The sequence below is a fragment of the Oryctolagus cuniculus genome, chromosome 2 (assembly GCF_051225735.1).
Source record: "Oryctolagus cuniculus isolate XC-2025 breed Fujian yellow rabbit chromosome 2, ASM5122573v1, whole genome shotgun sequence".
NCBI lineage: Eukaryota > Metazoa > Chordata > Mammalia > Lagomorpha > Leporidae > Oryctolagus > Oryctolagus cuniculus.
Genome location: NC_142868.1, coordinates 100,248,870 through 100,320,958, shown reverse-complemented (window position 1 = coordinate 100,320,958; position 72,089 = coordinate 100,248,870). Strand labels below are relative to the sequence as shown.

Here is a 72,089-nt window from a genome sequence, read left to right as displayed (position 1 = left end):
GTCAGCGCTGGACTGCGGGCCCGTCCGCTGCTGGGTCTATTCCAGAGGGAGATCTTTAAGCACAATTCCAGGCTTTTCTCTACTAGTTGGTCTACTTAACTGCCTTATTTCAATATTAGAAATCAGTTAATACTTAAGCAGATGTTTAGAAAACTCTGTTTTATAATAAAGTGTCAATTTTCGGTTTGTTTTTGTTTGCTACAGAAATAATGCAGAGAATGTATTGATATCCCATGTAGCCCCAACATAGTTTCCTGTTACTAACTGTATCATTTGTATCAAGTGACTTAACATCTTACATCATTTATCAACAAAGATCAAATGTTGCTCTGCTATTAAACAGAGCCCACAACTTGTTTTCATTCTATTCTTTCTAACTTTCCTGACTCAGGATCCCACACATTTAGTCCTCAGGTCTCCTAGGCTCTTTCTGGCTGTCCAGACTTCGCTTGTTCTGATGACACTGACAGTGTTGTGGAATCTGATCAGGCATTTTCTGGAATGTCCCCTATTGGGATTTATTTGTTGTTTTTCCTAATGATACTGTGGTTGCAATTTTGGTGAAGCATGTCAGAGGTGAAGTGTTCTCACTTTATGCTCTCAAGGTGAATGATCAGGTTAATGCTAACTAGGATCACCTGGCCAAGGGAGGGTTTTCAGTTTCTTAACAGGATGTACCTTTTCCTCATGTCCATATTGTGTCCTTTTGAATGAAGTCACTTGGCAATGCCCACACGTAAGGAGTGGGGAGTTAATTCTATCTCCTAGATGGCTGAGTGTCTATATCAAGTATTTGGAATTCTCCACAAGATATTTCTATTCAATCCCATTATAAAAATCTATTTGATTATATGTAACAGTATGGATGCCAGGATCATTACTTTGTGTTATTATATACTTCTACAGGATGTTCTTTGTACATTCTTACCTTTGCCATTGAGAGATCTGACATTTGTTCCTGCTTTCCTTGCAAATTCTTTCATTCCCATCCCCACTCCCACCAATTCCTTACTATTTAATTCTTCAGGATTATCCTACCTAACATATTTACTTCCACACATAGTATCAGCCATTTCTTCATGGAGCACTGGCTCCTTTTATTAGAGAATGGTATAAAAACTTATATCTGGAAACCTAATGTATTCATTGTATCTTGACCCTCACAACTGAAAGAGCAAAAACGTATGTGTATTCCAACTTACCAAAACATAACTAGTTTTAAAGATGTCTATGTGTAACTGTCTGTATATGACCTAAACATGAGTCTATCATGCTGTTTCCAATCAGTGGACTCTTGCTCATCATAATAGGTATCATCCAAACCTTCCCCACTTACTTACAAAATTGCTCATGCCAGCATTGAGAAAACTAGCTGCGTTTTCAGCTATTTATTTATTACACTGTTCCATTTTCATCAACAAGTTAAATGATGTTGTTCTAAATCACAGGTTTGACATACTAACATATTTTTTTTCTACAAAAAATTTAGAGAAAATATGTTTTACTTCCATTGTCCCACAAACTTTTGAAGATCCCATCATATTTGGTATCTGTCACCAGTTCTTGATACAGAATTACAAAATATCTTCTATGTTCTTAGAGAGAAAATTGCTAGAAACATCTTACATTCTGGTGTTGGGCTGTTGACCTAAATTCATTACACAGAGTTCTTAAAACTAATGATCTCCAATGATACAGGAAGACTATGTTCTTAGCAACATTGGCAAGCTCTTGGAAAATCTCTGAATAGGGTGAATACATGGAAACACAATGTGATTAAAATTTGGATCATTCATATGCCAGACACATCAAAATGTGGATGACACTATTAAGGTGATGATTTATGATAAAGATTTAGCAAAATGGTTTAGAATTAATGGTGAGGACAGAAAAAGCTATAGGAGTTAGAATATAGGGATAGCAGTAAGAGAGGCTATATATACAGGGTTTAGGGTCAGGGTTAGGGTTAGGGTCAAGGTTAGGGTCAGGCTCAGGGCTAAGATTTAGGATCAAGGTTAGGGTCAGGGTCAGGGTTAGGGCTGTTAGGGTTAGGGTCAAGGTTAGGGTCAGGCTCTCTCTTGAAAAGCAGTTAAGCAGAAAAACTCAAAATCAAATTAAAAAACAAATTCAAATATCTGTACATACATATAAAATATAGAGCATTTGAACAATTCAATAACATTCTCATTCTGCTCCAGCACTCCTCAAATCTTTGCAAAATTCTACATGCTACACCATAAAGTAGGCTTTCACAATATCAAGATACCCTGATATCAAGATACACTCTGGCCTAAATGAAATGTCTCTGTGAATGAGATCCCAGTGGAATGAATGGGCCATCAAAAAAAGTTGTACTTTTGAAATTTATATGTATTAAATAAAATTTTTCTAAAATATATGCCTTAGAATTGATTAACATCACCTAAATACATAATTAATAACCTAGATTTTTACAATCATAACACAGAAAAATGATGGGTACCATAGTTTGCCTAATCATTGTGTGGTCATCAACCTGCTCTAAATGGTAGAAGTTGTCCTAATGCTGTCAGGTTTAGTGGATTTGAGCACAATTTAGGGACAGTACCTTCGTTCTCATCAGCAGTGGATATATGGCTAATTTTTCTGGATGTTCCTGGAACTGTTAATTAACTTCTGATCTTGGAAATTTTCCAAAGCACGTTTCTCTGTCATGGTATAATTTTTCAAGTTAATTATGGACTATTTTCCACCAAATAACAATCCGTATATTTGGCTTTTACTTATGGCTCACAATAAAATACTCATTCTTTCACAGTTTCTGAGTATAATCTTGGGTCCGGTCCATCAATCTCATTAGCAGAGATTTTTTTTTTTTAGATTTTAAAGACTTTTATGGAACTTGATTTGTTTCATTTTGGAAATTTAATTTTCTGTTTCATCTTTGAATTAATGGAGCTCACTTTTTTCACTAATCATCTATTCTAGACCATTCCCAGCTCTTGAACTGGTGGCCACGATGATTTAAATTTTCTTTTTCTTTTTCTTTTTTTTTTAACTTTTATTTAATGAATATAAGTTTCCAAAGTACGACTTATGGATTACAATGGCTTCCCCCCATAACGTCCCTCCCACCCGCAACCCTCCCCTTTCCCACTCCCTCTCCCCTTCCATTCACATCAAGATTCATTTTCGATTCTCTTTATATACAGAAGATCAGCTTAGTATATATTAAGTAAGGATTTCAACAGTTTGCTCCCACACTGAAACATAAAGTGAAAAATAATAGATGATTTTTAAATGATGATGAAATCAGATCAGACCTATTGTCATGTTTAATCCCAGTGAGAGTCAAGTTGGGAATTGATAATTTCTTTTTTTTTTTTTTTACAGAAGATCAGTTTAGTATGCATTAAGTAAAGATTTCAACAGTTTGCACCCCCATAGAAACACAAAGTGAAATATACTGTTTGAGTACTCGTTATAGCATTAAATCTCAATGCACAGCACATTAAGGACAGAGATCTTGCATGAGGAGTAAGTGCACAGTGACTCCTGTTGTTGACTTTACCAATTGACACTCCTGTCTATGGCATCAGTAATCTCCCTATGCTCCAGTCATGAGTTTCCAAGGCTATGGAAGCCTTCTGAGTTCTCCGATTCTTATCTTGTTTAGACAAGGTCATAGTCAAAGTGGAGGTTCTCTCCTCCCTTCAGAGAAAGGTACCTCAAAAAAAAAAAAAAAAGAAAAGAAACGAAACTATCAACTCCCAACTTGACTCTCACTGGGATTAAACATGACAATAGGTCTGATCTGATTTCATCATCATTTAAAAAAAATCATCTATTATTTTTCACTTTATGTTTCTGTGTGGGAGCAAACTGTTGAAATCCTTACTTAATGTATACTAAGCTGATCTTCTGTATATTAAGATAATCGAAAATGAATCTTGATGTGAATGGAAGGGGAGAGGGAGTGGGAAAGGGGAGGGATGTGGGTGGGACGGTATGGGGGGGAAGCCATAGTAATCCATTATTCGTACTTTGGAAACGTATATTCATTAAATAAAAGTTAAAAAAAAAAAAAAGAAAGGTACCTCCTTCTTTGAAGACCTGTTCTTTCCACTGGGATCTCACTCACAGAGATCTTTTTGCCAGAGTGTCTTGGCTTTCCATGCCTGAAATACTCTCATGGGCTTTTCACTCCCAACATTCTATAGGTGTCCTGGAAACCTATGTACATAGTGTGTTAGCGCTATCCTAGTCAAGGTTAATCATTTTCTCACCTCAAGGTAATATATGCATACATATATAAATGTATGTAAAGTTATATATAAATATATAAATGCATTTCTGGTTTTTTATAGAACTCTGAGACAAGGTTTCTTAGATTTTGTTATTTTAGTTTTCCTCTGGGGGTCTAGATACTGTACATGTCCTGGCAATTATGTGAGTAAGTGGGAGGATCTTGAAATGATATTTATCCTAAAATTATATTTATTTTTAATTTAATTTTAAAAACTGGTAGAGAGACACAAATGGCAGACAGTGTGAGTTACAATCTAGTGCTTCACTCCACAATCTCATAGTAATCAGAAACTGGAAACTCCAAACTATATTTTCCTGATGCTAAATAATATATAAATATATAGATAATATATATTAGTATTTGTTTATGTATGTGTAAAATTTAAAAATATAACTCTAGATACAAACATCTGCTTTAAAGTTCTAGTTATTTGAATGATCTTTGTTCTATTTCTATTCTTTAATTTTGCTCTTTTCTTTCTTTTTTTAGAAAACTTTGCTATTTTGTTCTTTTTAATGTAGAAGTAATGAACTTTTTTCACAAAAATCTCTTAGATGTGCTTGTTACATTATTATTGTAATTATCAAGTAACCGAATTGTATTCACAGTAATGAAAGTATAGTTTTTACTGTAACTAATACACCTCTCTTGAAAATTTTGTCTTTCTGTTTATTCTTTTTTCTTTTTTCTATTTTTTATTTGAAAGTGTTACACAGAGAGAGGGACAAAGATAAAAGATTTTTTGGGGGCTGGCGCTGTGGCAAAGGGGGTAAAGCCGCCACTTGCAGTGCCAGAATTCCATATGGGTGCTGGTTCGAGTCCTGGCTGCTCCACTTCTGATCCATCTCACTGCTATGGCCTGAGAAAGCAGTGGAAGATGGCCCAAGTCCTTGGGCCCCTGCACCCATGTGGGAGACCTGGAGGAAGCTCCTGGCTCCTGGCTTCAGACCAGCATAGCTCTGGCTATTATGGCCAATTGGGGAGTGAACAAGCGCTAGGAGGATCTCTCTCTCTCTCTCTCTCTCTCTGCCTCTCCTTCTCTCTGTGTATGACTCTGACTTTCAAAATAAATAAATAAATCTCAAAAATATTTTCTAACTGTTGGTTCACTTTCCAATGGCCACAATAGTTGGAGCTAGGGCCAAAGGCAGGAGCCAGGTGCTTTTTTAGGGTCTTGCACATGGGTGGCACAAGTGCTTGTGACATATTTCAACTGCTTTCCCAAGCTATTAATAGAGAGCTGTATTGGAACTGGCACAGCTGGGTCATGAACCAGCACCATATGAGATGCTGGTATAATAGGAGGCGGTATAACCCACTATGACAAAATACCATCCCTTCTTTGAATTTATTATCACCTGTGTATATTATCGTAACCTAATGGAAGGCCATTCTATGACTAAACCTATCAGTTTGTTGCTTGACTTTTATATTGGAAGGTCTTCAACATACTCAAAATTGTGATAAATTTCTTGGCCACTTTTATGTTTACAGTTTATCAAAACCATTTTTGGCCCATAATATCTTTCTCTTTTTCCAGGTGATATAGCTTAACTTTTCTGGTGGTTTATGCATATAAACAAACTTTTGATAATTTGTATTTTTAAGTGTAGCTATAGATGTGAGTAGATTTCATTAAGGTTTTTCTGGTAAAGGGCTTGATATTTTCTTTACTTACCATTGTTGATCTTTCCTTTCACTTATCAAGTTTAGTGCATATTTAAGACACAATGGTTCACACAGTTTTTTGTATATATGTGTCATGCTATTGTTGTCCCTACACTATTACTTACTGCTACTTACAGTAATCAGAATATAGGTTAAATAACAACATGTATTTTTTTTAATTCTGTGTATACTATAGAATATATGTATATATGTATACATAATAATGTAGTGTAAGCCAATCCTTGTACAGAGAACCATAGCCTATCATGGTTAACCTTTTCATTGTGGCTTCATCAATTTATTTAAATTAAGTTTTCTTTTCACTTTCCTTGACTTACCTTCTTGATTTAAACATTTTTCTGATAGTAAATAATGTACTGGACTATTGTTCACCAAATACCTTTATGTCTGTTAATCACTCTAATGCTTATCCTATATTAGCACAGCCTTCTAATAACAATTATTTAAATAAAATTTATGTTATAAAATATGCATTGTTTTGGTTGATGATGCATTGAATTCAATTGTGTGACCTGTTAATGTCATCAATATCCTATTATAAGCCAACCCTTCTATTATTAAATTTAGGCCTTCTTGGGTGGCATTTTTTTTGTAATATCAACTTGATGGAAATCATCTAAATTCTCTTTGCAAATATTTTATGTCCCCAAATTCTCAGAGCTATCTTAACCCATTCAGTCATTCTCAATTCTCAGTTGTTATGCAATTGAGCTTTTCTGGAATTCTAGAGGACTATAAATTTAACTTTAATTTTTTAGTTCCAGATTGTAGCTGTAGATGTAAGTGTCTTTTCCTCAAGGCTTTCTTGGTAATTACCAAGATGCTTGCTTCATTTCCATCATTTTCCTTTATTTTACATTTTAAATGCAAGTTAATGTACTATTTTTCAAAAACTACCTTTGTATATGCTTACCACTTTATATATTTTTATCTTTTTAAAAAAGGATCTTCTTGTTTATTTTAAAGGCAGAGCTAGAGAGAGTGAGAGAGAGAGAGAGAAAGAAAACTTCCTCAGCTGGTTCACTTCTCAAATGTCTGCAATGCCTGGGGCTGGGCAATGCTGAATCCAGGAACCAGGAGCTTCCAGTTCATTGTGGCTTTTATTTGCATGTTTCTGCCATTGATCCTGAGCAACTTTTCATGCAGCTGTTGGCCATTTGTATTTTATTCTTTGAAAAATCCCTGTTCATATTCTTAGCCCATTTCTTAACTGGATTTTCTTTTTGTTGAGCTTCTTGAGTGCCTTACATATCCTGGATATTAATCCCTTTTAAGATGAATAGTTTATAAATATATTCTCCCATTTTGTTGGTTCCCTCCTCACTTTGTTGAGTGTTTGATATGCAGATGCTTCTTAGCTTGATACAATTCATTGCCTGTTCTTGCCTGTATTACCTGTGCTTCAATGACTTTCAATGTTTCTCCATGTTTTCCTCTAGTAATTTGATAATTTCAGGCCTTAGGTTTATATCAGACCTTTAGGTTTAGAGTTAATAAGTAGGGATATTGTTTTGTACTTTTTCATTTAGAGATTCAATTTTCCCAACACCATTTGTTGAAGAGACGGTCCTTTCTCCAGGGAGCAATTTTAGCTCATTTGTCAAAAATTAGTTGGTTGTAGATGTTTGGATTATTTTGTAGGGTTTCTGATGCACTGGCCCACATGTCTATTTCTGTGCCAATACCAATCTGTTTTTATTATAACTGTTCTGTACTATGTCTTGAAACCTGATATTGTCATGACTCCAGCTTTATTTTTATTTTTTATGATTGCTTTAGTCATTCAAGGTCTCTTGTGATTTTATATGAATTTTACAGTCTTTTCTTTCCAGATATGAGATAATGTATTTGATATTTTGATTGGGATCACACTGATCTATGTATTGCTTTTGGCATTCAGTACACCCCTTTTGAGTAGCAGCTGTTGGCTGCATATTGGGCTTTAGTTGAAACCAAACAATTAACAATTGCACATGAAGTTCTCCTATGCTTGAATACCTGTAATGGCAGTGATATGAGTATTACTGCTTAACATAAAATAGGGCATGCATAGTAATGTAGTATAATTAAATGTAAATGATATATAAAAAGAGCTAAACTAGATAAAGTTGGAATTACATCATTACATGAAAGAATAGCTAATGAAGGATCCTCTCCAACATGTAAATCAACTTTCACCTTGCAAAAAAAAATCCCTCCTGTCTGTTGAAATGCAAGATACAATAAGTTAACCGAGGAGCAGAAACATGTTTGGATCACTGATGGAACAGCACAGCACATAAGACAAGTATATCGCTGGAAGGCAATTGTTATATAATCTTTGCACAAAAGTGATTTTTGGAAATCAATGGGGCACCATGCTGTGGGTGGCACAGTGCTTATGAAACTGAACACAACCAAAGTATGGATATGGGAAACCAACACCCTTCTATTAATAGGCTCCAGCAAATGCAGAAGGAAGTGAGGAACATAGAACAGCAAGTCATTGGCTTCAGTGGCCTGTCAATGACAAGAATTACAAGAAACTGGAGAGGATTCTGATGACACAGCTTTTTGAAATAGACTCTGGATAAGGAGGGAAAAGGAGACATCCAGGCAAGCAGGAAGCAGATGGCACAGGAGATGGAGTGCCTCCTCAAGGAACTGGGGCAGAATGTCAGCCTCCCACTCCCCACTGAGACCCAGAACATCTTCAAGGAGGCCCAGTCTCTGGTGCAGGGGATAGTGTCTTTATATAGCTAGGGGCAGCTGCGCCACCAACAACTTTGGAGAGAGCATCCAGGACGTCATCTTGAGGCTGATCCACATGATGAAAACCAGTGGGAAGATCTCACTGCAGGAAGCAAGGTATCTAGCCTTAACCAAAATCTGTGCCATGCAAAAAGTTATCGAAGACTGCATCAGAAAGCAGCCCTAACTGCCACTCTCTGAGGATGCACACCCATCCATTGCCTAGATAAGTTCTGTGATGTGCACAGCAAATAGGCCCATGGCATGGTGATCACGCTTCTGATGGGTGTGTGCTCACTGCAACTCTCAGAGGATGCACACCCACTGAATGGTCTTTTAAAGGAAAATTGAGATAATTCTTGTACAAATTAGAAAGGCAGTTTATTCTTAGGATTACAACCAATAAAATAGATAGCAAGGAAACTACTCCTACAACCTTAATGATGGTTTCAAATTTACAAATTCAAAATCTGGTCAAAGCCAAAGTCATTAAATGGTGAATTCTGGGTTCTTGAGCTCAAGCTTCATATTAGGGGACTCTGGTCAGTGAGTAGTGATTTAGTGCTAATTGGAAGATTGAGTAGATATAGAATTAATTAAAGGAATATCAACTAGATTAGGTATACAGATCCTTACAGGGTATTTTGGACATTTACTAACTCAATGTACATTTGCAAAACAAAAAATACAAATTTCAGAGGGCATAATAAACTATATAGGAAAAGTTCAAGTTTGATTCACAACATTGGGAATGAGCCTTGTCATGTCCTTCGCAAGGATTGTATTGTCCAGTTAAAAAGGGGACCTTAGATGATTGTCACAGGCCCCAAATGTCACCACCCATCTGCGAGGATTTGGCTCTACAAATATTAAAATTGGAGCTAAAGTTTGGGTAAAGAGACATGGTAAAGATAAACCTAAGGCTCCAGAAATCCTGATGAGCAGCTGTCATTGCAGCAGTGCTAATATTTTCTTGAAAATTTTTGCATTTGTGTTCTACAGAAATATTGGTCTATAGTTTTCTTTTTTGTTATACCTTCACCTGGTTTTGGAATTAAGTCAATTTTAGCATCATAAAGTGATTTTGGAATGTTTTCCTTGCTTTCAATTGTTTTTGGAAAATTTAAGAATGGCTATTGTTCCTTAAACATTTGGTATAGTTAAGTAGTAGAATTAAATATCCAATCCAGGGCTTTCCTTTGTTGAGATCTTTAACCCTGCTTCTATGTCAGCCTTGGTTATTGATCTATTCATGTTTTCTATGTCTTTGTGCATCAGTTTTGGTAATTATATGTGTTCAGAATTATATCATTTTTTCTAGATTTTTCAATTTGTTGGAATTACTGTTTCAGTAATTCCTTTTTTTAATTTTATTTTATTTAATGCACATAAATTTCCAAAGTACAGCTTATGGATTAAAATAGCTTCCCCCCCATAACTTCCCTCCCACCCACAACACTCCCCTTTCCCACTCCCTCTCCCCTTCCATTCACATCAAGATTCATTTTCGATTATCTTTATATACAGAAGATCAATTTAGCATATATTAAATAAAGATTTCCACAGTTTACACCCACACAGAAACACAAAGTGTAAAATACAATATGAGTACTAATTATAGCATTAATTAAACACCTAAGAGTAATTGTGTATTAATTACAGAGTTCATCAGTAATTCCTAATATTTCTTTTATTTCTGTGGTATCAGTTATAACATATCCTTTTTCATTTTGTTTTAATAACTTGAGTCTTTTATTTTCTCTTTGTTAGTTTTGTCAATGATTTATCAATTTTACTACTTTTTTCATTTCACTGATCTTTTGTAAAATTTTTATTTTTTATTTCTTTTGTAATTTTTAATATTTCTTCCTAGTAATTTTGGGTTATGCTTTATTGTTATTTTTGTATGTCTTGAGATAAATTGTTAGGTCATTTATTTGATATCCTTTCCTTTTTTCTAGAGGTTTATTTATTTATTTGAAAGAGTTACACAGAGAGAGAAGGAGAGGCAAAGAGAGGCGAAGAGAGACAGACAGAGAGAGAGAGAGAGAGAGAGAGAGAGAGAGAAGCCTTCCATCTGATGGTTCACTTCCCAATTGGCCGCAATGGCCAGAGATGCACAGATCCAAAGCCAGGAGCCAGGGGCTTCTTCTGGGTTTTCCATGTGGGTGCAGGGGCCCAAGGACTTCGGCCATCTTCTATTGCTTTTCCAGGCCACAGAAGAGAGCTGAATCGGAAGAGGAGCAACCAGGTCTTGAACTGGCATCCATATGGAGTGTTGGCGCTTCTTGCTAGGGCATTAACCTGCTGTGCCACAGCCAGCCCTTGATAAACTTTCTTTTCTTTTTTTTTAGAAAATTTATTTATTTACTTTGAAAGGAGTTACACAGAGAAGGAGAGGCAGAGAGAGAGAGAGGCAGAGAGAGAGATTCTTCCATCTGCTGGTTCACTCCCTATATGGCTGCAATGGCTGGAGCTGTGCCAATCCAAAACCAGGAGCCTGGGGTTTCTTATGTGTCTCCCATGCAGGTGAAAGTGCCCAAGGACTTGGGCCATCTTCTACTGCTTTCCCAGGCCATAGCTGAGAGCTGGATTGGAAGTGGAGTAGCCAGGACTCAAACCGGTGCCCATATGGGATGCTGGCACTGCAGGCGGCAGCTTTAACCATTACACCATAGTGCCACCCTTGATATCCTTTCTATTTTTGTTAAATATACTTGTTGATATAAACTTTCCTCTTAACTCTGATTTTGCTATATACCATAAGTTTTGATATGCTGTGTTTTTGTTGTCATTTATTTCAAGCATTTTAAATTTTTCTTTCTATTTCTTCTATATCCATTCTTTATTCAGGAATATGTTGCTTTTGCTCCATGTGTTGTATATTTTCTAGAATGTCTTTGATTTTTATCTCCACCTGCATTCCACTGTGGTCAGAAAAGTTACATGATATAGTTCTACTTTTTATAATCTTATTAGAACTTGTTTTATGATCATGTTTTACAGTTCATTGCAGGGAATGCTCCACTCATTGCAGGAAAAGTGAAACTTTCTACCCTACCCTCCCTCCCACCTTTCTTTCTCCTCCCTCTCCTATCCCCATTCTTATTTTTATGAATATCTATTTCACTTAACTTTGTACTCATAAGATTAACCCTGGACTAAGTAAAGAATTCAATAAATACCGTGAAAAAACACTGTTCCTCAACAATAGAGACAAGGGCCATAAAAATCATCAAATCTCAAAATGTCAATTTCAATCCTATAGATTACCTTTTAGGTACTGTATTAGTTATCACAAATAAGCAAAAACATATGTATTTGTCTTTTTCAGACTGGCTTATTTCACTAAATATAAGCGTCCAGTTGCGACCATCCTGTTGCAAACAACAGGATTTCAATTTTTATGGTGTAGTAGTCCATAATGTGTATATATACACCACAATTTCTTTATCCAGTCTTCAGTTGATGGATATTTGGGTTGATTCCATATCTTAGCTATTGTGAATTGAGTTGCAATAAGCACAGGGGTACATATCACTCTTTCATATGCTGATTTCTTTTCATTTGGATAAATTCCCAGGAATGGGATTACTGGGCCATATGGTAGGTTTCTAATCAGATTTCTGAGTTATCTCCATGCTGTCTTCCACAGTGGCTGCGCAAATGTACATTCCCACCAACAGTGGATTGGGGTGGCTTTTCCCCCCTCATTCTTGCCAGCATGTTGTCTGCTGATTTCTTATAAGAACCATTCTAACAGTGGTGAGGTGAAACATCATTGTGGTTTTGATTTGAATTTCCCTGATGGCTAGTTATCCTGAGCGTTTTTTCATGTATCTGTTGGCAATTTGAATCTCCTTTCTTGAAAAACACCTTTTGAACTCCTCTGTCCATTTCTTAACTGGGTTGTTTGTTTTGTTGTTGAGTTTCTTGAGCTTTGTATAGACTCTGGATATTAATCGTTTATCAGTTTCATAGTTTGCAAATATTTTCTCCAATTCTGTTGGTTGCCTCTTCACTTTGCTGAATGTTTTTGGTAGTACAGTATCTTCTCAGCTTGATGTAATCCAATTGTCAATTTTGATTCCCTGTGCTTCTGGGGTCTTTTCCAAGAAGTCTTTGCCTATGCCAATGTCTTACAGGGTTTTCCAATTTTCTCTAGTAATGTGATGGTATCACTTTGTAGATTTATGTCTTTGTTCCATTTTGAGTGGATTTTTGTTTAAGGTGTAAGATAGGGGTCTTGTTTCATGCCTGCATGTGGAGACCCAGTCTCCCCAGCACCATTTGTTGAAGAGACCGTCCTTGCTTCAGGATTTGACTTTACCTCCTTTATCAAAGATAAGTTGATTGTAGATGCATGGATCGATTTCTGGAGTTTCTATTATGTTCCATTGATCTACACATCTAACCTTGGGTAGATCTTCATTTCACCTTTATTTATTTATGAGATTGTCCCTGGGTAAGTATTCTGGATTGGCTGATTTTTTTCTAGTAGAATTTGGACTGTATCTATTTGTTCTCTCCTGGACTGCAATGTTTCTGTTAAAAAACACATTAAGGTCCAGTGCTGTGGCCCAGTGGGTTAAAGCCCTGGCCTGAAGCTCTGGTATCCAATATGGGCACCAATTCTAGTCCCGGCCATTCCTCTTCCTATCCAGCTCTCTGCTGTGGCCTGGAAAGCAGTAGAGGATGGCCCAAGTCCTTGGGACCCTGCACCCTTGTGGGAGACCTGGAGGAAGCTTCTGGCTCCTAGCTTTGGATTGGCACAGCTCCAGCTGTTGCAGCCATCTGGGGAGTGAACCAGTGGATGGAAGACTTCTCTGTCTCTACCTCTTTCTGTAACTATGTCTTTCAAATAAATAAAATAAATCTTTAAAAAAAAACACACTAACCATATGGATATGTTTTACAAATGACCAGGCCATTTATCTTGAAAATTTTAGGATAAACTCTGTATGTTTTACTTTTGAAAGTTTGACTATAATGTGTTTTGGTGAGGATTTTTCTTATCATGCCTATTTGGGGTTGAAGGTGCCTCCTATATTTTTGTGTCCATTCTTTCTCCAAATTAGGGGCATTTTATGTTATTATTTTATCAAATAGGATTTAAAAATGCTCCAATTTTTCCATTTTTTTTCACAAATTTCTAAGCCTAATGTATTTCATCTTTTGATAATATCCTATAGATCATCAATACTTTTTCCATTTTCTCTGATCTTTACTAGCTTTACTTTTTAATCTAACTGAAATATTTCCAAAGACTTGTTTTGCAGACCAGTTACTCTTTCTTCTGGCTCATCCAGTTTGTTGTTAAGGCCTTCCATAGTGTTTTTTAAAATTTGGTTTATTGAATGCAGTTTTCTTTCTGAACCAGCAGAACCAGCTTTCTGGGGCCACACCCTGTGTGCTGCTTAGTGGTTTGGATTGGGTACAGCTACCTCAGGCCCAAGCATCCAGTGAGCAATAGTATCCAAACTCTGGCATGTTCTGTGGAAGGAGCTGGAGCCCAGAGCCTTGGATCACTATGACTGGGAGAAGAGTCCAGAGTGACATCTAAGTTGGATGTAGTGGACAGCCTCTCTGGCTAGTCAGTGGAGTGAGGGGATGTTGGCTCTCTCTGGTGTATTTGAAGTCCCACGTTTCCATGTGCCAAGGTGAACTAGTTGATTCACAGCTCAGAATGAGCTCCCAGTGCCATCATGCTTCATCAATCCCGATGTGTTCACATTCCACAGCACTGTCTCTCTCTGCAATGTGCCCTTCATCCCCACTGTGAGATTTGCTCCCAGTGTGCCCTCAGTCAGACTGGGCAAGTGCACAGGAGCCCAGATCAAACCTGTAATTTTCCAAGTGATGAGGGGAGATATCAGAGGGTATTTTCCAGCTGACCTGATCCTACTATTTGCTGCAGGAGAGTGCTAAATGGGCCTGGGATCCAGGACTGCAACTGCCCTGCTATGTCCAGCTGAACCACGTGTTTCCCATTAGAATATAGGACTGTCTTTGGGGGTCCTGGAAATAAGACAGAAGAAAAACTTGTGAATGGTTCTTCCTCTCAAGACAGCACATCCCCACCACAGTCCATGCACTGAGGAGTGGGAAGTGGGGAGGGAAAAATGTGGGTTCCCCCTCTGAAATCCAGGAGACCTGAAGTTTTCAGAGACTACTTTTCATTGAGCTGATGATCTGTGGCTGCTGGATACCTCTCCACATAGTATCACCTGGCAATAGGTCTGTGCAGATCCACACTAACAGTTTTGAACTTGTTCCTCCTTCTCCCCTCTCCAACAGGCTATGCCTGTTATTGAAATTCTGCTTGTGTCTCCTTGCTTTTGGTGCTCTTCTGGAAGCACTCATCTGTAGACATAGCTGCTGTGGAGTATCTCAGTAGAGGAGTGGGCAAACACTGTACTTCTCCATATGGCCAACTTAAATCTCCAACTTGATTTTTTAATTAGGTTTCCTCCCACCATCAAATCTGACATAGCAGAGAAAAAGACAGATGCTATAATCTGTGTTCAAAATTGCTTTAACAGAGCTTAGAATGAGTAAGTGTTGGAAATTAATTCTGGATCCATCTGTCACTCACTAAGCATCAGACAGCCTGGAGGAAACTTATTAAGAACTCAGATCCTTAACATCTCTTGCACGTATTAGAAGACCCAACTAGAGAAGCTTGTCTAATTCCTAGTGACAGAAATCTTTGTAGGAGAAAAAATGAGTTGCTAGCCTCTCAGCATTCACAGCCAAGAAGCCAGCTACCCCCTGTCTGCCTCTGTACTCTCACTCCAAGACTGCCTAAGTACTGAGCATGCAGACTGAGCAAGAAGTAAGAATTCCTGGAGTCCAATCTTATCTACAATTGCCAGGTGCATACAACATGATTCCCCAAATTTTAGCCTCAAAAGGACCCCAAGACCAACCCATATACACACGCAGAGTACTCTGATAATCTGGGGGAAGCATCTACTCTCCTCTCACCTGGTTAAAATTCTGAAACCTTTGGCAATTGCTATTCATAAAGAATGCATTCATATTCCCATCTTATATATGAGAAAATAAAACTATAAGTTATATGTTAATTATACTTAGTACTTATTCACTAACTTCTTTTAATCCCCAAATTTATGAAAATCTGACACATGTGAATCCAAATCCAATAAATTCCATTAATTTTTTTCAGATTTGTTCTTGAATTGATGTACTAACTTTGTTCCCTCATTCATCATAGAAGGCTCTAGCCTCAGATCCCCCCAACCTTAAGTGGCCTCATGACTCTCTGAGGAGAATGACATAAATCAGCTTGTGTTCTCCATGTTGGGAATTCACATAGTGTGTGCTATTTAATTCTGGCCACTACCTCTCCCTCAGTAATGTATTTGGAGTTCAGCACAGGAAACCCTGGCACAAATTTCATGATGAGGTTAAATATATTGGAAGATTCAGATTTCCATCAGAAAGGTCTCTAAATTATCTGGCGAACACTCTAATGCTAGTGTCTTATGACCTGTGCATAGCAGAAAAGATCACAAAATGCACAGTGAAGAAGTATGGGGGAAAGTTATTGGTTCCATATAGTACACTAGTGAAATAGTATCTGAAATACTGTCCTATATTAATAATCGCTGTGGGCAGCAGTATCCTGCAATGTTAATGTTTGTGTGGCATTTGTTAACTAAAGTTATGCCTAGTACACTTACTAATTAAATATGCTATATGGATAAGTGATACTTCTGTGAAATAATAAGGGCAAAATGAATTTTACCCTTTGATACTGAGATGCCTAATAGGAAAAGGTACACAAGAATCTCTACTAACTAAAAGTATGTTATAAAGTTTTGCATATTGAACCATTAAGAATCATGGAGAGTCATGAATGTTTGGTGCAGCAGTTAAGATGTCACCTCTTGGGATGCCTGCATCCCATATCAGAATATCTGGGTTCAAGTCTTGGCTCTGAATCAGATTCCAGCCCCTGCTAACATGTGCCCTGAAAGTCAGCAAGTATTGACTCCACTACTTTGATTCCTGCTTGCCATATGGGAGATCCAGGCAGAGCTCTAGGCTCCTAGCTTTAGCCTGGCCCAGCCTTTACTCTTATGGCCATTTGAGGAGTGAATCAGTGAATGGAAGACCTCTGTCTCTATCTCCACTTTCAAATACATTTTAGAAATATTGATTCTTTAAGAAATATTTTATTTATTTATTTGAGAGGTAGAGTTACACACAGATAGAAGTAGAGATCGAGAGAAAGGTCTTCCATCTGCTGGTTCATTCCACAAATGGCCATAATGGCCAGAGCTGGGGCAATCTGAAGCCAGGAGCCAGGAGCTTCTTCCGGGTCTCCCACACAGGTGCAGGAGTCTGAGCACTTGGGCCATCTTCCACTGCTTTTCCAGGCCATAGAATAAAGCTGGATTAGAAGAGGAGCAGACAGGACATGAACCAGTGCCCATATGGGATGCTGGAGCTGCAGGTGGAGGCTTAGCATACTACACCACAGCGCCAGCTTCTTAAATACATTTTTTTAAAATCAAGAATAAGACAAAATGGGGAGTTAAGAGTGATGACAAGCTGGCTAAAAAAGTCTTCAAAACATGAGGGAGTAGTAAGTGATTTAATTTGGTGGCATCAACCTCAAGAGTTTCAAATATCTTTATTATTCAATCAGTGAATTTTAATAGTATTCATCAATAAAAACAAAAAATTTTAAAAATTTATTTTGTGGAAAGGCAGAGTGACAGAGAGGAAAATACAGAGACATAAAGCAGTCTTCTAACCACTGGATCATTCCCCAAAGGGCTACAATGGTCAGGGCTGGGACAAGCCAAAGCCAGTAGCCTGGAACTCTTTCTGGGTTACCCACATAGGTAACAGGGGCCTAGGCACTTGGGCCACTCTCTGCTACTTTTCCAGGTGCATCATCAGGACCTGGATCAGAAACATGGCAGCTGGACATGACCCAGTACTCCCATATGGGATGCCAGCATTGTTGGTGGCGGCTTAACCTGCTGCTCCACAGCGCTAGGCCCTGGAAAGGAACTTTTTATTCTCACAGTTTTTGACTCAACAATTCTGACACTTAAGGAAGGAGCATCAATAATGGTAAAAACTGCATGGGGCCGGCGCCGTGGCTCACTAGGCTAATCCTCCGCCTTGTGGCGCCGGCACACCGGGTTCTAGTCCCGGCCGGGGCGCCGGTTCTGTCCCAGTGCCCCTCTTCCAGGCCAGCTCTCTGCTGTGGCCAGGGAGTGCAGTGGAGGATGGCCCAAGTGCTTGGGCCCTGCACCCCATGGGAGACCAGGAGAAGTACCTGGCTCCTGCCATTGGATCAGCGCGGTGTGCCGGCCGCAGCACGCTGGCCGCGGCGGCCACTGGAGGGTGAACCAATGGCAAAGGAAGACCTTTCTCTCTGTCTCTCTCTTTCACCGTCCACTCTGCCTGTCAAAAAAATAAAATTAAATTAAATTAAAAAAAAAGAAAAACTGCATGCATGGAAATTTGTGACAATACAACTCCAGGAGCTGTATCACAGTGCCTAGGATTATGTGCAGCATCTAGTAGAATCACACAGATAAAAAATGTTTGTGGAATGACTGTCTAATGACAAAAAAGTAAACACAACTGAAGAGGCTAATACATTTAATCTAAGTACATTTAAACTATTATATTGGGGCCGGCACTGTGGCATAGCAGGTAAAGCTGCCACCTGCAGTGCTGGCATCCCATATGGGCACCAGTTCAAGACCCAGCTGCTCCACTTCCAATCCAGCTCTCTGCTATGCTCTGAGATAGCAGTAGAAGATGGCTCAAGTCCTTGGGCCCCTGCTCCCACATGGGAAGACCCAGAGTAAGCTCCTTGCTGCTGGCTTTGGTACAGTGCAGCCAATTGGGGACTGAACCACTGGATGGAAGACCTCTCTCTCTCTCTCTCTCTCTGTCTCTGTCTCTGTCTCTCTCTCTCTCTCTCTCTACCTTTCCTCTCTTTGTGTAGCTCTGACTTTCAAATAAATAAATAAAGCTTTAAAAATGTAATGTTAAGTTTTTAAAAATTATAGTATATATTTTAATGGAACATCATATAGTCATCAAAACTAAGCTTTTGAAAACTATCAATATATGATATGAAATGATGTTCGGCCTAGCGGGTAAGATGCCTGTATCCCATATTATCCCATATCTGAGTGCTTGGGTTCAAACTCACCTCCAGCTTCCTGCTAAGGCAGACCTTGGGAAGCAACAAATAATGACTCAAATAACTGAATCCCTGCCATGCACATGAGACCTGAATTGAGTTTCTGGCTCCTGGATTTTGCTCAGCCTGGTTATTGCAGGCATCTGGGGAAGTGAACCAGTGAATGAAAGGGCTCTCTCAAATAGCTAAACTTTAAAAATAAGACTGGATAAAACATTGTAGGTACATATAAAGCTTAAAAAATTAAAGGAGTTACTCACCTGTTTGTCTTCAGAGCAGTAATAATTACATAAAATTAAAATCAGAAAACATGAATTATATGAAAGATACTTATCTGTTTATGCAATAAATATTTTGCTTCTTCAAGGGAAAATTTAGCTGCAGAGTTTGTAGTACATAGAACTGAAAAATTTAACTGTATATTATATTAATGACTTGATACCTGATAGGTGAAAAGAAGTGAAATGAAATTTTCAGAAGGAAGGAATCTTTAATACTTTTAAACAATTTTAACCATTTAAACATTGATATATAATGACATAGAAAGCACTTTGTTGTACTTTTTAATCATTATGACTTCTCCAAAACATTATGATGGTTTCAAAAACTACTTATACTTTCTTTCAGATTATCTTGTAATATAGAAAATTATAGTAACATAATGATCTATTATATAAATTGTTTGGGTTTACTTTTATTCCAGTGGTAAGAGTCAAATAAGTAAACATTATTTCCAATAAATAATTTATAAAAGTATTAAACACATGTCCAGATAAGTTAAACTTACTAATTAATATATTAAAAGGATATTAACCTTATAATTCTAGGGATCAGGAGGTCAGAGCTATGGCATAGCGGGTAAAGACCCTGCCTGTAGTTCCAGCAACCCATATGTGTGCCTGTTCAAGTCCCAGCTGTTCCACTTCTGGTCAAGCTCTCTGCTATTGCCTGAAGAAGCAGTGGAGGATGGCTCAAGTTCTTGGGCCCCTGAAACCCACATGGGAAGATGTGGAGGAGTCTCCTGGCTCCTGGCTTTGAATCAGATCAGCTCCAGCTGTTTTGGCCAACTGGGCAGTGAACCAGGAGACAGAAGACATCTATCTGCCTCTCCTTCTCCATGTAACTCTGACTTGCAAATAAATAAAAAGATATTTAAAAAATTCTAGGGATTAGAACACTCAATTATTCTACTTTCTACTTCTGGGTAAATATTTGGGATGTCATTTAATATATGATGAAGTTTTCTATTATGTATCAGTTTAATTTAGAGTTTCAAGATCTATTCTTAAATTTAAAATCAATGGAGTTAATCAATTAATAATCAATGGAGTTCATCAATGATTATTTTTTAAAAAGACTTATTTATTTATTTGAAAGTCAGAGTTACAGAGAGAGATGAGAGGCAGAGAGAGAGAGAGGCCTTCCATTCACTAGCTCACTCCCCAATTGACAGAACAGCTGGAGCTGCACTGATCCAAATCCAGGATCCAGGAGTTTCTTCCAGGTCTTCCACATGGGTGCAGGGGCCCAAGGACTTGGACCATCTTCCACTGATTTCCCAGGCCATAGCAGAGAGCTGAATCAGAAGTGGAGCAGCTGGGACTCAAACCGGTGCCCATGTGGGATGCCAAGACTGAAGGCAGCGGCTTTATCTGATATGCCACAGTGCCAGCATCAATGAGTAATTTTATTTTAACTTTTATTTAATTAATATAAATTTCCAAAGTACAGCTTATGGACTACAATGGCTTTTTCCCCCCAATAACTTCCCTCACACTTGCAACCCTCCCATCTCCTGCTTACTCTCCCATTCCATTCACATCAAGATTCATTTTCAATTATATTTATATACAGAAGCTCAATTTAGTATATACTAGGTAAATATGTCAATAGTTTGCATCCACACAGAAACACAAAGTATAAAGTACAGTTTGAGTACTAGTTATAGCATTAATTCACATAATACAACACATTAAGGACAGAGATCCTACATGGGGAGTAAGTGCACAGTGACTCTTGTTGTTGACTTAACAAATTGACACTCTTGTTTATGGTGTCAGAAATCTGCCTAGGCTCTTCTCATGAGTTCCCAAGGCTATGGAGGACATTTAAGCTCACCAACTCTGATCTTATTTAGACAGGGTCATAGTCAAAGTGGAAGTTCTCTCCTCCCTTCAGAGAAAGGTACCTCCTTCTTTGATGGCCTGTGTTTTCCACTGGGATCTCACTCGCAGAGATCTTTCATTTAGCTCTTTTTTTGCCAGTATGTTTTGGCTTTCCATGCCTAAAATACTCTCATGGGCTCTTCAGCCAGATCTGAGTGTTTCTATTCTATTCCATTGGTCTATCCATCTGTTTCTGTACCAGTACCATGCTGTTTTGATTACAATTGCCTTGTAGTATGTCCTGAAATCTGGTATTGTGATGCCTCCAGCTTTGTTTTTGTTGTACAAGATTGCTTTAGCTATTCGAGGTTTCCTGTGTCTCCATTTGAATTTTAGCATCATTTTTTTCTAGATCTGAGAAGAATGTCTTTGGTATTTTGATTGGTATGGCATTGAATCTATAAATTGCTTTTGGGAGAATGGACATTTTGATGATATTGATTCTTCCAATGCATGAGCATGGAAGATTACAAAAAATCAGCCAAACGAAGAGCTGGTTTTTTGAAAAAATAAATAAAATTGACACACCATTGGCCCAACTAACTAAAAAAAGAAACGACCCAAATCCATAAATCAGAGATGAAAAATGAAATGTAACAACAGACACCACAGAAATAAAAAGAATCATCAGAAATTACTACAAAGAGTTTTATGTCAGCAAACAGGGAAATTGAACAAAAATGGATAGATTCCTGGACACATGCAATCTACCTAAATTGAACCATGAAGACATAGAAAACCTAAATAGACCCATAACTGAGACAGAAATTGAAACAGTAGTGAAAGCCCTCCCAACAAAGAAAAGCCCAGGACCAGATGGATTCTCTGCTGAATTCTATCAGACATTTATAGAAGAACTAACTCCAATTCTTCTCAAATTATTCAGAACAATTGAAAACGAGGGAATCCTCCCAAATTCTTTCTACGAAACCAGTATCACCTTAATCCCTAAGCCTGTAAAAGATGCAGCATTGAAAGAAAATTATAGACCAATATCCCTGATGAACATAGATGCAAAAATCCTCAATAAAATTCTCACCAATAGAATGCAACAACACATCAGAAAGATCATCCACCCAGACCAAGTGGGATTTATCCCTGGTATGCAGGGATGGTTTAATGTGTGCAAAACAATCAATGTGATACACCACATTAACAGACTGCAGAAGAAAAACCATATGATTATCTCAATAGATGCGGAGAAAGCATTTGATAAAATACAACACCCTTTCATGATGAAAACTCTAAGCAAACTGGGTTTGGAAGGAACATTCCTCAATACAATCAAAGCAATCTATGAAAAACCCACAGCCAACATCCTATTGAATAGGGAAAAGCTGGAAGCATTTCCACTGAGACCTGGTACCAGATAGGGATGCCCACTCTCACCACTGCTATTCAATATAGTTCTGGAGGTTCTAGCCAGAGCTATTAGGCAAGAAAAAGAAATTAAAGGGATACAAATTGGGAAGGAAGAACTCAAACTATCCCTTTTTGCAGATGATATGATTCTTTGTTTAGGGGACCCAAAGAACTCTACTAAGAGACTATTGGAACTCATAAAAGAGTTTGGCAATGTGGCAGGATATAAAATCAATGCACAAACATCAACAGCCTTTGAATATACAGGCAATGCCACGGCTGAGAAATAACTTCTAAGATCAATCCCATTCACAATAGCCACAAAAACAATCAAATACCTTGGAATAAACTTAACCAAGAAAGTTAAAGATCTCTACGATGAAAATTACAAAATCTTAAAGAAATAGAAAAGTATACCAATGAGTAATTTTAATGCCTTTAGACTCCACCTCTCTCTTCCATTTGCTATGATTTCCTAAGAGATTGACAAGATAAATGTAATTTTTCTTGCAGAATTCTTCTATTACTGTTTTCACGTGTTTCTATATTTTCTGTGCAGATGGAGGTGCTGTACATATTCTTATATGTTCTCCTGATTTTGTGATCTCATAAAAGCTCAGTAGAGTGCTTTGTTCTTTGCAGTGTCCTCATGTTCTGGTATCAAGATGCCCTGCTGGTGTGTTCTGCAGAGCTGCTCAATCTTTCCCAGGTGCTGCCTCCATTTCTGGTCGCATGTTGATGATTATGTGGTTCTTGCTGTTTTCAAAGCTTCCACCAAAATCCAGCTTTGCAAAAACAATTATCTTTGAAAAGAACATGTAATATTGGTGATTTTAATTATACCTCAGTAAGTTTGACTTTGAAAAGGACTGACATTTACACATTTTTGCAGAATGAGAGTACCAGAAACTCATTCATTTTTGATGGCCACATAAATAAGATTAAAAACTTTGTAAAATCACTTGGCTGTGTCTACTAACAACCACAAATACAAATATTCTGTGATCCAGCAATGCCATGTTTAGCTATATGCCCTAGACCTGTGCTTTGCAACATGATAGATATACACCACATAGAGTTATTGGACAACTGAAATGTGATTTGTTTCACATGTTGTATAGATCATATTTTTCTTACATTTGGTTAAAAGATATTAAAATTATTTGCAGTATTTTTCATTTTACTTTTTAGAATGTATATACTATAGGGGCACACCTTGTGGTGTATTGAGTTAAGCCATTGCTTGAGACACTCAAACCTCATGCTGGAATGCCCAGAATCAAGTTTTGCTTCTTTTTCTAATACAACTTCCTGTTAATGCCCACCCAAGGAGACAGAAGATGGTGACTCAAGTGCTTGGTTACCTAGGACTAAAATGGGACAATTGGGTGGAGTTTCTGGCAACACTTCAGTCTGGCACAGCCCCTGCAGAAACATAGCAAGTACTCCAGGTTCTCCAGTAGATTCCATTACACTTTTACTTATTGCTGCCTCCTCCCTGAACTCTTTACCCTGCAAAGACAGCTACACTCTCCCTACTCTTTGCTGTGTTCCCTAAACCCATAAGAGGGATAGGCCAGCCATCACTAACCACTTGCATTTGTCTACAGATTTGATAGCTTAGCTTGTTGGATGCAGACCATGTTCGAGTTATAAACAGATCATGAGTCTGTTTGGATCTCATGGGTTCTGGAAGGATGTTTGATATTTACAAGAGAAATGACTGTTGCTTACTCTCCAGCAATTTTAACACCAAACAGATCACCTATGTTGTCTAAAGACCCAGGGATATCAAAAGGGGTCCAGACATAATTTGCATGCATGGTTGGCAATAGAGACAAGGAATCCAGAGCACTAGTCCAGCAGCATGAGCAGCTATACACATCAAAGAAAATAACAAATAAGTGAGTTCATATCCACAGTGCTCCCTGAACCAGCTGAGCTCCTTAAGCATCCAGGACTTCATCACAACACACACCAGACTCACAAAGTAGACAGGATTTGTGAGGCCAGACATACACCCAAATGCACAACCCAAGCACCCTGCACAGTATGTAATATCAACCACAGTCACTCCATGCATCCCCATCTTATTTCTTTTTTTTTTTTCACAAATAGGACATTTTATTTGTCACTATTAAAGTCTAATTTTTAAACAGATTCTTGGACGGGTGGTTCGTAGCCATCAGCTCGTTCGACTTTTGCACCCGTCTCATCCCCAGTGGCTTTTCCAGAACTGCTACCTTCTCCGTGAAGCTCCATGAGTTTTCCCAATTCAAACTTGGGCTTCTTCAGCATCTTCACTTTTCTAACGAAGACATCATGGAGAGGATAAATAGATTGGCAAGCCTTCTCTATGTCTTTCCCAATGCTGTCTGGGATCAATTTATTGACTACTTCTTTCAAGTCATTTGTTTGCACCTCCCGTGTCATGATTTCCATCATCTTCTTCCGGATCTGGCGGACCTGCTGGTGCTGAGCATAGGAAGTCTTCCGTATCTGATTGTTGCATTTTTTGGTAAAACCAACACAGAACAGATGAAGCAAATAGCCGTCGGTAGTCTTGACATCAACATGAGCTTCAATCATGGTCTGCCATTTTTTGACCATGGAGCACATTTTGTCCCGGGTAAGATCCATGCCGTGGAAGTTAGTCAGGCAGTTTTTGCCCTGAACATCCTCCGTAATCAGTTTGAATTTTCTAAATGCAACTTCATCGTTCTGCAGGTCAGCAAGACTCACTTCAAAAACACGCCCCTTGAGTCCATCAGACGCAATTTTGGTTCCTTGGGTCCTTGTGACCAGTGTTTTCCCAATATTTCGTATGTTGAACATAGCAGGTGCCTTCACATCATACCAGTCTTTCTTAGAAAATGGGTCCACCACTTTCTTCTTGGCTCCCTTTTTGCCGCCTTTCGTAAGGCGCTTGTTCTTGCCGACCGCCATGGTGGTGCTCAGAGAGCCAAAAGGGGCCCCATCTTATTTCTGAAGTTTTCAGCTCCAGGACTCCAGCTGAGTCCCAGAAAGCTATGCAGTGACCTCTATTTCCATGAACATGGCCATGGCTGTACCCAAAATGCACATGTCTCTCCCTCAAATAATGGTACCCTTTGGAACTTGGGACTGACTGCCTGAAAGACCCTGTGGACAGCAGAGGGGTTACCTCAGCCAGTAGAAGGCTCCTCTGCTGGAAACAAACTCCATGATGGGATCAGTAATATGACTTCAGACTGGATAAATAAGAGATGTTACTGAGTCTCTATGATTTGGCTGCTTCATTATATAGCTCAACTGTAGTTGTATATTTGGTGATGTCAAGTTGGGAGGCACAAAATCACTTATAATTCTTAAATCATCTTAATAGATGCAAGATTTTATCAATATTAAATTATTTTGTCTCTAAAAATGCTTTGACCTTGAAGTCAACACTTTTTATCTTTTTGGGGGTTACTTTTCAAGAAAGTAAATTTGTCCAAACAATTAAGTGTATAAATGAATAGCATCTTTTTTCCTTGTAATCTTATTCTTGCATTTCACATTTGCATCTCATGATTAACACTTGAAATGTGCCCAGGGCACATGCCCATGGCCAATAAATAGCAGTGGAGGTGGACAAAAGTAGTTTTACAACTGCCCTCAAATGTCCTAACAGCACTCTGGCCTCATAATCAGCCCTTAAGGCATGTGGATCCGGCTGAAATGCCCATGAGAGTATTTCAGGCATGGAAAGCCAAGACACTCTGGGGGAAAAAAAAAAAACCTAAATGAAAGATCTCCATGAGTGAGATCCCAGTGGAAAGAATGGGTCCTAAGTGTCATGGCATCTGGTATATTATGGTAAATGATGCTCGAGTGCCTAAGACAGAGTGAGTGTGCTAAGCCTGCAGCCATGTTGGATGCTTCTATTCAGCACAATCTTGGCAACTGCATATCAGGTGTGGGGTTTGGGGAGTGAGTGTCTTCAGCAAAGTTGATGATGGAATTCTCTGATCCAAGAGCTTGCTAGTTACCAGCCTACCTTTCCTCTACTCAGAGATTTTTGTACAATGTTTAAAAGAGTTCAAGAGAAGAAGGTCAAGCTGCTGTAACTTCATGCTATGGCAGGGTATTGTCACTGTCTAGACAGGGAATGAAAAACACTTACTAACTGACCCAGAGATTTCATTTGATGGGCTAGAGGCATTCTACACCTGACAGTGAGCAGAATTTCTGCCTGACCAACACTGTTTAACAAACTGTTGAATTCTCAAACAATTCAGAAGAGTACAACAGAAAAGACCAAGGGTAAGAACATTTTACTGCTTCACTGATGGTAGAAGATCATGGAACCACCTAGCTTGGTCAACACCTTGGGATAACTACCACTCACTTAAATACTTATAATCTAATGCTATAAGGTTATGTGATTATCAGAAGAGACATTTTTATTAAACATTTGTTTATTTGAAAGACCAAAAGACAGGAGAGCAGAAAGCAAATGATGTTCCATCTGCTGGTTCATTCCCCCAAGAATGAAGAGGGCCAGGCCATGCCAAAGCCATAAGCCTGGATCTCATTTTTAATGTTCTACAAGATTAACAGCAGCCCAAGTATTTGGGTCATAGTTTATGCTTTTCCAAGCATATTAGCAGAGAGCTGGATCAGAGGCAAAGCATCCAGGATATGAATTAGTGCTCTGATGTAAGATGCTGGCCCATCGGGCCCTAAGACCAGCCCCAGCTCAGGAGATTCCTAAGCAAAGTACTGAAATAATGGTTTTTTGCCTCTTGGATGCTTATAGGAAAATGCAAAATGAGCAATATAGTAAAGAAAGTATTGATAGGAAAACAGTATAACAACAGAAACGTTTGGGAAATTTTCAGCCTTTCTTTATTACAAACTAAGAGAATGCAAATTGGTAACAGAACATCAGTGGAGCTGGCACTGTGGCTTAGATGGTGAAACTGCCACCTGCAGTGCTGGCATCCCATATGGGCACTGGTTCGATTCCTGGCTGCTCCACTTCCAATCCAACTGTCTTCAATGGTTTGGGAAAGCACTGGTTATGGCCCAAGTCTTTGGGCCCATGCACTCATTGGGTGACCTGGAAGAAGCTCCCAGCTCCTGGTTTTAGATATGCTGAGCTCTGGCCATTGCAGCAATTTCAGGATGAAGTAGCAGATTAAAGGCCTCTCTCTCTCTCTCTCTCTCTCTCTCTCTCTCTCCCTGCTCTGTGATTCTGCCTTTGAAATAAATAAATAAATCTTAAAAACTGTGTTTATATATATATGTACATATTTGTGTGTGTGCCATATATAAAGTTCAGCAATCACTGATTTCTGTCTGGTAATCCATAAGACAATACACATTTATAACATAAATAGGTTTCTCTTTTCTTTTGAAAATTCCTAGAATATTTAGCTATGTCCAGGACATCATTCAGAACCACAAAGTGGTGAAGATAGTCCACTCCCCAGCAGCTGTTTGTCCTGGATTTTCTCAAAAATCTAATTTTTATTTTTGGAGCATAGAATGAGAGAGAGAAAAAGAGAGAGACAGAGAATCTATCCACTGGCTCACTCCCCAAATGTCGATATCTGCCAGGGCTGGGCCAGGCCAAAGCCAGGAGCCAGGAGACTCAGTTCTCCTGTGTGAGTACAAGGTTTCAAGCACTCAGACCATCTTCTGTTTCTTTTTTAGTAACACCAGCAGGGAGATGGATTGGAAGTAGAGAAGCTGGGACTCGAACTGGTGACCACATTGGATGCTGATGGTATAGGCAGTGGCCTCACTGACTACACCACTGTGCCAGTCCTTAGAACTAGTTTCCTGTGTTACATCCCATGAGAACTTATGGCCATGATAAATGCTTCAGAGAATCCAGGAGGCATGAGTGGATGTTCCTGAAGACATTGAATTAAAAAGTGTTTGAGAGAAATTTGTCTCACTATACAAAAAGCAAAAGCAAGACTACCACTGAGGAAATGAAACTACAATTGGGAGGAGAAAAGAGCAGATGAAACCCATGAGCACTGCAGTTAATGTCACAGTTCCTTTCAGAACAGTAGACTAGTCTGAAGACTGGGCAACAGGTTGTCGCTGTTTTTGTACATTGTCCTGCATGGAAGTTTAAACAATGGCCATCATTTTTGCCTGATGAATCACCTGTTGACATATTTGCTAAAATTAACATTTTCACCCTAAGTATGATGAAATAGGTTTAGATCCAGTGTGTTCTGAATGAGATGGAGAAGTATTAGAACTCAGCTATCACAAATTTCATTTGAACAGACCAGTTTTCTAGGATCTGGGAAACATTTCTAGCTATAAGTTAAAGCACAATTCTTGAATTATGAGTTCCAAATCAATTGGTTTCTTCTTTTTCTGGAAGTTTGGATTAAGAAACATGGCTATACCTTAATCTAAATTCTGATGCTCAAGCCTTAATGAATTTATGAAGAATTCACAAATGAAAAGGTCAAAGATTGATCCTTTATAAGACTTTATTTGATGCTTTGTGTATCAAAGAGATGATGCCTCTAACACTTTTAAGCAAACCTTTTGGCTTGTAATGATTTTTGAATATTTGCTTTTTCACCTGTAATAAAGAATAAATATTTTCTAAAAGATTTTCTTCCCCCCCCCAAAAAAAAAGGTGTTTGAGAACACTAACAATAGTGTCTATTGAAATTTACTTTTGATGGCTTTTGTTGGATGGTGGTCTATTTAACATGTGCTAATTTGTAAAAATGCATCTTCAAAGAGATTAATCAACATTTATATACAAAGCATACCTTCCTTGCCACTAAACCCCAAGACAAAAAGTTATTAGACTTATCTCTTTTTTAATATTTTAAATACTTATTTAAAATCAAAGTTTTTTTTTAACTTTTATTTAATGAATTCTTTTCCATGTGCTGAATCATTCCTCAAAAGGTACAATTAGCCAGGGCTGGGCCAGGGTACTACCAGGAGCCAGAAGCTCCATCTGAGTCTTCACATTGGTGCAGGGGGCCAAATATTTGGGGAATCTTCCAGTGCTTTTCTCAGCCATTAGTAGAGATCTTGATTGGAATTAAAACAGCCAGAATATGAAACATGGCCCATATGGGATGCCAGTGTTACAGATGGAGCTTTACCAGCTAAACTGCAACACTGGTCCCTGGACTCGTCCTTTTCCCTGAGTATCAAATGGATCTCTTTGAGGAAGAATTTATTTAATGTGATATCATTCCTGTCCTACTGTTGAAAGGTGGATGCAGTTAAAATTTGCCAGAATTGTTTAAGATGGAGTTGAGGTGCCAGTGTGCGCTCCTGCAGAGTTATACTATAACTTTTTAATGTAAAGCAAAACTGGGAATGAGAAGCTTTTGAAAAATCAAAGAAAAAAATTTCTTCCCTAATATATATATGTGTGTGTATATATATATATGTATATACATATATATATATGTATACACACACATTATACCCCAAATTGAAGGAATGGGGACAGACAAGAGGAAATCAAAAAAAGATGTAGACTTTTTACATGCTATAGGATGGAAACATGGGAACATTAGAATGTGAGTGTGTGTTCTTCAATAACAAGGTGGATACACCCTAAAGGCAGAGATTATGATAGCCACCATCTAAGGTTTGGTGATCACTGATTTCTATCTGGCAATTTGTAAGACAACACATGTTTAATACATAACTAGTTTTCCCTCTTCTGTTGCAAATTCCCAGAACATTTAGTTGTGACCATGACATCAGTCAGAGCCACAAAGTGGTGTAAATGGTCCATTCCCCAGCAGCTCTGTGTCCTGGAATATTCTCAAGCCACTTGGAACTCGGTAGTTATCTGTAAGGTGAGGACTTTTGCTAAGACTTTTAACAATAACACTTGCTTGCTCTAACTATGCTTGTAAAAATCTAATTAATCATTGCATATAAATAGTAACAATAAAATGTACTTAGCATAACTGGCTCATTATTAACAGATCAACTACCCTAAACATATAATAAGAAATCAGCATATTAGCTCTCACACTAAAACCATCTTGGAAATCATATCATTCTTTGCTAGTATATAAAGGGCACTGGTGCAGTTCTGTGAAAAGATAGGCTGAAATCACAGATATGAGAACGAGAGTTTCAAATCTAGATCTCTCTGACATGTAGTCATGATGTTTTTCTGGAATAATATAACTATTATTAGCTATATTTACTGAGCATATGCCGTGGTCTTATTATAGACCATATATGGTTTATATTTATATTTTATTCAATTCAAGCCAAATATAAATTCTTCCACCACATTGACTAGTATGTTGTATTCAATATTGCATAAAGGGTAATGAATTTATTATGTTCCTGCTAAAGAAATTAATATGTAATTAATTTTCAATTTAGCACTATCTGAAGTTAATTATACATTAGTTAATAAATTTAATCAAGAACAGTCTCAGGTTTGCTATGATGGAGATTGAGGTAATTTTAGGAGCATTAACTGTGTTTACAAAGGTCTCTGGTACTGTAGAGTCTACAAATAAATTCACTTATCCCACAAATATTTGCTGAGTGCCCACTACCCATTAGACATCTGTGTCATGAAAATGCATTAAATAAAAAGCTATTTGATGCTTACACACTGGAAGAGATGGACAACAAATTACACAAGAAAATGGGATTCACTTTCAGGAGATAAGGGAATAAACCTGCATGCCAAACCCTTGCACATTATTCATTGAATATTATGACAAAATGCATTTCCAACCTATTTCTCCCCACTCTGTGGAGGATATGAAAAAAAAAATAATGTTGAATAAACCAAGAGAGTTGGAAATGGCAGACAGAATCCTAAGCCTGGTGAAGATGGCTTCAAGGAATTAACCCTGAGTTCTTGGAGGACATGCTAGACTGAGAACTGACTCTTGCCTGAAAAATCCAAGGGCAAGAAGGGAGAGATGGGCTGAAGTGACTATGACAGCATAGGTGAGTGGGTTGCATGCTGTGCTAAGATAAATTCAAGTTTCCAGCTCCACATACCATGTATGTAATCCTCTTGTGTATTACAAAGACACGGACAGAATCAACATTCCTAAAGTACACTTTAGGTCACGTGGAACAAAACAAAAAATAAGAATGATGGTCGGCCGGCGCCACAGCTCACTAGGCTAATCCTCCGCCTTGCGGCACTGGCACACTGGGTTCTAGTCCCGGTCGGGGCTCCGGATTCTGTCCTGTTGCCCCTCCTCCAGGCTAGCTCTCTGCTCTGGCCAGGGAGTGCAGTGGAGGATGGCCCAAGTCCTTGAGCCCTGCACCCCATGGGAGACCAGGATAAGTACCTGGCTCTTGCCATCGGATCAGCGCAGTGCGCCGGCCGCAGTGTGCCGGCCATGACGGCCATTGGAGGGTGAACCAACGACAAAAGGAAGACCTTTCTCTCTCTCTCTCTCTCTCTCTCACTGTCCACTCTGCCTGTCAAAAAAAAAAAAAAAGAATGATGGTCAATGCTGAGCCAAGGAGATCAAAGGGGTCATGGACAATAAGGAGTCTACACTGACACCCACTTCCTGATGCTTTAAATGACACTTAAATTGTTCCAGGTGAGAGCAAATTTGTGGGTGAGGAGCAGAGATGTGCTCCCCAACATCCATGTCCTTCCCCCTCAACAGAAACCAGAGGATTACTGAATATCAGCATTACATATGTAACACAGTTTGGAGAATTCAAGAGATGAGAGAATATTTTCTGAAAGTTTGAAAATAAAATCTTTGAACTGCTTAGCATTTCATCTAGTTCCAGGAAAAGATCAAACCCTTCTTCCTAATGAGATGTGCGTGAGTGATTGGGAGGAAATTGGCACAAATGAGTGGCCTATATTTTACAGTACAACTATTTCTATGACTTGATATCACATGTAATTTCAGAACAGTTCAAATAAAACTAGCTCATAGCTTGAAAGTAAGATTAGAAATATAATAGGAAAAAAAAGAAAAGTGTTTCCTAAAAAGTGACATTTGAGAGAAATCCAAAAAAAATAAAAGGGACCCACATATTGAGAGTATGAAGAGTTTTACACGAAGATGGAACTATGAATGACCAGTATTTTAATCCAGATTTTCTACTATAACAGAAAACCTGAGGCTTGATGATTTATGAAGAACATACTCATTTCTGAGTTTTGAAAACTAGAGATTCCAAGTGCATGGCATCAACATCTGCCCAGGGCATTCTTTTTTTTTAACTTTTATTTAATGAATATAAATTTCCAAAGTACAGCTTATGGATTACAATGGCTTACCCCCCCCCCATAACTTCCCTCCTACCCGCAACCCTCCCCTTTCCCACTCCCTCTCTGTCCAGGACATTCTTACTGCCTCATAACATGGTAGAGGGCAACATATGGTGAAAGAGAATATATGAATCAAAATACCGGTTGGAACTTGCCCTTTAATCAGGAACACACTCATTCACTAACCATACCTCTACTGCAATAATAGCCTTACTCAGTTCATGAAAGCAGAGCCTCCATGATGTAATCACCTCTTCAAGGTCACATAAGACTGTTGCAAGGACTATTAGATTTATTTAAAGATTTATTTTATTTATTTTATAGAGAGAGGTAGAGACAGAGAGAGAGGTCTTCTATCCATTGGTTCATTCCCCAGATGGCTGCAATGGCCGGAGCTGCACCGATCTGAAGCCAGGAGCTTCTTCTGGGGCTCCCATGAGGGTGCAAGGGCCCAAGGACTTGGGCCATCCTCCACTGCTTTCCCAGGCCACAGCAGAGAGCTGGATAGGAAGAGGAGCAGCTGAGACTAGAACCAGTGCCCATATGGGATGCCAGCACTTCAGGCCAGGGCTTTAACCCACTGTGCCACAGTGTCAGCCTCAGGACTATTAGATTTTAAGAGAGGCAGTCAATCCATGCAATACAGATACCCTGACTCAAAACTGAGTGAATCTCTATGTTGTAGCTAACACTTTTGGATTATGCTTAAAATATTACTTACTCATTGTTCCTAACAATGCATCATCACCCTAACAAGTGTGACTCTACATTTGTCAAGGGGGAATTTGCCAAAAATAGAGACACCCAGGTCAAGTTAGTTTCAAGGGTGAAGTGAGAACACACTGTGCCCTCACAGAAGCACGGGGCAGTGTTTGTACCCTTGGACATGAGTGCAGAGGCTATTTCTGCATTGAAGTCTCACCTCTCAGGCTGGCCTATCTAGCACTTGCATGCAACCTAACCTTCCAATCCAGCATGTTATCCTTTCTAATGAAACATCAGGGACAGTGGTCCCTGCTCTACAAGCTACTGGGCCTCTGTAGCTGTTCCACCAAAACAGAGGCTGAGGTTCATACACACAACTGGGAGATTACCAGGAAGTGCTCTTTGTAGCAATACCTGTGAGGGAGCATGGGAAGCAGGACCCTACAAAGGCTGGGATGAAATGATGATATTCTTGCATTGACAGCCTCAGCTGCTGGATGCTCAGAGGCTGCCAGGCCCTTTGGAGACTGTTCAACATAAATTACTATGTTGAATAAACATTGGCTGCAGGATATCTCTGTGTCAGGAGAAGGAAAAGCTTGTGTAATGTAGCTCACTTTTGTCCTCAATACTTTCCAGGAAGGGATACTGCCATCTTAAGTTACAGAAACAACACCTGGCAGCTGTGGAGTTTGTATCTACATCCTGAGGGAAAGGCCCAGTTTACACTGCAGTGTCCACCCCACATGATATAATTGAAGGGATTCTGCCTGAGAGAACAATCATACAGGAAGTCAGTATGGGTCAAGCAATCTAGCAATCACATCCTGGAGTCAACAGAAATACTCTTTTTCAAGTGTTAAAAGACAGAAGGGAGAGATCATCCAAATCTTAACTCTCTATCTGACATTAGAAAAGTGATGGATCGGGGCTGGTGCTGTAGTGTAGCAGGTTAAGCCACTGTGCCAGCATCCCAAATGGGCACTGGTTCGAGACCCAGCAACTAGAAACCATTATTTAGTGAAATAAGTTTGTTTAGTGAAATAAGCCAGTCACAAAAAGACAAATATCATGTTTTCCTTGAACTGCAGTAACCAATGGAGTACAAGAAAATATTGTATAATTATTTGAATTGAAATTTGCATGAAATTATTTCTGCACATAAACTAATGAGAAGAAATGGCTCAAAGTCTAAACGGCCTTAATTGTTGTCTCATAACCACATAGGAAATATGTAGATGTTAAATTGTCATTGGTTGTATTTCATTGAAAGAAATTATGAATGCCTAGTTGAAAAAAAAAAACCTGTATAAAGGTGAAATGACCAACTATACACTGAATTATTATTTATAGCCATTGTCTGTATTCCCACTAAACTAGGGTCTTTTGGCTTTTTATTTGTTAGATGTCTTATTCAATGTAGAATTAAGACTCTTTACCATAACAGAAATTTAAAATGTTATCTCAAGAAACAAACAAATACAGAAAGATAGAAGGGTGGAGGGCATGAGGGAGAGAGAGGTGAAGGAGAAGGGGGGTCATAATTATGTCCTTAGATGTGTATCTTTGAATCATATTGAATCTGTTAAAATTAATTAAAATTAAAATTAAATGAAGTAATTAGAGATAGAAAAAAAGTTCTCAGTATCACTAGTGTCCAAGAAAAGCAAATTAAAACACATTCAGGTTTCCCCTCATCTCAGTTAAATGGCTGTCATCCAAAAATAAAAAAAAAAAAACATATTAAGTGCTAATAGTATGTGGAGGAAAATATATCCTAATTCACTGTTGGTGAGAATGTAACCTATATAAACATTACGGAAGATTGTATGGGGGTTTCTCAGAAGTCTGAAAATGGGTTTATGATATAATCCTCTCTTTCTATTCCTGGAAATTTACACAAATGAATTGAAATAAGCATATAGAAGTTATTTGAACCCTATTTTGTTACAGTTCAAATCATTATAGCTATGTTATGGAATCAACACATATGTGCATCAACTCATGACTAGACCAACAAAATGCTATATGTACACTATGGAATACTACACAGTTGAAAAAAATGAAATAATGTATTTCACAACAAAATGGATGTAACTGAAAACCATTATGCTTTGTGAAATAAGGATGGCCCCCAAATACATATAAATTATTTTCTCTGCTGTGTGGTAGTTAACATAGAATACAAAAATGTGTAGGAATGAAATGTACATCTTGTGATATAATTGTTATTTTAGATCTTGTTTATACTACTGTGGGACTATGGTCTTTCTACTTTTTTTTTTTTGACAGGCAGAGTGGACAGTGAGAGAGAGAGACAGAGAGAAAGGTCTTCCTTTTGCCGTTGGTTCACCCCCCAATAGCCGCTGGGGCCGGCGCACTGTGCTGACCCGAAGCTAGGAGCCAGGTGCTTCTCCTGGTCTCCCATGTGGGTGCAGGGCCCAAGGACTTGGGCCATCCTCCACTGCACTTCTGGGCCACAGCAGAGAGCTGGACTGGAAGAGGAGCAACTGGGACAAAATCCGGTGCCCTGACCGGGACTAGAACCCGGGGTGCCAGCACCATAGGCGGAGGATTAGCCTATTGAGCCCCGGCACGGGCAGGTCTTTCTACTTTTTACTGGTTTGAATATTCTGGTTAGTTTTGTATTAACCCTGATTATAGAATGGATTGAAATTATTTTTTTGTAAAAATTGAAGAAAGAAAAGAATGAGGGAGAATAAGGGAGGTAGTGAAGTATGGTTACCTTTTTATAACTGTTCCAATGAAATGCACAAAACCTATTATCTTTATATCGATAAAAAATTGAAAATATTATTTTCTGAATAAATGAAAACATAAAATCTAACAACCGGGAATAATTCAAGAAGTATTTCCACACAATTGAGTTCTGTAAAACAGACCCAAAGAATGTTAGTTGCACATACAAATGGGCATGGTAAGTTGCTCATGATATAGCAAGTAAAAAGTTTAAAAATGTATATATTGCATGGCAAGTAACTGTGGTAGATACTATTACTATCTCCATGTTCAGGAAAATGCTGTTTAGAAAGGATATGTAACTTTTCCAATTCCAAGGTAATAAATTCCAGGCAGATTGGCTCCAGAAACTGTATTCCTAAACATTCTCCTTGGCTACTTCTCTTAGACCCACAAAAACTATCTATGAGAATGAACATATCTTTATTGTTTTTGCTTCTAGAGAGGAATTGAAAGAGAGAAAACTGTGACTTTTTTATCTTTACTGTGTTCAATTTTCCCATGATGAATAGTTTGTATTTAAAATATATAAAATTAGGAGCCAGCATTGTGATGCAGTGGATCAAATTGCTGATTGCATCACAAACATTATCAGTGCCAGTTCAAGTCTTTGATACTACAATTACAACCCAGCTCCTTGCTATTGTGCATGGGAAAGCAGTAGAAGATCTGAATCCTCAGGACTCTGACACTCATTGGGGGACCCAGGTGGAATATCAGGTTCCTGACTTCAGACTGGAGCCTGGGACAGTCCTAGCCACTGTGGCCATTTGAGGGATAAACCATCAGATGCAAGATTTTCTCTCTCCCTTTCTCTCCTTCTGTTTCTCTCTCCCTTGCTACTTCTCTCTCCCTCTCTCTCTCCTTTCTATGCCTGACTTTCAAATAAACAAGTCTTAAAATAAAACAAAATATAAAACTAAATCTAATGAAAAAGAAATATCTTTCACCTCTGAATAACCATACCACTTATGATAGATTGTATATTGTATTCTAGTTTTTCACCAGGTACATATACTGATTTCTTATTTTTAAATTTTATTTGAGAAAGGTACCATCTGCTGGTTTATTTCCCAAATGCCACCAAACACCTGGAGCTGTGTAAATTGGGAATAGAGAATTCAATGCACTTCTCCCAGCTTAGCGGCAGGAACCCAGTGATTGACCTTTTAAAGGTTCTTTACATGCAAAACAGCTGGAAGCTGGAGTCAAAAGCCATAATTAGAGATCAAACACAGGCATTCCTTGATTTGGAACACAAGCATCTGGTATCTTAACCACTAATACAAACACTTGTCCTTCAATTTCTTTTTTTTAAGGATTTTTTTTTATTTATTTGATAGGTAGAGTTACTGATAGACAGAAAGATCTTCCTTCCATTGGTTCACTCACCAAATGACCGCTATGGCCAGCACTGTGCCAATCTGAAGCCAGGATCCAGGTGCTTCCTCATGGTATCCCATGTGGGTGCAGGGGCACAGCACTTGGGCCATCCTCCACTGCCCTCCCAGGCCACAGCAGAGAGCTGGACTGGATGAGAAGCAACCGGTACTAGAACCCAGTGCCCATATGAGATCCTGATGCTGCAGGTGGAGGATTAACCAAGTGATGCATGGCACTGGCCCCACTTATCCTTTAATTTCTTGATTAAACTATAAGCCTGTTAACTGGAGGGTTTTGTAATTGTGTCTTCAGTGGCCCTTGTGGGGTGCATCACTCATACCACACATACAGTGATGTACCAAATGAGACACTGACCTTAGAAATGGAGGAGTTGGAGAACAGCTATCCCATCTAATCAAAGCTATAAATGTCCAATAGCTTTCACCAAATATGCTATTGTGTCATAGTCATTCTGGCTAACAAAATGACATTTGTCTAAAAATTTACATTTGGGAATCCAGAAAGAGGCAAGAAACAGGAGAGTTTCTTGAATAATGAACTTTCTGTCACATAGTGGGTCAGCTCCAGGAAGTTTCCCTTTTCAGAAAAAGATTTATGACAGTAAAACAGTAGACCTTTAATGTAGTTTTCTCACAAATGGAGTGTATACTGTCCTTTCCCTACAGAAAGCTCTGTGAGGCTTTGCTCAACTTGAAGAGGATGGAAAGACATTTAATTACTACATATCTATTACACAAAGAAAGCAGGAAAAGTGGGAGAATACTTCCTCCAACTTCTGTCTTTAGCAAACATTGAGCCTCCTAGCATGAATCTGCTGGCAACAAATAGAAGAAAAAATGTAAATTTTAATCCAAGAAGAACTCATGAAAGGCTGTCCCACATCTCCAGATGCTCTTACAGAAGAGGAGCTATTCCATCTGTAATTATTTTAATGTTAACAGAGCCTAAATTGATCAGAAGAGCTCAACTAACTCAGATGCCACCAAAGTGACCTAATTGATCTATTTATAAATCCTGAGGCTAATTCTCAATTGAGAAACTTAGTTTCAACCTTAGGTACTGCTCAAGGGAATGATTTATGAGAAAAGTTTATGATTCTATATTGAGTGGCTAGAAATAAATCGTTGATAGATGCTGCACAAGAAATAGGATATTCAGGTACAGGAAGCATGTAGAACCCAAAATAGACATAATCAGAGATCTTCACAACAACACATTATATTCCAACTTTCAAAAGTAAGACACAAAGATAGTCCAAGTCCTTGAAGAAAAAATTTGTACCCAGAACACTGTACTTTGTAAAGTTCTCATTTATAAATGAAGGAGAAATAATTACCTTCCAAAACAACAAATATCAAAAGAACTTGTCAGCACCCAGCCAGTCTTAAATGAGATACATAAAGATGTACCATTCACAGAAACAGAGAAAGATAACCAGCATCATGACAGAATATGAAGGCAGAAAACCTTCTAATAATAGTACAAAGAAGATACAAATAAAATAATCAGAATATTTATGGAAAAAAATCCAAGACCAAGTCGTTCTTTATCAATAATAACCTTGAATTTAAAGGAACTAAGCTCTCCACTTGATCTTAGCCAAAAGGCCAATAAATGACTAAACTGAATAAACTCACCAATTAAAAGATATGGACTGGGGGCAAGTGCTGTGGCATAGCCCATAAAGCCGTTGTCTGCAGTGCTGGCATCCCATATGGATGCTGGTTCATGTCCTGGCTGTTCCACTTCCAATATGGCTCTCTGCTGTGGCCTGGGAAAGCACTAGAAGGTGGCCTGGGTGCTTAGGACCCCGCACCTGTGTGGGAGAACTGGTGGAAACTCCTGGCTCCCGGTTTCGGATCAGCTCAGCTCCAGCCATTGTGGCCAGTTGGGGAATGAACCAGCAGATGGAGGAGCTCTCTCTTTCTCTGCCTCTCTTTATGCATAGCTCTGATCTTCAAATAAAATAAATCAATTTTTATAAAAAAAAGATACAGACTGGCTGAATGGATTACAAATCATGACCTATTTATATGCTGCCTAGAACAGAAATGTTTCTGAATATTTTCCCAATGAATCCTTGGGTAGAAGGAGTGATCTGGAGAATTCTAAGGCAAAAAGGACTTAAGGAGGCTGAATAGAGTGTGGCCATGCTGAGTTCAGCTGCTCTGGATACAAAGGGAACAGAGGAAGGGCTATATTTTCAGGTGTCTGATGGAAATCTGCATAGAAGTCAGAAAACAGCAGGGGCTCTGTGGGATGAAAGAAGAGAGGACAGAAACACTGTTGTGGCTGGCCACATGGCACAGCCAACTGCCAGCTGTGAGACACCATCTTGCTAAGTCAAGATAATTAAAGATTGCTGTGCATCCCACCACTGGCAGACTAAGCTGAGTGGGAATTCCATAGCCTCTGACTTTTGCTTCAGACTTAGGAGCTGACTTGTCTGAGCAACTGCTGTGCTTGTAGAGGGGAAAGTGTTTTCCCCTCCACTCCCCTGACTTCATAGGACACCACAGTCAGCAGTGAGGAGTCATACAGGGGGCCACTTTTCAGCTCTTGGCAGAGTCATAGTCAGATTTTGAGCAACTTGTGGGGAAAAGGAGAGATCTTCTGCATCTTACGTCTGTAGGAGTTCTGGGGCATTAGTCCTGGATCTACACTCACTCATTCTGCATGAACCAGGGTGATTCATTCTAGATTCTAGGGCCTAACACCAGCAGCAATCCACAGAAATTTGACTTCCACCCTGGGACATCTGAATAATGACCCCACTGTACCCTGCACCACCAATATGGTAACAATTAGTTCCAGATATATTACTCCCACAGGCATCTACTCAGTGGACCTAGGGAAGAACCTACCTGCACTCCAGCTCTCTGGACTCACATCTGCCAGAGCAAAGTCTCCTGTATGCCTTATAGTCACCCCTCAGGACTAGAGCAGTTTCATTCACATCTAGTAGTCCCAGGACTAGTACTATTGGCGTTATAAGCCAGAACATCAATTGGACTATCCTAGAAGGATGTGGTAAAGGCCCAATCACATCACACAGTACTGGATCCACAAGACTCAATATCATTCAAGGTTGTCATTGTTACAAGAAGACACTTGCCTTTGTTAAAACTCCAAATACAAGGCCCTGACTATCAAAATCTCCAGGGAGACTGACATTGAACTCTCTGGACTGAAGATACACGTCCTAGGAAACCCATATTCATCACAAAGCCACACTTCTATCCCTAAAAATTTCAGCAGACTAGACAATATGTCACTAGGCACAAATGACATTTATTAAAACAAATGAAATGACTCAGAGACTACATGCCTAGAATTAAAACCAAAACAACAAGCCATGTTATATGCATTCCATATAAACCAGAAAATCTTTTCCAATGAAATCTACTCCATAAAGCAGAAGGGGGGAGTACACCAGTTGCACAGACATCAATGAAAGGACAAAGAAGAAATGATGTAGCAAGATATCCTGATGCCACCAAAAATAAAAAATAATGAAATTCTCCAGAAGTAGATCCTGAACTGTAGGATATCTCTGAAATTCCAGAAATAAAATTCAACATGATGATTGTAAGGAAACTCTTTGTGATGCATGTTAACATAGACAGATTAAAAAGTAAGGAAATCAATGGATGACAAAAATGAAAATATTCCTAGGGAGATAGAAAGTATTAAGAAGAACCAAGTAAAAATTTTTCAAATAACATCTTTAATCAGTGAAATAAAAAACATACTTTTTTAAAAAAAAGAAACTTTGTTTAAAGATTTATTTATTTATTCAAAAGTCAGAGTTACACAGAGAGAGAAGGAGAAACAGAAAGAGAGAGAGGTCTTCCATCCAATGGTTCATTCCTCAATTGGATGCAACGGCCGAAGCTGCTCCAATCCAAAGCCAGGATCCAGGAACTTCTTCCGGGTCTCCCACATGGGTGCAGGAGCCCAAGGAATTGAACCATTTTCTACTGCTTTCCCAGGCCATAGCAGAGAGCTGGATCAGAAGTGGAACAGTCAGGTCTAGAACTGGTGTCCATATGGGATGCCAGGACTTCAGGCCAGGGTGTTAACATGCTGTGCCACAGTGCCATCCCCATAAAAAATATATTTGAAAGCCTTATCATCTGAATAGACCAAATAGAGGACTGACCACAAGAACAAGATTTTGAAACAATCCAGTCAGACAAAAATAAGGAGAAAGAAATGAAGAATAATAAAGAAAGCTTACTTGAAATGTGGAAAACCAATAAATTACTATCTGTATCATATATTCAGGAGGAGAAAAGTAAAAAGGCATTGAGAACCTGCTATATTAAATAATAGTTGAAAATTTCCTAAATCTAGAAAGAGACTTAGACATTAAGATTCAAGAAGCTGAAAGGACCCCAACCAGACTCACCCAAAAAAATCTTCTCCAAGGCATTTTGTAGTCAAATTTTCAAAAGTTAAGAATAGAGGCCAGCGCTGTGGACTGTGCATAAAGCTACTGCCTGCAGTGCTGTCATCCCATATGGGCACTAGTTATATTTCTGGATGCTCTACTTCTGATTCAGCTCCTGCTAATTGCCTGAGAAAGCAGCAGAGGATGTCCCAAGTCCATGGGCCCCTGCACCCATGTGGGAGACCTAGACAAAACTCTTGGCTCCTAGCTTTGGTCTGGCCTATCCCTGGCCATTGTGGCCATTCAGGGAGTGAACCAGCAGGTAGAAGATCCTTTTTTCTGCCTCTGCCTCTCTCTCTCTTTCTCTTTCTCTCTCTCTCTGTAACTCTACCTTACAAGTAAATAAGATAAATCTTTAAAAAAGAGAGAGAAAAGAACAAGGAGAGAATCCCAAAGACAGTGTGAGAAAAGCATTGAGTTACATACAAAGGAAAGCCAATTAGGTTAACATCAGTTTCTCAGCAGAAAACCCACAGACCAGGAGAGAGTGGAATGACATATTCAAGGTCTTAGAAGAAAACAGTCTTAACCAAGAATATTATATCCAGCAAAATTATCCTTTAAAAATGAAGGGGAGGCCAGCGCCATGACTCAATAGGCTAATCCTCCACCTGCGGCGTTGGCACCCCAGGTTCTAGTCCCAGTAGGGGCGCCAGATTCTGTCCAGGTTGCCCCTCTTCCAGGCTATCTCTCTGCTATGGTCCAGGAGTGCAGTGGAGGATGGCCCAAGTCCTTGAGCCCTGCACCCATATGGGACACCAGGAAAAGCACCTGGCTCCTTGCTTCAGATCAGCGCAATGCACCAGCCGTAGTGCACTGGCCGTGGTGGCCATTGGAGGGTGAACCAATGGCAAAAAGGAAGACCTTTCTCTCTCTCTCTCTATCTCTCTCTCTCACTATCCACTCTGCCTATCAAAAAAGAAAAGAAAAAGTGAAGGGGAAATAAGTTATTTTGCAGATAAGCAAACCTGAGAGCTTTCACAACCACCAGATCAGCCTTACAGAAATTCTGAAGGGGGTCCTGCAATAGAAGTAAAAATCAGGAGCTGGCACTGTGGTACCACTGGTTAAACATATGATTATAAAGTAAATTAAAGTCATGTTAATATAAAAATTAAAAGAAAAATAAAGGAAATAAGAAAGAGGAATTGCAAGGAGCAGGGATTGAGGGAAGAATGGTTATCTTCTTAGAATTGTATCTATCAAAATCATCAAATCTGTTCTCTGTGTCTTAAAATTAAAAAAAATAAAATGGGACATCTACAGAATTAAATGCCAACATTCAAAAAGAAAAATATCTCAAAGATGTAATCATGCATTATGATGACCTAGAAAAACAACAACAAACCAAGCCAAAAATCAGCAGTAGCTGAGAAATAATAAGGATCAGAGCAGAAATAAATGAAACTGAGGACCCAGCATTGTGGCAAAGCAATTAAAGCCACTGCCTGTGACACTGGCAACCATATGAGTGTTGGTTTGTGTCCTGGCTTCCCCACTTCCAATATAGTTCTCTGCTAAAGGTCTGGGAAAAACATCAGATGATGGCCCAAATTCCTGGGTCCTTGTCACCCAAGTGGGATACCTGGATGAAGCTCCTGGATTCACCTGGCCCAGTCTTGGTCATTGCCACTATGGAGAGTGAATCAGTAGATGAAAAATCCTTTTCTCTCTGTCTCCCATTCTCTCTGTCACTTCTCCTGTCTCTGTAACTCTTATCTTCAAATAAATATATAAATAGATCTTTTAGAAAGAAGCTGAAACTAAAAAACAATGCAAATGATCACTATATAAAAAGCTGATTTGTCAAAATTATAAATAAAATAGATATGTATCTAGCTACACTAACAAAGGAAAAAGAGAAAAAAAATCAAGCAACTCAAATAAATGAAACTAGAAATGGAAAGGAAGCCATAACAACCAACACCCCTGAAACACCAGGAAGCATAAGAAGTTACTCTGAAAAATTTTATGCTTATAAACTGAAAAACCTCAAAGAAGTGGATAACACATAACCTTCCAAGATTAAATCAAGAAGTTATAAACTGTAGAGTCTGAATTTCCCAATCAATGCACAAGGCTCAGTCCTGGATGCAAAAGCAGAGGTTTATTTGTTACCAGCTGACTGGGACCCCCTACCCGCACACAGCCCATTAGTCTCACAGAGGCAAAAGGCCCCCTCGTTTGCATAAAAGAGGTTTTTATAGCCTCATACTTACAAGGGTGCAGGTCATCTCCTACGTAGGTTACCTTCTTACTCTCTATATGGCAAGGTATTGGGACCTAACATGATCATTGGTTCATTTAAATGTATAGGCTATATACGTTAAGTGGCAGGAAGGCCACACAAAGGAGATGGCACAGGGAGGCACTGGTGGGAAGCACTGGGCCATAAATTCCATGGGAGCTGGTGGGGAAAAGAAGGTCATAAATTCCAGGAGAGCTTATTTTCTTTGTTCTCAAGGACCTGGCCTGCCCCCTTCATGGCCTAAGACGAGGTCTACACAGCAGGCAGGCAAGCAAGCAAAACCAGCATTTAGCAAGCTAGGGACTCCAATCCCTACAAGACAATCTAAATAGACCTGTAACAAGCAAGGAATTTGACGTAGTAATCAAAAATCTTCCATCAAGTAAAAGTCCAGGAAATGATGGCGTTATTATTGATTTCTACAAAACATTCAAGGAGAAAGTAACTCTAAAACTTTTCAAACTTTTCCAAAATATTGAACAATAATGTACTCTGCCAAACATTTTTATGAGGCCAATATCACTTTGATACCAAAACTGAACAAGAATACAATATGAAAAGAAAACTACAGACCTGCATTCTTAATGAACAGAGATGCAAGGATTCTCAAAAAAAAATATTAGCAACCTGATTGCAAAACCACATCAAAACAGTCATGCATGATGATCAAGTGGGATTTATCCCAGATTCAAGGGTAGTTAAACATTTAAAAATCAATAAATGTCACAAATCACATCAACAAAATAAAATAATAAAAACCATATGGTCAGCTCAATAAATACAGCGAAGGCATGTGATATGATTAAATGCTCTTTCATCATAAAACACTCCACAATGGGGCCAGTGCCATGGCTCACTTGGTTAATCCTCCACCTGCGACGCCGAAATCCAATATGAGCACCGGATTCCAGTCCCAGTTGCTCCTCTTCCAGTCCAGCTCTCTGCTGTGGCCCTGGAGGGCAATGGAAGATGGCCTGAGTGCTTGGGCCCCTACACCCACATGGGAGACCAGGAGGAAGTACCTGGCTGTTGAATTCAGATTGGCACAGCACCGGCCATGGTGGCCATTTGAGGGATGAACCAACAGAAGGAAGACCTTTCTCTCTCTCTCTCCCACTGTCTAACTCTGCCTGTCAAATAATAAAAAAAAAAAAAACATTCAACAAATTATGTACAGAATTTATTAGGTATATTCCTCAAAATTATGGAGACTGTATATCACAGACCAAGAGGCAGTATCATACTGAATGGGAAAAAGCTGAAAGCATTTCAAAGAGATCTAAAACTAGAAATCATTCTTGTTCCATATTGTGCAGTAAGTCTTAACAACAGCAATTAGGGAGGAACAAGAAATAAAAGCCACCAAAATTGGAAAAGAGGGAGTCACAGTGTTGTGTTCTGGATCACCCAGATAGAAAGAACCAGCGAGACTCACCAAAATGCAAAGAACAAAGGGACTTTATTTATAGGTCCAGCATGCTCGGGTCTGGTTTCCTAAGCAACACAGTGCCGGGAGGCCAAGACCCCCTTCTCTTTGTTCCTGAGGGTTTTTATAGTTGCCAGGCAAAAAGTATTACATCCACATTCCTTCTTTCCACATATGGCCATACATCGAGTCTGCCCACTTTATTGGTTGTCCCCACCTGGTGCTGCTGGGCCAAGAACTTCCCAGTGTCAGTTTTTTTTTTTTTTTTTTTCAACAGGCATGTTCTGGGCCTAGTCTGTTCCTTTGTCTTGTGAGAAGTCTGTCATGGCAGAGCTCTGGCCTCTCACAACAGCAGCTGAAATTTGAATCAACTAAGGTGTTTGTCATCAGATGAATGAGTAAAGAAAATGTGGCATATATATACAATGGAGTCTTATTTAGCTATAGAAAGTAATAAAATTCTACCATTTGCAGCAAAATGCATGCAGCTGGAGGACATTAAGTTGCAAAAAATAAGTTGGTTCCAGAAAGACACTTATCACATGTTCTACCATATATGTGGGAGCTGAATTTTAAAAAGAAAAAAAAATGATTTTACATATCAGTACTGCTGTAAATATAAATTTCTAATCTTTGCTTTATGCAATTTTCAAATTGATGTGAGAAAACTCAAGATAGAGATAGTTCATAAACTAGAGGCCACATCTTGCCTGCCTCATGTAATCCTATTGACCCACTTGTCAGACTGTGTAACCACTCCCTTTTTGAAGCTCATTATGATATCGGAGATGACCCCCTAAAATCTACATGGAGATATGGTCCCTTGAAGTTCCCCAGAACTGCCATCTGAGGTGCCACATATGTTACCGGAACATGGGGTGCCATATGATATCACCATATGCTTATTAATAGATCCCCAATGTTCATAAGCTCAAGAGGGTTCTTGCCTAATATTTGGAGAATAATTCTAAATTCCAGCAAAAATAAATGAGGCAGCATGGTACATTTTAGGCTTTTATTCAGTGAGAGAAATCATAGAACAGTGAGTGCTTTACCTAAGAGAGAGGTAAATCTGGGTTCATACCAAGCACCAGGAACCAGCCATTTGGAGGAGCATCTAGGCCAGGAAGCCTAGGGCAGGTGGGCCGAAGGTCATGCACCCTGGAGGCACAGGGCTACAGCAAGCCCCCTCCTGGCAAGAGGCCAGGGCAAAGAAGCGAGGGAGGGACACACCATGTCCTAGGCTTTTAACCCACTTCCAAAGGGGAGTGGTTAATTAACCTAATAGCTGGTGGGCACTCAGGTGTAGCCAGGTAGGGTGTGAGGTCACACAGGGGCATGGCGAAGGCATGGTCTTCTAGCTAACAAACCTAATTGATTTTAACTTGTATGCCTGCCTACTTCAATAAGAATCTTGGTGAACAGCAGGGCTCTCTCTTCTCGTGGACCCAAGTAAAGCAGGATATGGAAGTTCCTGTTTACCCTTCCTGGCCCACTCTCCCTAAATAAAGTCCTTAGGTCCTTCTGTATTATTCTCACTCTATAAATGAACTTCATTACACTGAAGGTCATGTTTGTTCCTGTGCTTAGAATTCTCCTCAAAGTAACAGACAAGAGCCTGAATTAGGCCAGCACTGTGGTTCACTAGGCTAATCCTCCACCTGCGGCACCAACACCCCAGGTTCTAGTCCTGGTTGGGGTGCTGGATTCTGTCCTGGTTGCTCCTTTTCCAGTCTAGCTCTCTGCTGTGGCCCAGGAGTGCAGTGGAGGATGGCCCCAGTCCTTGGGCCCTGCACCCACATGGGAGACCAGGAGGAAGCACTTGGCTCCTGGCTTTGGATTGGTGCAGCGCCACCATAGCAGCCACTTGGGGAGTGAACCAATGGAAAAAGGAAAACCTTTCTTTCTCTCTCTCTCTCTCTCTCTGTCTAACTCTGCCTGTCAAAAAAATAAAAATAAAAAAATTAAAAATAAAGAAAGAAAGAAAGAAAGAAATAGAGCCTGAAGTAAGAGTCTGGGCCAGACCTAGCCCCCAACATACTGGCAGAGCCAGCCAAGAGAAATCTGTTTCTAATGGAGCAGAATGTTAAATAGAATTCAAGCAGTTTCTGTCTCAGCAATGCCTGGTTAAGTTTCATTGTCTCCCAGTCTCTTTTCTCTCAGTGCTTGCAGTTTGGGAAGCTCAGCTAAAATGCAAAGATTGTCTTTTGTGTCTCTGATTTTGGTTTGTTTTGGGGAGCAGAGCCTAATACGGACTGTTAGCATTAATTGAATTTGGACAGAAAGGCAGGAGAAAGAGGAGCAAGTCTGTGACAGTTTTGCAATACATAAATGTTTCCAAGTGGACTGTAACATGTCTTAAGGACCATTTATATATTTGTGGATGTTAAAAATCAAGCCTTTAGTTTTACAGAAAGGTTTTTAAAATCATAGATGTTGCTTTGCCTCAGATTTCTGCATTTCAAATCAGGCATGCTAGACAACTTTTCATTTGCAAATTTCTGGTGGTAGAATAAGTTCTGCTGCCCAGTAACCAAGATAGCATAGCATCAGGAAGGCAGGACTCCAAACACAATGGAGGTTCCACTGCCTGCAGTGGAGAGTGGGACTTTTGCCCCATATTGTACTTCCAGGAAAAACATGTGGTTGCCAAGATGGCTGTCCCCATGAGGACTTCTACCCTTCCTGGAAGATGGGCAACAGACCCATCCCCAATATGGCAGCCCTCATAGCTGATTGTGTGCTGCAGTGTTGGTCCTGGCCTGGCAGAGCTGAGGCCTGCAAGGCACCCTCAAATCCCACAGCGCTGGGGACAGAAGTAGCTTGTATAAACCAGGAGGTGTTGAGACCCAGCATGGGTGGCAGAAATGGCAGGGATTTGCTGAGTGACATTTGCATTTTAGTTCTTTTATTTATTCATTTTAGCTTTTCTATGGTTCCCTTGGAGCTCCTGAAATTTTTATTCCCTGTCAGGCACGTCCTTCTGGGATTTCATCTTGAACCAAGCAGTTTCCCTTTTTATTTTAGCTTTTATTGTACCTTAACCCTTGTTCTCATGGGCTTCCTGAAATTTTTATCTCAGTTCTGGAGTGGCCTTCTGAATTTTCATCTCAGACCAGGCAGGGTTTTCTTTTTTATTTTATTTTTTTTTTGTTTCAGATTTACTCTGGTTTTCTTGGACTTCCTGGGGTTCTATACCCCAGGTCTGGTGTGACTTTCTGAAATTCCATCTCAAACCAGGCAGCAGTATTCTCTGTTGCATTCTGGGATGTTTTTCTTTTTATTTTAGCATGTTACTTTGGCTATACACTGGTTATTTAAAAAAAAAAATGGGAACTGTAAGATTGTCACAAAACACACCAAACAGCAGAGTAAGGGAAAGGGTTTATTGTGGAAAGGAAGGAGAAATAGATTATAAGAGAGAGAGAGAGCGCAGAGAGAAGAGAGAGTGAGCAAGAGAAAGTGAGATGAGAGAGGAGAGAGTGGAAGAGAAGATAGGGCCATGTGTTCAAGAACAGGTCCTTTTAAAACTTTGCCAGAGGGTGGACAGGGAAGCAGGAGCAGCAAATCCCATTAGGATAAGGGTGGAGCTTCACAATGATGGTTGGGCCATGTGAGCACCTGGCTTCCAGCAATGGTGGTGGAGCTAGAGCCTAGGATGATGTCAGGGTGTAGACCATGCCATAGATAAAACTGCACCATTTTCCTACCAAGAACCCCCTCAATGTAGTGGGTAAAATAATGGACCTCATTTTGTTTTTTTTTTTTGTTTGTTTTTTTTAAACTTTTATTTAATGCATATAATTTTCCAAAGTACGACTTATGGATTACAATGGCTTCCCCCCCATACCGTCCCTCCCACCCACAACCCTCCCCTTTCCCACTCCCTCTCCCCTTCCATTCACATCAAGATTCATTTTCGATTATCTTAATATACAGAAGATCAGTTTAGTATACATTAAGTATGGATTTCAACAGTTTGCTCCCACACAGAAACATAAAGTGAAAAATAATAGATTATTTTTTTAAATGATGATGAAATCAGAGCAGACCTATTGTCATGTTTAATCCCAGTGAGAGTCAAGTTGGGAATTGATAATTTCTTTTTTTTTTTTCTTTTTTCTTTTTTTTTTTTTACAGAGGATCAGTTTAGTATGCATTAAGTAAGGATTTCAACAGTTTGCACCCCCATAGAAACACAAAGTGAAATATATTGTTTGAGTACTCGTTATAGCATTAAATCTCAATGTACAGCACATTAAGGATAGAGATCCTACATGAGGAGTAAGTGCACAGTGACTCCTGTTGTTGACTTTACCAATTGACACTCCTGTCTATGGCATCAGTAATCTCCCTATGCTCCAGTCATGAGTTTCCAAGGCTATGGAAGCCCTCTGAGTTCTCCGACTCTTATCTTGTTTAGACAAGGTCATAGTCAAAGTGGAGGTTCTCTCCTCCCTTCAGAGAAAGGTACCTCCTTCTTCGATGACCTGTTCTTTCCACTGGGATCTCACTCGCAGAGATCTTTTGCCAGAGTGTCTTGGCTTTCCATGCCTGAAATACTCTCATGAGCTTTTCAGCCAGCTCCGAATGCCTTTAGGGCTGATTCTGAGGCCAGAGTGCTATTTAGGACATCTGCCATTCTATGAGTCTGCTGAGTATCTCACTTCCCATGTTGGATCACTCTCCCCTTTATTTACTCCATCAGTTAGCGTTAGCAGGTACTAGACTTGTCTATGTGTTCCCTTTGACTCCCAGTCCCTTCACCATGACCAACTGTGAACTGAAACTGATCACCTGGAACAGTGAGATGGCATTGGTACATGCCACCTCGATGGGATTGAATTGGAATCCCCTGGTATGCTTCCAACTCCACTACTTGGGGCAAGTCAGCCTGAGCATGATGGACCTCATTTTGTGTACAAATAGAGACTGTAATGTGTCAAAATTACAGTTAAGGAAATGAATCCAAGTCACATGCTTAATGATAATTGGGCTTATGAATAGCCAGGTCTGTTTTTATCTTCTCTGGTACTAAAAACAAACTATTCAGATGCTTAGTCCTATATACATTCCTGAGGACTTACTTCTAGGGATACAGTTTGAAAACTTGTATGGAATCCCAAATACCCATGAGCCGGGTAGTAAAAGCAGCATTTCTATAGTGATAATGTAGATAGAGTTAAAGAGGAGAAAATATTCCAACATGGGAAGCAGTGCATACAACAGACTCATAGAATGGCAATTGCTGTAACACTCAGTGGCCTCAGAATCAGTCCATATCAAGATGGCTAAAAGGCACACGAGAGCATTTCAGGTGTGGGAAGCCAGGACATTTGTGCAAAGAGTGTCCCTCCATGAAGGATCTGTGACTGAGACTCCAGTTGAAAGAAGTGGTCATCAAGGGAGGATGTACTCTTCTCTAAAAGGAAGCAAGGACTTCCAATTTCCTCATGGCCTTGTCTGAAGAATGATGGAGTTTGTAGATTCAAGAGACTTACACACTGGAGCCTGTGTTTTGGCACAGCAGGTTAATCCTTGCCTGCAGCCCAGCTCCCATATAGGCACTGGTTCTAGTCCTGACTTCTCTTCTGATCTAGCTCTCTGCTACAGCTGGGAAAGCAGTAGAAGATGTCCCAGGCACTTGGGCCCCTGTACCCACATGGGAGACCCAGAGGAAGCTCCTGGATCTTGGCTTCAGATCAGCCCAACTCCAGCTGTTGTGGCCATTTGAGGAGTGAACCAGTGTGTAGAAGACATTTCTCTCTCTCTTTCTCTCTCTCTACATCTATGTCTCAAATAAATAAATAAAATCATAATGGCTAGGGTGGGTCAGCCCAAAACCAGGAGATAGGAGCCTCATCCAGGTCTTCCACATGGGTAGCAGGAGCCCAAGTACTTGGACCACCCTTTGCTGCTTTTCCCAGGCCAATATCAGGGACCTGGACCTGAAATAAGGCAGCTGGTATACCAGATGGTGCCCAGCCTGGGAATAAACCAGTGCGTATATGGGTTGCCAGCATCACAGGAAGTGGCTTTACCTGCTAAGCCACAAACACTGCCATCCCACACTAATAGAACCAATGTAAATCTGCTACTACAGATTAATTATCTAATTCTAAGTGAGAAGGTAGTTCAAAGCTTTAGCAATATAACAAAAGTACTTGGCTAAGTAGTATGGCATAGCAAGAATTTGACTTCAGATCTACCTTTTTCTTCTTTTTTTAGTTTTATTTATTTATTTTGAAAGTCAGAGTTACACAGAGAGAGGAAAGGCAGAGAGAGAAAGAAAGGTCTTCCATCTACTGGTTCACTTCCCAATTGGCCACAATGGCTGGAGCTGTGCCAATCTGAAGCCATGAGCCAGGAGTTTCTTCCAGATCTCCCACACAGGTACAGGGGCCCAAGGACTTGGGACATCTTCCACTGATTTCCCAGGCCATAGCAGAGAGCTGGATTGGAAGTGGAGCAGATAGGTCTCGAACCAGCACCTTTATGGGATGCCGGCACTTCAGGCCAGGGCATTAACCCACTGTGCCACAGTACCGGCCCTAAGGTTTACCTTTTTAAAAACTGAGAATCCAAACATGTTCATCTTCAGGGGCACACATCAGATTTAAGCTTTATCAGGAATGCCATCTTCTAATTAATTCATAATATTGTCCCATGTGACTCACTGGTGGCACTGCAAGGGAATTCCCCCTCTATTCCATCCAGTTCCATCTTCTTAATTTGACTTTCTAGTTCATTCTAGTTACTTATTTTACCACATATTTACTAAGACTGCAGACTCTTAGTCATTATGTCTCCTGATTAAAGATAGCTTTGTGACTCAAAATGTTTGCCAATCCTGTGGCTGCATCTGACAGAGTATATGACAAGGATATTTATCCTGGTCTAACTAGATTCATCATTCACTAAATCAATTTAATATACATCTAGAAATACTATTGCATCTAGCAAATTAAAGCATTCTCATGCTCCATGAATACCTCATATCCTCTTCCATGCACTGGGAATTTCCCATATTTTCATGTTACCACTCACCTTTTCCTACACATGTGGAATGATAATTTGACAAAATACCTCTTTTATGCTATGCAATTTAAAAATATTACTGCATTGGTATTTCAGTTTATACTTCTTTCATTATACCTGGAATATCATATTTACCCTTGATAATTCATTTTTGGAGACATAGGAACAATTATATATTGGAGAAGTAGCCTGGTGTGTTGGCTCAAGGTGCAACAGATAGAATATCCCATTAAGAAAAGAGGGAGGGGCTGGTGCTGTAGCATAATTGGTAAAACCACCACCTGTGATGCTGGCATCCCATATAGGGACCTGTGGGTCCTGGCTGCTCCACTTCTGATCCAGTGCCCTACTAATGTGTCAGGGAAAGCAGTGGAGGGTGGCCCAAGTGCTTGGGCCTCTCCATCCATGTGTGATACTTGTAAGAAGCTCCTGGCTCCTGGCTTCAGACTGGTCCAGCTCTGGCTATTGCAGCCATTTGCAGATTGAACTAGCAAATAGATCTCTCTCTCTCTCTTTCTTTCTCTGTAACTCTATGTTTAAAAAATGAATAAATCTGGAAGGAAGGAAGAAGGGAGGGAGGGAGGGAGGGAAGGAAGGAAGGAAGGAAGGAAAGAAGGAAGGAGGGAGGGAAGGAAGGAAGGAAGGAAGGAAGGAAGGAAGGAAGGAAAGAAGGAAGGAGGGAGGGAGGGAGGGAGGGAGGGAAGGAGGGAGGGAGGGAAGGAAGAAAGCTGTGGCTGGCGCATCACGCTGATCCGAAGCCAGGAGCCAGGTGCTTCTCCTTGTCTCCCATGCGGGTGCAGGGCCCAAGGACTTGGGCCATCCTCCACTGCACACCCAGGCCACAGCAGAAAGCTGGACTGGAAGAGGGGCAGCCGGGACAGAATCTGGCACCCTGACTGGGACTAGAATCTGGGGTGCCGGTGCCGCAGGCAGAGGATTAGCCTATTGAGCCACTGTGATGGCCCCATCCATTGTTAACTCTATGATTGCCATGTCTAATAACTCAAGTGAGACACATTACAGGTTCTAATTTCTAATTGTGTGTCAGAGGCCTAAAATAAGGTCTAAGTGAACTTCAAAAACCTCATTTTAAAATGGAATTAAAAGGTAAGTAGCTTAGGTTTCTATAAAATTTTTGAACTACCCATAATGAGAAAATCATTTGGAATGCATGCAATTTTTTCATAGAATGCAGTTTTCATTAACTTTTTGAAGATTTCTTGTGTGTACAGATTTCACAATTTTTTGCATCCAAATAAATCTTTAAATTTTTTTTAAATTTTAATTAAGTTATGCAAGTTTCCTGTATTCTATATATACAGATTTATGAGCATGGCAGTCCTTCCTACCCTACCCTCCCTCCCGCCCATGCTCTAACCCTTCTTCCTCCCTCTCCCATTTCCACTCTTAATTTTGACAAAGATCTACTTTCAGAAAATAAACTTATTTTTAACTCCATTTACACAAACTGAAGTACTCTGGTATGTCTGCAACATAAAGCATAAAATTTTCTCCCAAAGAAAAATTTCTTCTTCAGCCAGTGGCTTCACTAGTCATATGAGCATTCATCTAAGATATGAACTCAGAACCACACAAACAGAAGTAATGGTTCTTATCCCTACACTGAACACTGACATCACATTCACTTCCACCTTCATATCAACATGCTCACCCAAACACATTATGCTTGAGTCTCGGAATAAAGTCATTTCTACAAGATTCCTTCCTTCAATTCCTATCCACTGTTTACTTGAGTGAGTGCAAACAGAGGAGCAACACACATGGATAAAATTTGACTCTCCTTTATTGCCAGAAGTAGAGAGCCGCCTCATGACCTAACGAACTCTCAACTCCAAAACAAAAACCACAAAAAATGGGAAGGGGAATACATGGTTGCTAGGATCAGGGGGAATATATGGTTACTGGGGTCAAGCCAACCTAAGACCTATGTGAAACTTATATCAATTATAATCTTGACAATACCAATTACAGTCTTATCAATTCCAATTATAATCTTGACATTAATCCAGGTGTTGGCCTAAAGCATATGTGAGACATAGACAAATTACAATCTTATCATTAACCAAGGTATAGCCTATCTGGTATAGCTTGAGGGATCCTGCTGGGGGGTTTCTATGCTCTGCTAAGTGTGATGTAGTGGACTGCTATTTTCTGAGTTTTTTAGATCATAGTTTCATACCAGAGTCTCTTGGTGGGGGGTGTTTTCTCAAGATGGAGTCTTGAGTGCTCTAAAATTGAGTCCCTACTGTCAATGTGTTACCCACCCACCAGTGCAAATCTTCTGCTCTCCTACTTTTTGTCTTTATTGGAAACCTTCAATCCACTCCTCTAGTAACTTACTCTTATGATTATTTGTTTGATTATTTCTTTTTAAATTTGTATTCATTTTAACTTATGTGAAAGGCTGAGAGACAAAGAGACACAGATAGCAATCTCTTCTATCCACTTCACAAATGCCTATGACAAACAGGACTGGTTGAGGTTAAAGCTAAGCACCCATAAATCAATCTTGGTTACTCACATGAGTGGCAGGATATCAGGGGTCTCATCCATCACCTGCTGCCTCCCAAGGTATGCATTGCATTAGTAGGAAGCTGAAATAGGAAGCAGAGACAGTTTTAAACTCTAAGCCCTCCAATATGGAATACAGGCACATCCCAAACATCCTTTTTTTTAAAGATTGATTTGAAAGCGTCACAAAGAGATGAGATGGGGGGGGATTGCATTATCTGATTCAGTCCCCAAATGGGTGCAACAGCTAGGTCTAGGCCAGGCTGAAGCCAGGAGCCAGGAGTTGCATGCAGGTCTCCCATATGGGTGGCAGGGCACTAAACAACTGGTCCATTTTCAGCTTTCTCAGGCCATTAGCTTAGATCTGGATCAGAAGTAGAGCAGCTGGGACATGAACTGGTGCCCATTATGGGATACCAGCATTGTAGGTGGTGGCTTTACCCACCACTTTATAACACTGCCCCCCACCAAGTACCATCTTAACTACTGATGTGTTTTCACTTGTTTATTCCTGTTTACTCCCTTTAGATTAACCACAGAAAACTTAGCTGCAGAACCATAATTCAGTTATCCTCTTGACTATCATTATGAATTACAAATCAACAGAGAGTTGCTGTGTACAATAACCTACTGTTCTCAAAACCCTGCTGCCCTGTGCCTGGTCACCTGAAAATTAAAAATTAGATTATGGGTTGGATAGTGTGCTTCAGAGATTGAGACCTGAGCATCCTAATTCAAAGTGCCTGGTTTGAGTCCTAGCAACTCTATGGCTTCCAATCCAGGTTTGTGTAATGCACCTGAGAAGTATGGGATAATGTCCCAAGTACTTGAGTTTGTGCCACCTGGATGGAGTTCCTGTCTCCTTTCTTCAGACTTGCTTAGCATTGGCTGATGTGAGCATTGCAGAGTGAACAAGTGAATGAAAAATATATTTCTTTGTACCTCCCTTATTATTGCTCTGACTTTTAAATGAGCTGATAAAAAATCTTTTTAAAAAATATTTATTTACTTATTTGAAAGTGAGAGTTATACACAGAGAGGAGAGACAAAGAGAGAGTCTTCCCTCCACAGGTTCACTCCCCAGATGGATGCCAAGGCCGGAGCTGCACCAATCCGAAGCCAGGAGCCAGGAGCTTCTTCCAGGTCTTCCATGCAGGTGCAGGGAAGGACTTGGGCCATCTTCCACTGCTTTCCCAGGTCACAGCAGAGAGCTAGGTTGAAAGTGGAGTAGCCAGAACTTGAACCAGCACCCATATGGGATGCCATCACAGCGGGCAGTGGCTTTACCCACTATGCCACAGTGCTGCCCCAAAATCTTTTTTTTTAATTCCTGTCCAGCTCTTTGCTGTGGCCCAGTAGTGCAGTGGAAGATGGCCCAGATCCTTGGGCCCTGCACCCGCACGGGGGACTGGGAGGAGGCTCCTGGCTCCTGGCTTTGGATCGGCACAGCACGCCAGCTGCAACACGCTAGCCATGGCGGCCACTTTGGGGGTGAACGAACTCACTGTCTAACTCTGCCTGTCAAAAATAAATAAATAAATAAAAACTAGATGATAATACAAAGGAGGTGCAAAATTTTTCCTAGTACTAACAAGAGTCAAAATAGTTGGAAAATTTCTGTGACTGACTCATTGATTTTGTAGTCACTACATTTGAGGGCTCAAACTTTCAGACACTTCGCACAAGTCTGTGATCTCTTTTATTCTAAAGTTCATGATCACATCAGCTTTATGATCTAAAAGGCATAGTCTGCTTAACCTGAATTAAACTCAAGATCAAGGTAATTACACTATGACATCGTTAACAAACTTTTCTCCCTAATTCTGTACAACAGCTATAAAAGTAAAAGGAAACATGATGAACACTTTTGCTCTGTCAAAGTTCTAAATGGTTATAAAAACAGCCCCCATGAGTTTGCATAGATGCCCTTCTGCTTTGTGGAGTTTCACTTGTTCTGAAAAGAACTTCAGATAATTTCTGCAAGAATGTTGGTTTTAACTTGAGATAATGTAAAGTGCTGATGTTCTCTGAGGCTGTGAATTTCAGAACAGCTCTCTATTAGAAAGAGCTGTATTTTACTGATTACAGGGACAAGCATTTGCCACAGCAATAACAATGCTACTTATATCAGAGTGCCTTTTAAAAAAAAATCATTTATTTTGTTTATTTGAAAGGCAGAATTAGGGGTGGGAGAGAAGTAGATTTCCATCCACCGGTTCAATCCCCAGATGGCTGCAACAGCTGGGGTAGGTTGGATCTGAAGCTACAAGCCAGGAGCTTCTTCTAGATCTCCCATGTGGGTTCAGGAGACCAATGATTTGGGCCATCTTTTGCTGCTTTCTCAGGCACATTAGCAGGGAGCTGGATCAGAAGCAGAGCAGCTGGGACTTGAACCTGTGCCCACATGGAATACCAGCATTACAGGCAGCAGCTTTATCTCCTCTGCCACAGGTCTAACCCCTCAGAGAGCCCCTATTATGAATGCACACCCTGAGAGGCTGCAGGTGATGGTCTAATTAATTGGGCTTCTATCACCCACATGGGAAACACAGACTAAATTACTGGCTCCTGAATCAGGTTTACCCAGCCATGCTATTGCAGGCCTTTGGGGGAATGAAGCAACTGATGGGAAATATCCTATCACTCTGCCTTTCAAATAAATAAGTATATTTTTAAAAATCTAATTACACATATTATATTTCATACAATATATAATGATATGAAACATTAAGAGAGCAGATAATTGAGGATTCTAGCATCTACATCTTTGGCATGGAAATGTTTTGAAACAGATGGATTTTTGAATTGCATTTATCCATGAAAATTTTTTTTTTGACAGCAAAGTGGCCAGTGAGAGAGAGAGACAGAGAGAAATGTGTTCCTTTTCCATTGGTTCACCTCCCAATGGCTGCTGCGGCCAGCGCACTACAGCCAGCGCACCACACTGATCTGAAGCTAGGAGCCAGGTGCTTCTCCTGGTCTCCCATGTGAGTGCAGGGCCCAAGGACCTGGGCCATACTCCACTGCACTTCCAGGCCACAGCAGAGAGCTGGACTGGAAGAGGAGCAACTGGGACAGAATCTGGTGCCCTGACCAGGACTAGAACCTGTTGTGCTGGTGCCACAGGTGGAGGATTAGCCTATTGAGCCATGGCGCCGGCCTGAAAATTCTTCTAATGAGTAGATGGAACACTAGATAGCCTTTGATCAAAGTAATAAGCTAAGCATGTCAATTTTCTCAAATGACAGTGATAAATTCTCTTAAATATATTTGTTTTAGAAATAAAAAGAATTATCAGGAATTACTACAAAGAGCTGTATGCCCACAAATAGGGTCACCTAGAAGAAATGGTTCCTGGACACATACAACCTACCAAAATTGAGCCATGAAGACATACAAAGCCAAACAGACCAATAATTAAGATGGAGATTGAATTAATAATAAAGGCCCTCCCAACAAAGAAAAGCCCAGGACCAGATGGCTTCACTACAGGATTCTACCAGACATTTAAAAAAGAACTAATTTCAATACTTCTCAAGCTATTCAAAACAATTAAAAAAGAGACACTCCTCCCAAACTCCTGCTATGAAGCCTGCATCACCTAAACCCAGAAAAAAAATACAGCAGAGAAAGAGAACTATAGACCAATTTCCCTGATGAATATAGATGCAGAAATCCTCAACAAAATACTAGCCAATTTAATCAAACAACACAATCAGAAAGATCATTCACCCAGACCAAGTGGGATTTAATCTTGGTATACAGGGGTGTTTCAGCATTCACAAATCAATAAATGTGATATATCACATTACAAACTGAAGAATGAAAACCCAATGATATCTAAACAGATGTAGAGAGAGCATTTGATAGAATACAATATCTTTTCTTGAAGAAAACCTTAAGCAACTTGGGTATAGAAGGAACACTCCTTGAGACAAGGCAATCTATGACAAACCCACAGCCAACATCTTACTGAATAGGGCAAAGTTGGAAGCTTTCCCACTAAGAATGGAATATGACAATGATTCCCACTCTCACCGGTACTATTCAACATATTTCTGGAAGTTTTAGCCAGAGCCATTAGGCAAGAAAAAGACATAAAAAGCATACAAATTGGGAAGGAGGAAGTCAAGCTAACCCTATTTGCAGATGACATGATTCTATATATAAGGGAAGAAAGGACTCCAAGAAGAGACCATTGATACTCCAAAAAGAGATTTGTAAAGTGGAAGGATATAAAATTAACACACAAAAATCAATAGCCATTGTATACACAGACAATGTCATGGCTGAGAAAAAACTTCTAAGATCAATCCCATTAACAATAAATATACAAAAAGTTAAATAACCTTGGAATAAATTTAACCAAGATTGTCAAAGATCTCTATGATGAAAATTGCAAAATGTTAAAGACAGAAATAGAAGAAGGCAAAAAAGTTATGGGGGGAAAGCCATTGTAATCCATAAACTATACTTTGGAAATTTATATTTACTAAATAAAAGTTAAAAAGAAAAAAAAAAGGATAAGGCACAAAAAAATAGGAAATCTTCCATATTCATGGAATGGAAGTCAATACCATCCAAATATCCACATTACCAAAAGCAATTTACAGACTCAATGTGATACCAATCAAAATACCATGGACATTTTTCTTAGATATAGAAAAATGATGCTGAAATTCATATGGAAGCACAGGAGACCCTGCATAACTATATCAATTTTACACAACAGAAACAAAGCTGGAGGCATCACAATACCAGGTTTCAAGACATACTACAAGGCAGTTATAGCCAAATAGACTGGTACTGGCAAAAAAAAAAAAAAAAAAAAAAAAACAGATATGCAGACAAAGGAGAAGAATAGAAATTCCAGAAATCAATCAAAGTATCTACAACCAACTTATATTTGACTAAGGAACTAAAATGAATCCTTGGAGCAAGGACAGACTCTTCAGCAAATGGTACCAGGAAAAATTGATCTCCTCATGCAGAAGTATGAAGCAAGACACCTACCTCACATCTTATACAAAATTCCACTCAAAATATATTGAAGATCTAAATCTACAACCCGATGCCATTAAATTACTAGAAAAAATTGGGGATACCCTACAAGACATTGGCATAGGGAAAGACTTCTTGGAAAAGAACTCAATAATGGGGGCAATTCTAAGATGGCAGAGTAGGGAGGGAGCTTACTGCTCTAGTACAGGAGAAGATAGTTTTTAAAAAGGTGGAGAGAGTGTAGTCTCAGGGAATAGTTAGGGAGAAAATGGCAGAGGAAACTCTACCGAAATGAGAGAGACACGGTGGACCTACGTGGAGGGCTTAGATACCCACAACTTGGAACTCCAGCAGCTGAGAGCCTATGTACCAACGTTGGAAAGTGAGGTGAGACCGTATTGCAGCAGCCCTAGTCACTGGCAAGAAAGCAGCAGGAAGAGCCTCAAGGAAAAATGACTTGGATCCCTGTGGGGAATAGTGCCCCTACCAAAGAGGCAGAGCCAAAAAAAAAGTATAGACACGTTTTTCTCTCCCTGATCACTTTACAATGGTATTCTGTAACAAGCAGATAGAGTGGATGCCATTTTGGACATATATAACAATTGTACCAGTTCATGTCTGTGCCCAGTAACCAGCCAAGTGGAGACTACTGACTCGAATTGGGAGAATGAATGGGACTAGGAGTTGTAACTATGTGAGGCTTCTGTACTGGTACTGTGAAAAAAAGCTGAGGGTGTGTGGGAGGACTCACAGTGTGGCTTGGACTTTGGGCAGTCACAATAGGAGACTCCACATGCTCCAGGCTTCCTGATTACCTGGTGAGAGACATTGCTGGGGAATCTGAACTTACACTGAGGACTGAACAGATCCTTTATATGGTTCTTGGGACAAAGCAGATGAACATTTCAACCATTGGGGCTAGCATTCAGACACTGGTCTCCTTTGAGGAAAGGAGCTCAGCTTAGCAGAATAAATTTCACTTCTGATTAAAATAGAGAGAGAGAGAGAGAAGTTACCAAGACAAACCTGGGTGTGTCACCTTAGGCACACCCTTCACCCTGGAGAACTGAACAGAGTGCCCTGGCCACACCCACTACAAGCCTCTAGATACTTATTGAAAACAGACATTCCACTTACCTACAGAGTCATAGTACAATGATAAAAGCCACCACCACAACAACAAAAAGAAGAAACCAATGAGTATCTCCAAAAAATGCTGAACAATAAATGCACAAATTCAAGAAATCAGAATAAGGAAGAAAACATGATGCCCCCAAAAGAACACAACACTTCAATACTAAATGTGAAGATGATGAGATGGAAGAAATACAGGAAATGGAATTCAGAAAATTGATCATAAGATTACGTAAAGTAAGCAGAAGCAAATGCATGAACTACTGAAATCCATACAGGATATGAAAGAAAATTTCTCCCATGAAATTAGATCTTAAAGAGAAATCAAAATGATATGAAGAATGTAATAGAACAAGTAAACAATGCAGTGGAGAGCCTTAACAACAGGATCAGTGAAGCATGAGAAAGAATATCAGACTTAGGAGATAAAGCACAAGAAATTATACAGTCAAACCAAACAAGAAGAGGAAATTAGAAAGTTAAAAAACACTGCTGGAAATCTATAGGATACTATCAAATGACGCCACATACAAGTTCTAGAAGTTCCTGAAGGTGTGGAAATAAAGAAAGGATTAGAAGGCTTTTTAGTGAAATAATAACAGAAAACTTCCTTAATTTGGAGAAAAAAAGAGAGAACCAAGTACAGGAAGCATATAGAACTCCTAATAGACATAACCAGAAAAGCTCTTTACCTGTCGCTCCCCCTCTTCGTGGAGGAATGACACTAAACCCTGCGCTGTTCTTTCGTCTGCTCGGCCCTCCCCGGGTTTGCTGCTGGTTCTTCCCGGGTTGGCTACTGTCCCTTCCACCTCCGTGGAAGGGCAGTTCCCCCTGCCACATTCCCCACTTCCGCGGGGGAGCGGCACACCGCCGGCCGGCTCTCTCGGGGGCTGCACAGGTGTTCCTTCAGATAGATGTTCCCCTTAGATGTTCCTGGTGCATGCCGTCTCTCTCCTCCTTTATAGTCCTCCTCCGCCAATCCCAACTCGGCTGCCCACACGCCAAGTACGCTGCTCTCCTCCAATCAGGAGCGGCTCTTGCAGCTTGTCAAGTTGGTGAGAGGCAGCTGGGTAGAAGCTGTTTTCTTCTCTCCCAGCGCCATATTGTGGGAGAGCAGATGCATAGAATAAGTCTTAATTCCAGTAACTTAGTCTAGTCCGGGTTGCTCCCCACATTACCATGACACATTGTAATCAAATTCACCACAGTGAAACATAAAGATTCTAAAATGTGCACAAGAGAAATGCCAGTTTACTTTCAGAAGATCTCCAATTAGACTAAGAGTGTACTTCTTATCAGAAATCCTACAGGCTAGGAGTCTTAAGAGGAAAAAAAATGTCAACCCAGAATATTATACCCTGCAAAGCTTTCATTTATGAATGAAGGTAAAATGAAGACCTTCCATAAAAAAAAAAAAAAAAAAAAAAAAAAAAAAAAAACAGAAATCGACAGAATTTGACACTGCTCATTGGACCCTACAAAAGATGCTTGAGGATGTGTTGCAGACAGAAAAACAGAAACATAGTCATCACTACAAAAGAAGGTAAAAGAAGAAGATCCCTCAGTAAAAGTTCAAAAGAAATTCAAGGTAAAAAATAGGAATATTTTTTGGAAAAATGGCACGGCAAAGTCTTTACTTATCAATAATTAACTTGAATGTAAATGTCCTCAACTCTCCAATTAAAAAACACAGACTGGCCAAATGGATTAAAAAACAAAAGCCATATATTTGCTGCCCACAAGAAACACATCTCACCAACAAAGATGCACACAGACTGAGAGAAAGAATAGAAAAATATATCCCATGCCAATAGAAATCAAAAATGGCCTGATGGAGCCATCATAATATCAGACAAAATAGCCTTTAACTCAAGCACTGTTAAAAGAGACAAAGAAGGGCACTAAGAAATGATTAAAGGATCAGTTCAACAAGAAGATGTAACTATTATTAATGTATACACACCTAAATACAGGGCACTTGGCTATTTAAAAAAATATTAAGGAATTTAAAAGGAGACTTAGACTCCAATACAGTAGTGATGGGGGACTTCAATATCCCACTTCCAGCAATGGAAAGATCAAACAGACATAAAATTAGCAAGGAAACAGCAGCAGATTTAATCAACACTATAGTCAAAAGCAACTTGACAGAGATCCATAAAACTTTTCATCCCACAGTTGCAGAACACACATTCTTCTCAGCAGTGCATGAAACTTTCTCTAGGATTAACCACATACTAGGCTATAAGCAAATATCAACAAACTAAAAAAAAAAATCGAATTCATACCATGCATCTTCTCAGACTACCATGGAATGAAAATTGGAATCAGCAATTTAGGAATCTCTAGAACATATGCAAACACATGGAGACTGAACACCATGCTCCTGAATGAACACTGGGTCATAGAAAATATCAAAAGGGAAATAAAAAATTTCTGGAAACAAATGAAGACCACAACACAACATATCAAAACTTATGGGATACAGCAAAAGCAGTGTTAAGAGGAAAGTTTATAGCAATAGATGCCTATATAAAGAAATTGGAAAGGTACCAAATAAATGAGCTATCAATGCACCTGAAGGATCTAGCAAAATAACAGTAAACCAAACCAAAAACTAGTAGGAGAAAAGAATTAATTAAAATTAGAGAAGAAATCAAAAGAATTGAAACAAGAAAATACAAAGGATCGGCAAAAGAAAGAGCTGACTTTTTTTTTGAAAAATAAACAAAATTGACACAACATTGGCCCAACTAACCAAAAAAAGGAGAGAGAAACACAAATCAGAAATTAGAAATGAAAAAGGAAATGTAACAACAGACATGACAGAAATAGAAAGAATCATCGGAAATTACTACCAAGAGCTGTATGCCAACAAACTGGGAAACCTTAAAGAATTTGGTAGATTCCTGGACACAAACAACCCACATGAATTGAACCATGAAAACATAGAAAATCTAAACAGACTCATTACCAAGACACAAATCAAATCAGTAATAAAGGCCCTCCCAATAAAGAAAAGCCCAGTATCAGATTTATTCACTGCTGAATTCTTCCAGACATTTAAAGAACTAACTCCACTTCTCAAGTTATTCAAAACAATTGAAAGGGAGGGAATCCTCCCAAATTATTTTTATGATCCAGCATCATCTTAATTCTTAAACCTGAAAAAGATAAAACAAAGAAAGAGAATTACAGACCAATTTCTCTGATGAACATAGATGCCATTATCTTCAACAAAATTCTAGCCTTTCAAATCCAGCAACACATAAGAAAGATCACCCACCTGGATCAAGTGGGACTTATCTCTGATATGCAAGGATGGTTCAACATTTTCAACCAATATGATACATCACATTAACAAAATGTTGAAGAAAAAACCATGAGATTATCTCAATAGATGCAGAGAAAGTATTTGATAAAATACAACACCCTTTCATGATGAAAACTCTAAGAAATTTGGGTATAGAAGTAACATTCCTCAACAAAATCAAGGCAATTTATGAAAAACCCATGGCCAGGATCATACTGAATGGGGAAAAGTTGGAAGCATTCTCACCGAGATCTGGAACCAGACAAGAATATTCACTCTTCCCATTGCTATTCAGTACAGTCCTGGAACTTTTAGTCAGAGTCATTAGACAACAAAAAGAAATAAGGGATTCAAATTGGGAATGAGGAAGTAAAATTATCCCTATTTGCAGATGACATGATTCTATATATAGGGGATCCACAAGACTCCACCAAGAGACTATTGGAACCCATAAAAGACTTTGGTAAAGTAACAAGATACAAAGTCAATAAGACAAAAATCAACAGCCTTTGTATATACAGACAATGCCATGACTGAAAAAGAACTTCTAAGATTGATCACATTCACAACAGCTACAAAAAAATCAAATTCTTTGAAATACATTTAGCCAAGGATGTCAAAGATCTTTATGATGAGAATTACAAAACATTGAAGAAAGAAATAGAAGACACAAAAAATTGGAAAAATCTCCCATGTTCATGGATTGGAAGAATCAATATCATCATAATGTCCATTCTTCCTAAAGCAATTTGCAGATTCAATGTGACACTAATCAAAATACCAAAGGCATTCTTCGCAGATCTAGAAAAAATGATACTGAAATTCATTTGGAGGCATTGGAAAACTTGAATTGCTAAAGCAATCTTATACAAAAAAAGACAAAGAAAGAGGCATCACAATATCAGATTTCAAGACATATTACAAAGCAGTTATAATCAAAACAGCCTGGTGCTGGTACAAAAACAGATGGATAGATCAATGGAACAGAATAGAAACATCAGAAATCAATCCAAGCATCTACAACCAACTTCTATTTGACCAAGAAGCTAAAACCAATCCCTGGAGCAAAGACAGTCTCTTCAACAAATGGTGCTGGGAAAACTGGATTTCTACATGTGGGCATCTGAAGCAGAACCCTTACCTTATACCATACACAAAAATCAATTAAAAATGGATTACATACCTAAATCTATCACCTGATATTATCAAATTTCTGGAGAGCATTTAGGAAACCCTGTAAGACATTGGCAAAGGCAAAGAGTTCTTGGAAAAGATCCCAGAGGCACAGGCAACCAAAGCCAAAAATTAACAGATGAGATTACATCAAATAGAGAAGCTTCTGTACTGCAAAAGAAACACTCAGGAAAGTGAAGAGGTAACCAACAGAATGGGAGAAATTATTTACAAACAATGCAAATGATAAAGGATTAATAATGAGAATATATAAATAGATCAAGCATCTCCACAACAACAAAATAAACAACCCACTTAAGAAATGGGCCAAATATTTAAACAGATATTTTTCAAAAGAGGAAATCCAAAATTCCAATAGACACATGAAAAATGGTTCAGGATCACTAGCCATCAGGGAAATGCAAATCAAAACCACAATTAGGTTTCATTTCACCCCAGTTAGAATGGCTTTCATACAGAAATCAAACTAAAAATACTGGCCAGGATGTGTGGAAAAAGGTACCCTAATCCACTGTTGGTGGTGGTAAAATCATCATTAAAATAAGTTTGGAGATACCTTAGAAATCTGAATATAGACCTACCATATGACCCAGCCATCCTACTCCTGGGAATTTACCCAAGGGAAATGAAATCAGCAAATAAAAGAGTTATCTGCACCCCTCCATGTTTACTGAAGCTCAATTCACAATAGCTAAGACACAGAATCAACCTAAATGTCTGTCAACTGAAAAATGGATAAAAAAATTTATGGGATATGTACTCTATGGAATGCTACACAGTGGTTAAAAAATGAAATTGAGGCATTTGCAAAATGGATGAATCTGAAATCATCATACTTAGTGAAATAAGCCATTTCCAAAGGGACAAATACTAAATGTTCTCCCTGATCTGTGATAACTAATAGAGCACCTGAAAGGAAATCTGTAGAAGTGAAATTGACACTTTAAGAAGCAATGACTTGAACTTCACTTTTATTGACTGTGTAGAAAGAGTTCTTTTTTTTCTTAATGGAGAATGGGTGAGAATTAGAGAAAGAGGAGAATGTGGGTGGGAGTGGGTGTGAAGGGTGAGCATGATCAGCAGAATTACTATCTTCCTTTTTTTTTTTAAACAGGCAGAATTAGCGAGAGAGAGAGAGAAAGAGAAAGGTCTTCCTTCCTTTGGTTGGTTCACCCCCCAAATGGCTGCCGCGCTGTGCTGATCCCAAGGCAGGAGCCAGGCGCTTCCTCCCGCTCTCCCATGCTGGTGCAGGGCTGAAGGACCTGGGCCATCCTCCACTGCACTCCCAGGCCACAGCAGAGAGCTAGACTGGAAGAGAAGCAACCGGGACAGAATCTGGCACCTCAATTGGGAGTAGAACTCGGGGTGCCGGCGCCGCAGGCGGAGGATTAGCCTAGTGAGCCACAGCACCAGCTGAATTACTATATTTCTAATGTTGTACTTATGAAGTTTGTACTCATTAAATAAACAGCTTCTTTGGGAAAATAAAGATACCTTGTTCTGTTCTTACAAAGCCTACAATAGTATCATCATTTAATGCAGTAAAGACGTCCCTTGTACATCCAACATTGTATTGATGGCACAATCAGACAAGGACATGAAATAAAAAGGAATTTAAGGAACATCTCTTTAATAAAAAGCAATAGAAATACTCAAAGAAAAATTATTGTGTTAAACAATATACAAAATCATATATTAATAACATATATTAATAACAAGCTGGATATACTAAAAGATGGTTAACCATTAAAAACGAATGTCGATTATCCATGTGAGTAAAAATACAAGAAAAAGTTACATAATCACTTAGATTAGAAGATTTAATCAAATTTAGTATCTAACCTTAAATAAGAAGCTGTTAGAAAGTACATATTAGCAACTTCATTATTCCAACTAAGATTACCTACTATAGTGAGCCTATTAAAAACAGCATAATTGACACAGAACACTGAAATCTTTTTCCCTGGGAGCAGACCTAGACAAAGCTGTCTCTTCTCATTATTTCTATTCAACATAGAAACATAATCAGAGAAATTAATAAAAAGGAAATATTCGGTGAAAGGACCAACTTTTAAGCAACAAAACTGTCAATATATGTGGTTGATGACATTATCAACAGATAATCCAACATAATTCAGATATAGAAAATATTAAGAAAATTTAACAAGATCACTGGGTAGAAAGTCAATATATGCCATCAACTGTTTTACTATTCACCAGCAGGAAATAAACAGAAAACAACTTGAAGAACAAAACATAGACTAACAAATCGCTGCGAAAGAAATCAAAGGAAAAATAGTTCATGTGATATCTTTAAGTACATTCAAGTAAACAGCTTAGGAACCTTCAGAGGAGTTAACAACAAGAAGCCAAGACTGCGGGAAAGGCACGCGTTCAGCGAGCACCTTGTAAACTGCAGCTCTCAGGAAGCAAGCTTGGGCTCACAGGATCCAGCAGGACCGCAGACAGCTGAGGGCGCCCAGAAGCCGAGGTCACCAGAGCAGGGACAGCGCCCCCTGCTGCCGGAGCGCCCGGGCCCGGAGAAGACAGCGGCTTCAGTCTGAGCCCCACCTCCCCTGTTACCAGGCACCGCCCCAAGGAACCGCCCCAGCCTAGCGGATTCTGATTGGCTACACCTTCTGTGACGTAGTGCGGCCACTGTCCAATCAGGCACGTCAGGGCGACCCTGCGGAGCCCAGCGGGATCTTTCTTTGTGGCACCTCTGGGAATGGTCCCCAGTTCTGCTGCTGAGCTGGCTCCGGTGCCTCAGGGGCTGCGCTGTGTGAACTTCCTGCACCGCAGGAGCCGCCCAAGAACTCCAGAATGCCTCGGAAGCGAGGAAATGGTGAGTGTGGGGCCCACCGGGTGGGAGCTGCGCTGGTGGCCAGGACCTGGGCTTCTGCCCCTGTAGGCTCAGCCCAGGGACCGCAGCCCCAGGTCTGCCCTGTTTGTGCAGTTAGGCTGGGACGGTCCTCAGGGAGACTGTGGACTGCACTGGGGGAGGAGCTGTGGTCTGCGGGTCCTCCTGCCCCTCTTTCTGCCCACGGTGCCCTGATTGCCCTGAGTTTTCTAACTACAAGGGGAGTGGAGTCTCAGGTGCACCGCCGAGTTCTCTCGGAGTAGCTCTTCCTAGGACACTGCGTCCTTTTTCCTGTTACCGTGAGCACAGTGTCGCACGCCGGGTGGGCGGTAGAAACGGTTTATTTGGTTCAAGGTTTTGGTCCCGAGGTTGAGCAGCGTCTGGCGGTGTCCTTTTTTTTTGGCAGAGGCCTGAGGTGGCACGGGGACAAATTCAGGGAGGGAGAGAGAGGCCAATCCAAAGTGGATTTCATGGAAAACCTCTGGAGATCAGCCATTAACCCATTAATCACGTGAGTGGATTTATCCTAATCACCTCTAAGAAAGTCTGTCCTAAACCCCACCCCCTTTTAAGAGTCATTTATTTATTTGAAGGTCTGAGTTACAGAGAAAAGGAGAGGCAGAGAGAGAGAGAGGTCTTCTGGTGGCTGATTCACTCCCCAGATGGCCACAATGGCCAGGGCTGGGCTGATCCGAAGCCAGGAGCCAGGACCTTCTTCTGGGTCTCTCACGTGAGTGCAGAGGCCCAACCCAAGGACTTGGGCCATCCTCTACTGCTTTCCCAGGCCATACAGAGAGTTGGATTGGTGACCATGTGGGATTGCTTTACATGCTAGGCCACAGTGCCAGCCCCTGGACCCAATTTTTAATATCTCACAATTGGGATTAAATTTCCCCATGAGTTTCAGAAGGGATAAATAATTTCCAATCCAGAGCACTAAGTCTGGCAACAAACCCATAAATGTCCAGAGATTTATCCAATTGCTAAATGCCAACTTCTACCCTGAAACTCACAACACTGTGAACTATTTTCTCCCAAGGAAAAATTGATATTTCAAAGGTTTATTTTCTGTTTCTAAATGTTTTCCATGAATGGAAAGCAGGTAATATCCACCTGATACTCCAATATAAAATTTTATGCTGAGTTGGGTGATTGGTGCAGTAGTTAAATTGTTTGGATAGCTACATTCCACATAAGAGTAGCTGAGTTTAAACCTGGCTCTTCCAATTCCATATTCTTGCCAGTGCACACCATGGGAGGCAGTAGGTGATCATCGTGATGTTTATTAAGTACATGGGTTCCTGCAACCTGCATGGAAACACAGATTAAGATCTAAGGTTTCTGGCTTCAGCCTGGCCCAGTCTTAGATATAGTAGGTATTTGGTGAGTGAACTACTGGGTGGACAATTTCTCTTCCTCTCTCTGTTTTTTATTTTTTTTTTTAACAAATTGATTATTTTTAAAACAACTTTTAAAAAGCTGCGAGCTGGGAACTAACTCCAGGTCTCCAAATGGCTTAGGGTTCCCAATTACTTGAGCCATTGCCTACTGGATGTGCCCCCAGGGTTTCCAACTAGCAGGAAGCTAGAATTCAACCAGCAGTGGAAATGGCACTCAAATCCTGGCACTACGTGATCTGGGTGTCCCCAGCAGCATGTTCAGCACTAGGCCAACTGCCCCACCTCCTACTTTCTTTTAGAGGTGTTAAAGTGTTCTAAATTGGCAGCAGAGATGGCTACCAATTACTGGAAAGGAATGATTTATATGTATGCTTTTAGTTCATGAATTCCATGATAGGTGAGCTATATTCATAACTCAACTATACTACATAAGAAAGTTATATGATTTCTGAAATTTTAAAAAGTATGTATTGGATTATTTTGGAATTTTATGTAACATTTCATATTGTATTCCAAACTCAAAGCCACATGAAATCTGTCTTTCCTTCACTGCACATTTCTATAGACATGTGGATATAAGTATAAGAGAAAAGTGATAGGAGGATGTAAACTGTACATCACAATGATTGATTCAGGACAGGGGTTGTGAGGAAAGGTAATATTAATTTTATCTGAATATCTGTTTAAAGAATATATTCATAAAATAAATAAATACCAAACCAAACATGGCCAGACAGCACAGGTACATGACTAAGTATTTTTAGTAGCGGTGATCAGAAAAGATTGCGCTTAGCTCTTAATCTTTGTTGGATTCTGCATTTGTCAATCCTGCTCCCTGATTGTCAGTCCCTGTATCTTCATAACAGGGACTGTTCATTCTTCTGCATTCAGGAAAAGATAAATCCTCCAAATGCGAAGTCCAGTCAACACATGGAGTATAGAGCTTGGACACAGAGAAAGGGAGTGCCTAAGGACAGCAAACTGTCAGTGAGCGTGGTCTTCCTACTTTCTGTCTTCTCAGGAATTCTTAGAGTCCACATCTCCAGTCCTAGTATGAGCAGCTCCTGGTGGCAGAAGTGTGTGACCATGTAAATAGGAGGAACCATTCCTAGGAAAGGACATAGGACCAAATGCTCTTTGGTACAGGCTAGCTCTTTGATACCTGCAAGTTCATTTTCTATTTCAAGGAGTGTAACTTTGAGATCTATATATTCATGGCACAGTTGCTTCTCTGGTCTGAGATGCAGGTGCCTAGGCTTAGATGTTTGAGACTCATTCCTTTTTTTTTTAACTTTTATTTAATGAATATAGATTTCCAAAGTACAGCTTATGGACTACATTGGCTTCCCCCCCCGCCAGATGACTTCCCTCCCATCCACAACCCTCCCCTTTCCCGCTCTCTCTCCCCTTCCATTCATATCACGATTCATTTTCAATTTTCTATATATACAGAAGATCAGTTTAGTTTACATTAAGTAAAGATTTCAACAGTTTGCTCCCACACAGAAACACAAAGTGAAAAATACTGTTTGAGTACTCGTTATAGTATTAAATCTCAATGTACAGCACACTAAGGACAAAGATCCTACATGAGGAGTAAGTGCACAGTGACTCCTGTTGTTGACTTTACCAATTGACACTCCTGTTTATGGCATCAGTAATCTCCCTATGCTCCAATCATGAGTTTCCAAGGCTATGGAAGCCTTTTGAGTTCTCTGACTCTTATCTTATTTAGACAAGATCATAGTCAAAGTGGAAGTTCTCTCCTCCTTTCAGAGAAAGGTACCTCCTTCTTTGAAGACCTGTTCTTTCCACTGGGATCTCACTCACAGAGATCTTTCATTTAGTTTGTTTGTTTTTTTTTTTTTTTTTTTTTTGCCAGAGTATCTTGGCTTTCCATGCCTGAAATACTCTCATGGGCTTTTCAG

The 72,089-nt window shown here is 39.6% G+C and overlaps 1 long non-coding RNA gene and 2 pseudogenes across 2 annotated transcripts; 1 reads left to right on the top strand and 2 right to left on the bottom strand.

Annotated features, from left to right (window-relative positions):
- Positions 1 to 8,380: 8,380 nt before the first annotated feature.
- On the top strand, positions 8,381 to 9,058 carry LOC138848343 (BAG family molecular chaperone regulator 5-like; annotated as a pseudogene).
- Positions 9,059 to 16,952: 7,894 nt separating this feature from the next.
- LOC149127939 (uncharacterized) lies at positions 16,953 to 62,639 on the bottom strand. Its single transcript, XR_016229639.1, has 3 exons — positions 62,087 to 62,639; positions 55,270 to 55,342; positions 16,953 to 17,126 (listed from the first exon to the last, which is right to left on the bottom strand). It is a non-coding gene; the product is annotated as an uncharacterized LOC149127939 (long non-coding RNA).
- On the bottom strand, positions 24,530 to 25,414 carry LOC100340708 (small ribosomal subunit protein eS1 pseudogene; annotated as a pseudogene). Its single transcript, XR_016230122.1, has one exon. The product of XR_016230122.1 is annotated as a small ribosomal subunit protein eS1 pseudogene (transcript).
- Positions 62,640 to 72,089: the final 9,450 nt, after the last annotated feature.